The 52,556-nt window shown below is 42.4% G+C and overlaps 2 protein-coding genes across 3 annotated transcripts; one reads left to right on the top strand and one right to left on the bottom strand.

Annotated features, from left to right (window-relative positions):
* Positions 1-11,859: 11,859 nt before the first annotated feature.
* Positions 11,860-24,166, bottom strand: LOC117350217 (proteasome subunit beta type-6-like). The gene is made up of 6 exons (XM_033924335.1): positions 23,976-24,166; positions 21,999-22,066; positions 21,739-21,870; positions 21,397-21,526; positions 20,985-21,129; positions 11,860-12,091 (listed from the first exon to the last, which is right to left on the bottom strand). Exons 1-6 carry the CDS (start codon positions 24,117-24,119, stop codon positions 11,964-11,966), a joined length of 747 nt encoding a protein of 248 aa, XP_033780226.1. The 5' UTR covers positions 24,120-24,166; the 3' UTR covers positions 11,860-11,963.
* A 321-nt stretch (positions 24,167-24,487) lies between these two features.
* CD2BP2 (CD2 cytoplasmic tail binding protein 2) lies at positions 24,488-43,186 on the top strand. Of its 2 annotated transcripts, none has more exons than XM_033924333.1 (7): positions 24,488-24,622; positions 30,523-30,634; positions 31,883-32,021; positions 34,708-34,865; positions 38,782-39,292; positions 40,563-40,666; positions 41,725-43,186. In XM_033924333.1, exons 1-7 carry the CDS (start codon positions 24,504-24,506, stop codon positions 41,833-41,835), a joined length of 1,254 nt encoding a protein of 417 aa, XP_033780224.1. In that variant the 5' UTR covers positions 24,488-24,503; the 3' UTR covers positions 41,836-43,186. The 2 variants fall into 2 exon arrangements, with proteins under 2 accessions (XP_033780224.1, XP_033780225.1); XM_033924334.1 differs by lacking the exon at positions 24,488-24,622 and adding an exon at positions 24,656-24,904.
* Positions 43,187-52,556: the final 9,370 nt, after the last annotated feature.

Raw genomic sequence — 52,556 nt, forward strand, 5'->3', positions numbered from 1 at the left:
ATTTGTCTATGTAATAACCACCCCAAGTTTTTATTTATTCATTATTGATTGTATATCGCCTAGAATGTAGAATAGGCGATTAATCAAATTACATAATAAACTTGATAAACTTGATAAACTTGATTTTTGACTTGCAAAAAATCAATTTCCTTCTTTACCTATTTTAAATATGGCTTCAATTTTATTTTGAAGGCTGACAATGGGATCATTCAACAACTTTTTGTAAAATGAAGTAGCCTCTACTTGTCTCTTAATTTCAGAAATATATGTATCTTTGTCCGTTATGACAATGGCCCCAACATTGTCAGCTGGTTTTATTACAATATTTTTATCTTGTCTCAGATTAATAGCTGTCCTTTCTTTCTTAGTAATATTATAATAAATCCTTTGATTCTTCTTTCAAGCTGTGATATCTCTTTAAGTATCACTGTTTCATAAGCCAATATCAGTGGGTTAACTTTATTATCAGGGGGTAGCCATTTATTATCATTCTTCACAATGGAAACGTCAGTATTGCTCACTGTTTTAGAAGAAAAGTAATAAGTCCCCATCCTGGTAAGCCCATTATATCAGCTTGTACAGAACATTTCTTCACATATCTGAGACTCTGCAGACATTATAAACACTTTGGACATCAGAGGAAAGGCTTCCGGGTCAGCCGCAGGCCGGGTACAGTTGCCGCTGCCCACGGCTTTGCAAAGAAAAACAAGTGCGGCTGGAAGGCAGCAGGAGGGAGCCTGCCAGAACACACCTGTGGAAGGGGGGCATGAACTTGTGACACAGAATGGAGGTAGTTAAGGAGAGGAGCATGTTGAGACAAAGAAGGGAGGAAAAGGGGTCCTTTGGGACATGGAAGGGACAAGAAGAACCCCCGTTCTTAACTATGGGCTCCTTTTACTAAGCCGCGTTAGGGCTTTAACGCGCGGAATAGCGCGCGCTGGCGTTAGTTCTAGAAGCGTAGCGCGCGGTAATTTCCTGCATGCGCTAAAAACGCTAGTGCACCTTAGTAAAAGGAGCCCTATGAGTCTGACGTAAGTCAGACATTCGTAATTCGGGAACTGCCTGTAAGTATATTTTAGTGTCCTATACCTCTTTGTAGGCTTGTGTTGCAGGCCTTAAATCTTTTTTAGCTGCCATTGTCCGATTCCATTTTCTCAAGATGTTATTTTAAATATTTGTGGTAAAACACTAACAGTTTCTCTTACACCCTTCTTTTATGTATTCATCTTAGTTGAGGGATAGAGAAAGAAGAGCTGGAGAGAGATATTTGCAGCGAGCTTGGTGGGAGAGATCACATCTTATCGTACTCCATCCTGTCTCTGTTCAGTATCTAAGTAATTAGGGAAGGGTTCCTAGTGAGGCCAGGATGAGGGGAGGCATGAGAGACAGAAAATAAGGGGCTGGGACTTGGATTTAGCATTGAACTTTTGAGAGGGAGAAATACGTGGAGCAACACTTTATTTTCTGTCTGCATTAAGGTGACTTCATAATGGGTGTGAAGATGCTGCAGTGCTTCCCTTGGTATGGCCGACGCAAAGAACGTAGCAAACTTGCAAAGAGGAAGAGCTCAGAGGGTAAGTTTTCATTCTGTAATAATGATACTACTGTTCTTCATCAACCACAAGCATCAGCACTGCAAGCATGCCATCTCCATTAATAACCAACCCCCACCCCCATGAAATTTGTGCAGTCTCTTTCTGATTGTAGAGGCATGCATTTTAACATCAACAATAGCAAGAGCCTGTGTAGGTCCCGTGATGACATTTTAGCATCTTGCGGTCTGCTCTGGGGGTCAACTTACTTGGACAGCCAGACCTGGGCATGTTGGCAGTTGTTTGGAAAGTCCTCCACTTGTACACTATTTTCAGGACCTTGGAATGGCTAATGTCAAATTCTTTCGAGATCTTAAATCCCTTACCAGACTTATAAGCTGCTACAATCTTCTTTCTGAAGGTCTCAGACAGCTCTTTTAATTTCACCATGGTATTCACTTTCACTGCAGCAGTCATGAGCACACCAAACCGCCTTCAAAATGCTGAGTAACAATGCTCTAATCATGTGCATCTGATGTAATCCACCTGTGTGTGATTTGAGCCACTTTAAGTGGACCACCAGGGATTCAAAAAGGTACGGTGGCAGGAGGGAGGTAAAACAATTGTCAGAGTTGGTCGGGATGGGAATGATCCCTCCTGTCCCGGCCCACCAGGATATACGGTAGTCCGGCAGAGGCTTGCAACAAGTCCGGAAGGGGGCAGCTGGGCACTGACCCAAATATAAGACGAGACCCCTCTTTTGGGCCATTTTATAGCCCCAAAATATCATCTTATATTCGAGTATATACGGTATATTGTTTTATGTGTAGTTTGTTGATCATGTGTTGTTTGATCATGTGTAGTTTGTTGACCCTGAGGAAGACTCTGCATAGCTGAAACATGGCCCCTGTCGGGTCATATCAACAAAGGATCATTCCAATAAAGCCTTGATTTACAAGAACAAAGATTTTGATACAGAGACTCTTTTTATAGACTTTTAGCACTCTCAACTACCATGATTAAAATACTATTGAGACTCCACTTTGTGTCCCTACTAGTAGGCTAGTAAAGGCAGAAACCCACATTTTTTTTGCAACACAAAAATCCAAAGATCTCATATTTTCTTTATACTTTCCTCCCTGTAAACTCATACCATGAACCCTTGTCCTTCAGTGTCCTCTTCAGTGGCAAATTTCAGCTTGAGTTTTATTGAAAGCCAGAGTATTTAAATTTGTCATGTACCATCATGCCTTCTGTCCTAAAACAAATATATTCTGAACATCAGTGTGTTATCACTATCATCATCTTCCAACTCCTTCCTGTAACCTGATTCTTAACGATGTTTAATTTTATATAAATGTCAGAGAGGTGGAGCCTGATTGTCTGCTTTTGACATTCACCGATTTGTGCTTGCTTTCAGTTCCAGTAGCAGTTCAGCTCCCTGAAGAATCCAGTATAGAGAAGACAAAGATCCGATCTACTCCTTCTGTGAGTAGCGAGAGTGATGGACAACAAAATCGTGCCTACTTCAGTGGGAAAGCACGTGTCTCTTTCCGCCACGAGTTGGACTCCACCATTTCAGCCAACGATTCTACTTTCTGATATACCATCTGCCCCTTATGGATCCACATCAATCAGTTTTATAATTTTATCTACCTTCTGCAAACCTGAAGGCAATTGAAACTGTATACATTCAGCTATTGTAGGAAATTTTCTGTCACTGGAGGGCTCACAATCTTAAGTTTGTACCTGAGGTTTGCTGTGGCATTTGAACCAGGCTCCCTTGGTTCTCATATAGGCTTTAATGATTAGGCTACTCCTCCACTCCAGTTAGTATTTAGCCAGAGGGTGGGACTGTCATCCCTACACTACAATGGATGCACTGCAGGACTTGGATCCTTAAAAAATCTTACTTCACTGCAAGCCATTTAGCAATATAAGTCACTACAGTGAGGTTTCCCACGAATGTTAAACAAAAACAATGGGAAGTAAAAAGGAGATGTTAGAATGCTCAAGAACAAAGGGACAATTAAAGACAAAGAGAAAGAGTGTGTGAAGGGGTGGAATAAGAACATATTTAAAAAGTTTGCAAATGTAATTGATGGGGTAGCCTTTCCGTTTCTCCTCCCCAATGGCTAGATTTAAAACATCTTAAACCATTCCTATGTACGTCTTTTCATAGAGGGTTTTGGAAAAAAAATCCCTTTAATTGAAAAATATTTCTAATTCCAATGCAACTAATATGGCCTTAGCAGGTTTTGGAAATAAACCCTTCAATTCCAAGTTTTATCAGAGGCAACAAAGGTAAAATAGAAGGCTGATTTTAATCCAAAAAACTAGAGCAAGAGGTTTAAAAATTAGTACACTGTTATCGGTGGGATGAAAATTATTTTCAAGTGCAGCCATGGATGATGGGGACTATTTCACTAAGTATTCCTATGATATCTCCCCTCCCTCCCCAAGTTGATGTTTCTGCCATGTTTATCACAATTAGGAGTTACTTAGCTGACAGAGTTTTACATCACAAAATACATTGTCTCTATATTCCTCGTTTTAAATACATGTGTGTGTTTTGGCTTAATACTGGCAAGAAAATGTTGCTATACTGAATACGAGGGGCTTGCAATAATTTATCTACCTAAGTATGAAAGAAAGTAGCAAGCGTGTTGAAATAAGTCTGTGTGTTGTAGCATATGTCAAGATTATTCAAGCACATTTGCAACTCAGTGTGAGTCTATCATAACAAGAGACAGGATGCCAGGAGAAGTCCTTGTGTGAATCAAGTAAGAAACTGCTAGATTTGGAGCGCCATTCAGTGATAAAATTTCTCACAAAAGGGAAAAAGCCAAAGGAGATCCATGACTGCAGTTTTATGGTGAGTCTGCCCTGTCATCCTACAAAGTAAAATTTTGGAGCAAGCAGTTTAAGTAGGATAGAGTCCATTGAAGATGACACTCACACTGGATGCCCTATAGAAGCAACTTCCACAGAAATGCACAAGAAATTGAGGATTTAATTTTGTCAGACAGATGAATTAAGGTTTCCCTGAAAAGCTGAAGAAATGGGCATCTCGACAAGTACAATTTGGAAAATAATTAATGAAAAGTTGAGCATGTCCAAGGTTAGTGCAAGATTGGTTCCATGAATGTTGACGCCATGTCAGAAGGCCATGAGGCTCCAGTGCTGTCAGGATAACTTAAGAGATGCTCTGTAAAGACCAAATGAATTCTTTTTTTCATCGTTTGGTGACTGGAGCTGAGACTTGGGTCTATCACAGAGATCCTGAGTCCAAAATGGAGTCAATGCAGTAGATGCACAAGTCATCCCCCACCTCCATGTCATGGCATCTGTCTTCTGGGATGACAAAGGACCTTTGCTTCTGGAGTTCATGCCACACAAGACAACCATAACTGGGGAGAGTTACACCAACACAATTATTGCTTTGCAGAAGTCAATCAAGGAGAAAAGATGAGGAAAACTCACAGCAAGTGTGCTGCTTCTTCATGACAGTGCACTGGTGCACATGTCGCAACAATCACAGGCTGCTATGCGAGAATGGGTTTTCAGCAGCTGAACCATCTACCCTACAGTCCTGACTTGGCTCCCTCAGATTATTTCCTGTTCTTAGTTTTAAAGAAATCTCTCTGGACAGCAGTTTTCAAGTGATGAAGACATCAAGGAAGATGTGACGTCCTAGTTTGAAAGTCAAACAGAAGAATTCTTTTCAAAGGGGTTAAAGTCATTGTAGGACAAGTGGATGAAGTGTCTGGAGCTAGCAGGGGACAATATTGAAAAATAAAAGTTTTTTAAAAAACTCTTTTCTTTCCTACTGAGGTAGATAAATTATTTCCTATTTCAAGAACTCTCTAAAGCCCTTCGTTCCTCTTAGATCACAAAAATATAATCTGCTCTAACAAAAAGGGGTCACGTTTGCCAAAACTCTGATGCACTGATGAAGAGCAGGATAGCAGTATTATTGGGTGTTTAAGCTGTGTACTGAGTAGATGAGAATCAAAAGAACATGAAATGCCATGCTTGGTCCCACATTTATTCTGATAGTCACTTGTTTTCCATCAACAAGCAGGACTGAGTTAGGCACACAAGTAAAAAACATCATGACACACTGCTGGGATGGAACAACTCTCCTAAAGTATAAAAGATTCTGAGCCTACGTGCAGCCCTTGCAATGTACAGCAGTTTCTTTAGCAATTCGTTTTTTTCTGAAGCTTGCTAATTTGTACATAAGATTTACTTCTGTTTGTTATTCAGTGTTGCTCTTTAAATTCCTTAATAATAAAAACAAAAATGATTAGCTGTGTTTAGTTTTCTTCCCTTCCCCGATGATGTTCAACCCACATTGGTCAGCAGTTCTATAAATGCCATTTACAGTGTATATTTTGTACCCAGATATTCAGCCCTAGTTTCGAGATACCGGCTGGTACTGAATATGTGGCCACCAGCATCCACCATCACCAGTGCTCCTCTGATCCGATTCCCATTAACCTACTCAGTGCTATCTTGCCCTCTGTCATCCCTCTTGTCACATCCTCAACCTATCACTGTCCACTGCAGCTGTCCCCGATGCCTTCAAACATGCCCTTATCACACCCCTCCTCAAGAAACTCTCACTGGACCCCACGTGTCCCTCCAACTATCACCCCTCTCATCTAAGTTTGTTGCCCGGACTTCCTCTCATCCCATGCTATTCTGGATCCGCTTTAGTCAGGCTTTCACTCGCTGCATTCATAAGAACATAAGAATAGCCTTACTGGGTCAGATCAATGGTGCATCAAGCCCAGTACTCCTCCTGGTGGCCAATCCAGGTCACTAGTACCTGGCTAAAACCCAAAGAGTAGCAATATTCCATGCTACCGATCCAGGGCCTGTACTAAAGTTTCCAATTACCTGTTCTTGGCTAGATCCAAAAGCATCTACTCTGTTCTCATCCTTCTCGCATCTACTCTGTCCTCATCCTTTTCGATCTGTCTGCTGCCTTTGATACTGTTAATCATCACCTACTTCTTGATACGCTGTCCTTGTTGGGATTCCAGGGTTCTGCCCCCTGCTGGTTTTCTTTATATCTCTCCCAAAACATCTTTAATGCAATACAATGCAATGGTGGTTCCTCCTTCATAGCCTTTTCTCAATACAATGCATTGCAACACATCTTCAATGCAATGCAATGCAATGGTGGTTCCTCCTTCATAGCCTTCCCACTATTGATTGGTGTACCTCAAGACTCTATCCTGGGACCACTCCTTTTCTCAATCTACACTTGCTCACTTGGAGCACTGATCTCCCATGGCTTCAAGTCACCTCTATGCTGATGACTCCCAGATCTACCACTCCGCGCCAAATATCTACTGAAACCAAACCGGAGTCTCAGTCTGCCTGTCCAACATTGCCACCTGGATGTCTCACCATCATCAAAAATTGAATATGGCTAAAACAGAGCTGCTCATCTTCCTGCTTAAACCCACCACTCCACTTCTCTCGTTCTCTGTCCCTGTGGACAACACTCTCATCCTTCCTGTTTTGTTTGCTCATAATCTCAGGGTCATCTTTGACTCCTCTCTCCTTCATCGCCCAGATACAACATACGACTAAAACCTGCCACTTTGTCCTCTATATTATGAAAATCCAACCTGTCTCTGAGCACACTACTAAAACACTTATCCATGTCCTCATCACCTCGCCCTTAAGTACTGGAACTTGCTGCTCTCAGGCCTTCCGCTTAGCCATCTCGCTTCCCTCCAATCCATCCAGAATTCGGCTGCACAACTCGTATTCTAGGAGAGCAACTATATTCATGTTACCCCTCTCCTAAAGTCAGTTAATTGGCTTCCCACCTGTTTCCGAATAAAATTCAAACTCCTTACTGACCTACAAATACACTCACGCAGCTGCCCCTCACTTTTCTCCCCCTTTGACCCCCCCTCCCCCGTGAGCTCTGCTCAGCTAGTAAGTCCCTCCTATCTGTGTCCTTCTCTTCAACTGTCAATTTCAGACTCCGTCCCTTCTACCTTGCTGCACCGTATGCTTGGAACAAGCTGCCCGAATCCCTACGGCGGGCTTCGTCTCTGGCAGTGTTCAAGGCCCAGTTAAAAGCCCACCTCTTCGAGAGTGCTTACAACTCCTAACTCCTCTCACCTTGGGTTCTGTATCCCCAACACTATGTCATGTCCGTTTGTCCAAGTTAGACTGTAAGCTCTTCCTAGCAGGGACAGTCTATAAATGTCAAAATGTACAGCGCTGCGTACGCCTTTCAGCACTATATAAGTGATTAGTAGTACTTATCTAGATACCAGTCTAAATATTACTAGTATCAGGATAAGTAACTGAATAAAGGCAGAACAGTCGTCTCATAGAGCAATAATCTGGTTAGTTCACCAAGTATACTGTTTGGTAAATAGAAATGTTGTACCTAGCACTATCCAGATTGTACCAAGGTAGTCTGTCCTGATTTTCAGCAGCATTATCTGGATATGAATCTGGTGACTTGGACTTACTGGATCAAAGCTGCTATGACCTACATAAGGTTAGCTGAACATCAGCTCCCATGTTGATAAACTGACTGCTAATTACTGGTTCTGGTTCTGCCTTTGCTCACAGCATAGGATAAAGATCCAAAATTTCAGTATCCATTGGGATCTGACCATTCAAGACAAATGTAAGCATTGTTGTCCTATGTTACTACTAGCCCTGTAGGAGCACCTAAATTAAGTTTAGACTTGTTACAAAGAAGAAAAGAGGCTTCTGCTTGTCTAAAAAGAAGAAAAATTGGTTGTGATTGTGCAAAGATCATTTGATGCTACACACCCACATGTAAACTTTAGAATGCTCAAGCAGGCCTAAATGAAGGTATCCTCTAAGCCTAGGAGAAGTATAAGCCCATTAGAGCCAACATCTACCCAGGGGTATTCCACAATCATAAGCCAACATACTCATTTTTAGTGTAGTCGACTATCAAAAAGACAGTGCTAGGACCCAATTGCCAATATGTTTCAACTACTTTAAGTGCAGACCTACAAATTGATTTAGTGCAGAATGTTTTTCATACTGATAGTACGGGTACAGTACAAGATTTCTCTTGTTCCTCAGTTGAGCTGCAGTCCATCCCTACAATTGGACGAGAATGTGCAAGTCGGTAACAAAAATCTCATGCACAAATATAGGATGTCCGGGGCGGTACTTGGAGAGACCTCCCAGGAAAGGGACTTGGGAGTTCTGATCGACAAGTCGATGAAGCTGTCCACACAATGTGCAGCGGCAGCAAAAAGGGCAAACAGAATGCTAGGAATGATGAAGGGGATCACGAACAGATCAGAGAAGGTTATCATGCCGCTGTACCGGGCCATGGTACGCCCTCACCTTGAGTACTGCGTCCTGCACTGGTCGCCGTACATCAGTGGTTCCCAAACCTGTCCTGGAGGACCCCCAGGCCAGTCGGGTTTTCAGGATAGCCCTAATGAATATGCATGGAGCAGATTTGCATGCCTGGCACCTCCATTATATGTAGATCGCTCTCATGCATATTCATTAGGGTTATCCTGAAAACCCGACTGGCCTGGAGGTCCTCCAGGACAGGTTTGGGAACCACTGCCGTTCATGAAGAAGGACACGGTACTACTCGAAAGGGTCCAGAGTAGAGCGACTAAAATGGTTAAGGGGCTGGAGGAGCTGCCGTACAGTGAAAGATTAGAGAAACTGGGCCTCTTCTCCCTCGAACAGAGGAGATTGAGAGAGGACATGATCGAAACATTCAAGGTACTGAAGGGGATAGACTTAGTAGATAAGGACAGGTTGTTCACCCTCTCCAAGGTAGGGAGAACAAGAGGGCACTCTCTAAAGTTGAAAGGGGATAGATTCCGTACAAACGTAAGGAAGTTCTTCTTCACCCAGAGAGTGGTAGAAAGCTGGAAAGCTCTTCCAGAGGCTGTTATAGGGGAAAACACCCTCCAAGGATTCAAGACAAAGTTAGACAAGTTTCTGCTGAACAAGAACATGTGCTGGTAGGGCTAGTCTCAGGGTGCTGCTCTTAGACCAGAGGGTCACCGCGTGAGCGGAGTGCTGGGCATGATAGCCCACTGGTCTGACTCAGCAGTGGCAATTCTTATGACTCCCATCTCTGGTCTATAATTTCTTAGGCTCCAGTCAAATTATCTTTTTCTGTTTTGCTGCCCCTTCCAGAACAACCTTATTCCGGCAAAAGATATTCAACTTTGTTAAGGGATACTGCAATGATATGGTAGGTATTGTCAACAACCCAGTGCAATGGTTTAATTGTTGTGTAGAGGAAAATGCTCTGTTCTCAAGAGTTGATAGTTTCTCTGCTTCAAATTCAGAGCCTCCACGCTATTCCTTGCCTCACTAGTTCCTGTGCTCCGACATCTCACAGATTACCTACATCAGGATTACATTCTTCCTGAATCCTCTTTAGAAGCAGAGAAATACTCAACATCAATGATTCTTAATTCAGTCATTGGGACACATCCAGTTGGGTTTTCACTGGCTTCCGGTGATTTCTAGGATTCACTTTAAATGTACCTGCATAATTTTCAAGATCCTATATAGCATTCTTCCTCCCCTAATCCCACTATCCTAGAATTCTTCGAGACCTGACACTACCAGATCCGCCCACATACTCAAACTATCTTTCCCCTTGTTAAAGTGTCATGTATGCAGGTAAATTAGGGAAATCCCTTTTCTTCAAATTCACTGAGCTTTGGAATAACCTCCCTGCCCCGCTGCGGAACCTAGGCTCATTCCAATTATTCCAAAAGCATCTGAAAACCTGGCTTTTCTCCAAAACGTAAAGCTATCTATTTAAAATGTAAAGCTAGCTATCCTCTTCATAACCTCTAACTTCTTATTATTTCCTTCCCTCATTTATTAAATTACCTGTAAACCGTGCCGAGCTCTATCTTTATGGAGATGATGCGGTATACAAACTTAAGGTTTAATTTAGTTTTCAAGATAGCAGCCACAAAAAAATATGCAGTCATGTCCCAGTAATGCCAAATAAAAACAATCTTGAATTAATTAGGGCTATCTAAAAAAAAAATGACTGGCTTGTAGACCCCATTTGAGTAGCCTTGGCCCGCCCAGTCTGGGCTCAGACCCGACCACCCATCAGCCATAGGGCGCTCAAAGTAGTTTCTACATGTTGCCGGCTGCTGACCTGGAAGCCTTCCCTCTGATGTTTGTGTTTTGCATCAGAGGGAAGACTTCTGGGTCAGCTCCTGGCAGCATATAGGAACTGCTGCTGACACCTAAAAAAAAATGGTGCATGGGCTTGGGGGTGAGAAGAGAGGGAAAGGGAGAGGCTGCTGCACAGACTGGGGAGGTGGGAAGGGAGGGAAAGATAGATAGGCAGCCTGAAGGTTTTTGCAGCTTCGTGAAACCATTAGTTAGTTTCCACTTGAATTAATTATAAATAGAACTGATGTATTTTGCACCATAAAAATTTCATTGTATCTTTAAGTTAATATCAGGATATGTTATCCCGTTATGTGAACTAGAGGAGATAATGGGTATTATTGTAAGGAATATTCCTCAATGTTTGTAAAACTTTGATATTTCTCTCTCTCTTTTCTTACTATTATTGGTATAAATGATAATGTTTAAAACTGATAAATAAAAAATAAAGATAGGCTGCCTGAGCAGGAAGGGAAAGAGAGAGGCTGCAGTACAGGCTGGGGAGGGGAGGGAAAGAGATGCTTGCCCACTTTGGGCTCAGGCTCGCCCAAAATTGGCTGTCTGGGTACGCCACCGCCCTGCGCAACAGCAATGAGCAAATTGATCTAATGCCAATAAAACAAAATTCGCTGCCAGCCCAAACCCTAATGAAGTGCAAATCCCACTGGCCACAAAAATAGCAGCTTTCAGTAACAGTAGTCACAATACAGCAGCTAATGTCCTTGTTCTCAAAGGAACCTCCAAACATTTGCCAACCTAAGCTCAAGAAGCACAAAACTGTCCCTGCTGGCAGGCCAAGACAGGTGTCTTTATTTATAACTATTACTAAAAAGGAAAGAAAAACCTTAAACAGTTTTGGGCCATGTGCTAGCATTAACATTTTACTAGAAAAAATAGACTATAAAAAAAGTTTAAGTGTTAAGCATAGCTCTCAGCCCTGGAACAGCAAAGGTGTTACAAGGCAGGATTTAGAATGCATAGAGAGAATTGGCTGAGAAATTACTGGTGGCCATTTTTCCTTGCTCCATAATTTAGTATTTGCTTTCTTTACACTGTGACCCTTAGGCCATAACTCCATATAGCACAGTTGAGCTTCTCCCTGCTTACAGTAAGACAACACAGAGGCAAATCTTTTTATATTTCTTTATTTGTTTACATATTCAAAAGTAATTCCTGCCCTCCAAAAACAAAACAGTAGAACAAAATAGTTTAGAGGCACTAAGAGTGATTGCTTCATGCCACAGTGAAGCATGGTAGTTCACTGCCCAGGATCACCTTGCGTTCCACTCCAGTCTCTGTGATTGCTGCCAGACGGATCACACCACCACTGGAGCCATCCCTCTCCATGGCCAATGCCAAGGCTGCAGAAAACAAGAGACGGTAAGAACAAGGACTTATATCAGACCAGATTCCAAGAAAACATCAGAAATAAGATCCTAGGATAGACTGAACAATACTGGGGGGAGGAGTTTAAAAAACCCCTAATTGGCTATATGAGAATGTAAGGCATTTGTGAGGGTGGAGGCAGGGAAGGACATAAAAGACAACACATGGTAGAGCTGATTGAACAACTCAGAGGGTTGAGGTAGTGATCGTCAACACTAGAATTTAAAAATGCGACCATTTTAGCTGAGCTGGACTTTGGGTTGATGAACTCTAATAATAATAATAACTTTATTCTTTTATACCGCCAACAATCTTGCGACTTCTAGGCGGTTTACAATAAAGAGAAATTGTACAGACAGCGAATTACAGAGTATAGCAGTGTACATCTGATTATAACAACATTAATCGTGTTAACAACAGTTCATATGCTGTAGGGCCATGCGGCTTACAAAGAATTAGAAAAATTCCATAAATTGAATGGAGTATTCATAGTTAGTGATTAGGGGTTGACAGTTTACAAGTTCGGTTTTGGGATGGTGTTACGAAGGGGGGCTATAGTCCTGATTCGTTCCCTAGGTATTTCGAGAACAGGTAAGTTTTTAGGTGTTTCCTAAATTCTCCGTATTTGTTTGTGTGTGTAATTAATTTTTCTAGGTCTTTGCCCCATAAGGCTGCTTGGTACGATAGAAGTTGTTGATGGTATCTCTTATATTTGCATCCTCTAGCCCACAGTTCTTCAACCGCCGGTCCGCGGACCGGTAACGGTCCGCAGGAAATTTTTGCCGGTCCGCGCAGGACCGGCAAGATTGACTCATTTGAACTTCCTGCCGGTCCGCGCAGGACCGGCAAGATCAGCATCGGAAGCGTGCGCTGGGCCGGAGAGATCTTGGGGAGCCTCCGACAGTGGCTTTCTCCCCTCTCTGCAGCTCTCCTTTACTTCCCAGCGCAGCGATTCACGAAGGCAGCCTCGGGGCTTTTGCTGAGTCGCGGCTGCCTCTGATGATGCAACTTCCTCTTTCCTCAGAGGCGGCGCGACCCAACAAAGGACCCGAGGCTGCCTTCGTGAATCGCTGCGCTGGGAAGTAAGAAGAGCTGCTGGGAGGGGAGAAAGCCACTATTGGAGTCTGGGAAGCTGCTGGGTAAGGGGAAAAGGGGACAGCTGCTACTATAGAGGGAGAAGGAGAGATGCTGCTGGGAGGGGAGGAGGGAAAGGAATCTGGGAAGCTGCTGGGCCAGGAAAAAAAGGGACAGCTGCTACTGGAGAGGGAGAAGGAGAAGGAGAGATGCATCTGGGAGGGGAGGAGGGAAAGGAATCTGGGAAGCTGCTGGGCCAGGAAAAAAAAGGGACAGCTGCTACTGGAAAGGGAGAAGGAGAAGGAGAGATGCATCTGGGAGGGGAGGAGGGAAAGGAATCTGGGAAGCTGCTGGGCCAGGAAAAAAAAGGGACAGCTGCTACTGGAGAGGGAGAAGGAGACGGAGAGATGCTTCTGGGAGGGGAGGAGGGAAAGGAATCTGGGAAGCTGCTGGGCAAGATAAAAAAAGGGACAGCTGCTACTGGAGAGGGAGAAGAAGGAGAGATGCTTCTGGGAGGGGAGGAGGGAAAGGAATCTGGGATGCTGCTGGGCAAGGAAAAAAAGGTACAGCTGCTACTGGAGAGGGAGAAGAAGGAGAGATGCTTCTGGGAGGGGAGGAGGGAAAGGAATCTGGGAAGCTGCTGGGCAAGGAAAAAAAGGTACAGCTGCTACTGGAGAGGGAGAAGGAGAGATGCTTCTGGGAGGGGAGGAGGGAAAGGAATCTGGGAAGCTGCTGGGCAAGGAAAAAAAAGGGACAGCTGCTACTGGAGAGGGAGACGGAGAGATGCTGCTGGGAGGGGAGGAAGGGAAGAGAGTTACTGCTGGACAGGAGGAGGAGGGAAGGGAGAATGAAAAAAGGAAGGAAACAGCTGGCAGAGAGATTAGAGGAGGGGAAGGGGAGACAGGCATGAGAAAGTAGAGAGATTGATGATAGGAAGGGGTCAGCAGAAAAATAAGCAGAGGGACAACGATGATAGATCTGGTGTAGGAGAGATAAAAATGAAGAGAGCAGTGAAGCTGGAATGAATCATGTAAATAGGAGAGAGGGGCACAAGCTGGATGGAAAGGGGAGAGGGACATAGAAAGAAGACAGATACCATATGGAAGGGGGAGAGGACAGATAGTGGATGGAAGGGGCAGATGCTGGATTGAAGAGACAGAGAGGGCATACGCTGGAAGGAAGAGAGTGAAAAAAAGATTGAAAGCAGAAACCAGAGACGACAAAAGGTAGAAAAAAATAATTTTATTTCTATTTTATGATTAGAATATATCAGATTTGAAATATATATCCTGCTAGAGCTGGTGTTAGACATAACTGGGGACTGCAAAACCCAGGCAGTGCTTCTTTAGCTTTCAGCTGGCTTAGGGCGCTCTCTGACCAGGGGGCAGTTGCCCTAGTTGCACTCCCCTAAAACTATTCCTGTCATGTGTTACTTCAGTATTCTGTCAGCATGATATTTCTGTGTAGCATTCTGTAATAATTTGGCTTGTTCAGTTTTCTTGATAGTAGAGGGGATATATGTGAAGGGGAGGGGAGACAGGGGTTTTGTTGATCCTTGCTCTGAATTATTTGTATTTATAAAATGACAATTGTACAGAATATTGTTTCTTTTTATACTTTAATAAAATACATTCAATATAAAATCATAACTGAGGCTTGTGTGGATGGGATCAGATGATTTGTGGGGACCGAGCTCGCGGAGATGGGGCGGAAATGGGATTTTTAAATTTTAGTCCTAGTAGTTTGCCGGTCCACAAAATAATTATTTTTTTTCTGCCGGTCCACGGGTGTAAAAAGGTTGAAGAACACTGCTCTAGCCGGTGGGGAGACGAATTTCAGGTGTGTTCTTCTCTCATGTCTGTTGGTTGGGAATGAGAAGAGGTCTGTTATGTATTTAGGGGCTAGACCGTGTAATACCTTGAAACAGAGACTCAACCCAACCAAGGGATAAGCAGCTTCTCTCCCACAACTAGGACTGGTTACTGGAAAACCATGCATCAGATTAAACCACAGAAATGGAACATATAGAATCCAGTACAATATTTTGTGAGCATGGTTTAGCCATTTCTCCAAGGACAAGTACAAGTCCTCACAATTGGACATCATCTTCTGACGAAGCCTGTTGTGGAAACAAACTTCATCATTTAACACATTTTCTAGTGACTTCTGCACTGGCATCAAGACAGAGCGACTATTCCAAATTTTAGTATTAAGATTTTTAATAACAGTGGCTTTGATGAATGCAATCATAAATGGTTCAATTAGAAATAATATGCTTCTATATTTGATTTGGTTTTGAAGCATAAATTGTATGCATTGTATGTTACTAAAACTTGGACAATACAGATACTGTGCTAATGAATCCGTTCTGTTTGTCTCATTATTTATACGACTATCATAGCAGAATGGATGAGTGGGGTGGGGGCGTTTTAACCCTTTCAGGACCAAGGGACATATTTGTCCCATAACTTTAAAATCCTATCAATTTTGATTGGGATAGTCTACAGTTCTAAATTTGATATGTACGGATTCCATATGATACTGCCTTTATGTAAACAAACTGGTTCCGACATTCATTCATTAGCGTCGTTGCTAGATTGACGAGAAGATTCACTTGCCACACTGTCCATAAGCCAGAAGTGTGATTTTTAAAAAAAAAAAAAATAATGATATTTCACAAAAAAAATCAATTTTTTGGCATCTGCAAGCCCTTTTTACCATAGAAATGTCGTCAAAACCACAAAAATTGGCCTACGATCCTTATGGTCCTGAAAGGGTTAAGTTTCGTTTCAAAGTTTAAGAGCTTTTGAGGCTGCGATTTTAGATTCTGCAAGTTTTAGGGCTCCTTTTACGAAGGAGCGGTTTAACGCACGTAATAGCGTGCGCTAATTTGTCGGCCGCGCTAGCCGCTACCGCCTCCTCTTGAGGCGATAGTTTTTCGGCTAGCGCAGGGGTTAGCGTGCGCTAAAAATGTGTGTGCCATAAAGCCGCTAACGCAGCTTCGGAATAGGAGCCCTTAATCTTTGCATAGTACAGTGGTACCTCGGTTTACGAGTGCATCGGTTTGTGAGTGTTTTGCAAGACGAGCAAAACATTTGCAAAATCGGTGCCTTGGAAAGCGAGCATGGCTCGATTTATGAGCGCCCCCCCCCCCCCCCCGCGATCCGGCACCCCCCCCCCCAACGCGATTGGGCACCTCCCCGCCACGATCCGGCACCCCCCCCCTCCCCCCGACGCGATTGGCACCCCCCTGCCGCGATTGGGATCCCCCCGGCCGCTTCTTACCCTCATCTGGGCACCGGCACCGGCATGTCCTGTGCTTGATGCCGGTGCCCGAAAATTGGCTTCCTCTTCTGCTGGGCCTTGAGCATCTGAGCATGCTCAAGGCCTGCGAGTTCACGTTCATATATGAGGGTGGAGAACAAGTCAGCATTAGGAATTTAATTGCCGATGCGGTTCCTTGGTTTGATCATGCATGTATTAGGTTTTCAAATCAGAATCTCTATTTATATCAAGAAAAAGTGAGTCGGATGCACTCAGTATTAGAAATAAGCCTGTGAATCCATTGACAAGCTAGAGTTATGTCCAGTTTGGTTGGTTCACTAGTAGAACTTGCTGAGGCTTGGTTAAAATTGTACAGATGGCATTCTAAAGGACTTTGCACCCATACAGCTGCTTAATATGGTTAGCAGGCACACTGCCCCAGTATATGGTTGATTTGATTAAATGTAACTTGCAAAGAGCTGAGCATGTATGGAGAAAGTCTGATCTGCCCATTCTAAAAGAAGTATGTTTAGTACAGTTATTATATCAGCTGGATATTACAAAGATATTTATGAGTAGAACTGAGGCTGCCTCATCTTTCCCTCAAGATCTTTATGAAAGTAAGTACCGTATTTGCCGGCGTATAAGACGACCCCCCAACTTTTACAGTTAAAATATAGAGTTTGTTATATACTCGCCATATAAGACTACCCCTTCTTCCGCACACCTTCTGCACAACAAATAAAACTTAAAAGAACATCAGAATTTATTTCAACAATTTTAATTAATTCACTAAAGCTGAATAGAACAATAAACCCATGGGAGCTGCCATGCTATTTGTTTTCTAAACTGTTAACCAAACTGAAACTGTCAATGATAGAAGGAAGATAACACATAGAGGGAGAGAGCAAGTGCCGGGCAAGTCCCTAGCAAGTTTGCTGGCATGAGTTTCCCTTTAAAAGCCTTCAAAAGCCTCCTGTTCGCCCCCGCAACTTCCTTAAGGGCTAGACTCCACACACGGCCGCATGTGCGAGAGACGTAGTAAAGAGAAAAGGGGTGGGGCCAGAGCGCCGCTGCTTCCCGCTGCGCAGGATGAAGGAGATGGCACCCTTGTCACACTGATGTCCAGCCATGGCCCCGCTGATGTCCCGGCAGGTTTACTAGTACCGTAAGCACCGTAAGGAGGTAAGGAAGGAGATGTTAGGGCATGTAAAGTAAGGGCATGTAAACAGTACCCGGCGTATAAGACGACCCCCGACTTTGAGGAGGATTTTAAGGTACTGAAAAGTCGTCTTATACGCCGGCAAATACGGTACTTAATTTGATCCAGATACCTCAGCATCTAATTGATCCCTGAACCTCAGGTGTTTGCAGATTTTTAATTTTTTTTTTTTTTTTTTAGAAAAGATGGAAAATATTATTCAAACGGTTGGACAGAGTTATTCAATCTATAGCCAATTTAAAGGCTCCTCTTATTCTTGCTGGGATACATGTCATCCAGTTAATCCATAGGATATAAAGTTCTGTCGTTCAGATAGCCATATTTTTGGGATCAGTTGGTACCCCAATCTTTGACAAAGGGATTAGTGCTAATTTTCAACCTGTACTTAAAAAAGAAGTAAAATTAGATGTTTCTGAGCCAAGTAGTTATAGATTTATTTTCAATTTTCCCATTCTGGCTAAACTGAACAGGCTGTATTATAGAGAATGACACGGGGACAAATTTTTCCCTGTCCCCTCTCAGCGGGTTTTGTGTCACTGTCCCTGTCCCATTCCTGCTCTGCCTTAACCACACAAGCCTCGAACACTTATGATTTTAATGTGTTTGAGGCTTGTGCAGATGAGGACAGAGCTTGCAGGAATGGGGCAGGGACAGGAAAAGAACTCTCTGGGATGGGAAAATGAGTTCCCACGGGGACGGGAAAAAATTTGTCCCCATATCATTCTCTACTGTATTATTTTTGGGATTAGGATACTTGATATAAATCTATAGAATTTTTGTTAGCATCTTTAAAAGGGGTAGCCATATAATCTAATATAATAAAACGCTAGGCCACGCATGCGCATTCCCACCTGCGTGCGCCCGTTTTCTGTGAGCTGTAGGGCACCGCAGGTAGGAGTGTGCATGCGCGTGAAGCTCTCTCTCTCTCTCCCTCCCCCCTGAGGTGGATGTCGGTCACAGCGGCTAGAGGCGGATGTCGGCCGCGGCGGCTGCTGGCCGCCCGAAGCTCTCTCTCTCCATTCCCCCCCGAGGCGGATGTCGACCGCGGCGTCCCGAGTCGGATGTTGACCACGGCGGCCAAACCCGGACGGCATTTTAAAATAAGTTTTTAAATGATGGCTTTTTAAAATAAGTTTTTAAATGATGGCTTTTCAAACCCCCCGCCGAAGCCGCAATACCTTTTAAAACCCTCCCCCCCCAGCTTTGTGCTCAAGGCCTGGCTTCTTCGGGCAGCAGCAGCGTTTAAAATTCGATGCTGTTGCCGGCTTCATGCCTTCCTCTCTGGCGGGCCCTGCTTACTTTATGTTTTCATGAAGTAGACAGGACCCGCCAGAGAGGAAGACCTGAAGCCGGCAACAGCAATTAATTATAAATGCTGCTGCTGCTGCTGCCCGATGAAGTTGAAGGAGGAAAGGGAGCAGAAGGGGAGAGAATGGTAGGGCATGGAGTTAAGGAGGAAGGTATGGGGGGAGGAAAATACTGCACAGGGAAGTGGGGTGGGAGGGAAATGCTGCAGCACACGGAAATGGAGGGGCAGAAAAGGGGTTGATGGACAGGGGAAGAGGTGCTGATGGACAGGGAGGGCAGAAAAATGAAGACAGGCCTACTGCTGGACAGGGGGAACAGGAAGGAGGTGATGATGGACAGGGGGAGGTAAAACAAAGGGAGAAGGGCTTCTGCTGGATAAGGTGAGCAGTGATGGGGTGGTGGAGGACACAGGGGAGGTAAAAGGAAGGAAGAATGGACAGGGGGAGCAGGCAAGGAAAAAAAAAAAAAAGACAGACAGACAGAAATACAGAAAGCGGCTAAGGAGAGAGAAAAAAAAATAAAGACACACACACACACATATATTCTAGCACCCGTTAATGTAACGGGCTATAAGACTAGTTGTAGTATAAAAAAATGGCAGGTGGCACCACAGACTAAACAATTTATTGAGGCATGAACTTTCAAGGACCCAAGTCCACTGTCCGATGCATTTGATGAAGAGGATGCTCATCTTTGAAAGTTCAAGCCTCAGTAAATTGGGGAGGGGGGGGGACAGGTTCTGTCCCAGGCCCAACCATGCTCAGTTGTTCCTCGAAGAATAAATTCCCAACAAGCTGACCCAGGAAAAAGTCATACATATACATGTAAAGAGGGCAGGTTTTCCCCTGTTGGGAGCAATTTTGGTAGCAATACAAGCTTTACACTTTGTAACCATAGTGCATATAATCCAACGTGAACAAAGCTACTAATACTGTGAGATGAAATGATAATAATAATAATAACAGCTTATATACCGCAATACCGTGAAGTTCTATGTGGTGTACAAAGATTAAGCAAAGGTACAAATTGATTGACTTTAAGAGGGGAGAAAGAAAGAGGGTTAATAGGACAGGAAATCCATTTTTGAGGAGAGAGTGATCAATAGAACAAGTTAATCGCTATAGAGGGGAGAGAGAAGAGAGGATCAGTTTTCTAGATACTTAGGAACAGGTGTGTTTTCAGACGTTTCCTAAATTCCTCATAAGTAGTGGGCGAAAGCAATTGTTCTAGGTCTTTACCCCATGATGCTGCTTGGTGCGAGAGAAGATGTTCATGGTGTTTTTTCAGTTTACAACCTCTCACTGGGGGGGGAAACGAAGTTGGAATGTGAACTTCTCTTGTGTCTGTTGGCTGAGAAGACGATCACTGCGAGATGAAACCGTGTGAGTGAGGCTGCTTTGTTTGCAGTCAAAGAGAGTGGTAGTCTAAAAGGCAGCACGAACTGCACATTTCTTTAGCAAACTCTTAACTTTTGATATAATTTAACTTACAGTACCTTATGACCGCAAAATATTTGCATTTTATGTATTGATGGAACACTCGAAAATAACCAAAGTCGCAAATGCCAAACCTGTGAATATGGAGACCTATACTTTGTTTCATAATAGCATAGGAACACCCTGTCCAGTAGATGCCATGGTGGATGCAAGTTGTGGACTGTGTAGTGGGTATATGGGTTGGGGAGGTGATGTCCTTTGATCTCTTCTGCATGCAGAAAGAGGGATGTGAAGATTTCGTAATCGCCAAACTGTTGGCAGTGTAAGGATTCAGATCCAATTATATTTTTTCATTTTAAGCGGTATAAACTTGAAGGAATTAATGAATAAAAAAGGACTAAATTTTAGATCTTATCCATCATGGAATGTATGTTTCACTCACTTAACCTCCTTTGTATCCATATCAGCTCCCTTCAACAGACAAATAAAAACACAGATGTACAGTCAAAGATAAATAGTATCACAAATAGGTGAAGCTTTCGGAAGTATTTAGACTTGAGTTACCATTGGCTGTGAACTGTAAGCACTCATCCTTGCTCATCCCAGTTCTATACAAAGAGTCCACAAAACCATAAATGTAAGAACTACCAGAGCCACCCACAGAAAAAGGCTGATGCACCATCATACCACCAACAGGGACAGTATATACCTAGAAAGAAAGAAGTGCATTAGCCATAGTCTAGCCTTGAATTCCTGTAGGTCCTCATCTTTCTCTCCTCTCCTATTGAATCGTGTAGTTCTTTTCTACCTTAAATTGTAAACTGATTTGTTTTCTCTGGCACAATAGTATGGAAAACCCTATCACACACAATATTAACCTAAGAAAAGAGGAGCTCAGGCCTCAGCTACCCTGATCCTCTTAGGCAAAACATTAGATATAGTGACTCAGGGCACAGGGTACCAATTCTTGCCTTACCTGTCCTCCTTTGCTCTTATCCCAGCCAGCCACAATGATGCCTGCCATAAGTTCTTCCCGGTAGCGGTAGCACATATCCTTGAAAAGACTTGCTGCTGTGTGCACCAGTGGGGGTTCGTCCAACTCGATGCTGCAACAGAAGTGTACAGTAGAGTTCAAGTCTAAACCAAAGTGGAAGGGATGGTTACCTCAGATGCACCTCACCTCTTCAACCCCTCTCTCCCTTTGCTGTCAATGTACGCACTGGACCCTGACAAGCTCCTCAAATTAGGAGAGGGGGAAAAAAAATAAAAAGACACACCACCTCCTAGAGATGGGCCAAGTCTGCATCTCAACACTTACCTGTGGAAACCTAACTGGTATGCAACAGCATCAGCAATAGCCTGAGTGTCTGCAGCCGAGCCAGAGCGGCAGCAGAAAATTCTATCATGAATTGGGGTCAGTTTGTCTGTCACCCGGTTGGCGATATATGCACTGGAAGAGATGAACAAAATCAGTAATCCCCCCCTCTTCAAGGAAAGCTCAGCACATGGCCCCTCCTTTCCCAAACCAGATATTGCTCATCTGATCTCAAAGACCACCACAGAAGTCTGGCTTCTTACCCCGTTGTCGTACGTGAATCTGCCCCCATGACGACTCCTCCATCAAATTCCACCGCCATGATTGTGGTCTGACGCAAAAGAAAGCAGAGACACAATCAATTCATTGCATCTACAGGGCTCGTCCCTATGTATCACACCAGTCAAGGATATGAGCAATTAGGTTCCTCCGAAAAACCAGAGCTAGACCCATACACGCTGTATTTATTTATTTTAAAATTTTCTATACCCTTTAAAACCTAAACGGTTTACATAATTTTACATACATAAGTTTATAAAATAAAAGACACACAAACATGGGTAAACAATTCTCAGAAAATCAATGCCAGAAAAGGCCTATTCATGCAATTACATACTGAATCTCAGAATATCAGGAGTCAGGAGGAATCAATGTCTACAGAAAGGCATTTACAAATAGTTGTGTTTTAAAGTAATTTCCTAAATTTGCCTTTTTCACCACATTTCCGTATTTGGCCCACGAGAGAGTTCCCCAGTTTCACTCTCGCACAACAAAATGTCATTGCGCTGGTTTCAATGTATTTTGGATTAGCGTTTGCCTTTAATAGGGCTGAATTCTCAGAGCGTAATGTTCTTTTCGGTAAATAGTTGGCCATCTTACTCTTAAATAGTTCAGGCATATTTCCGTAAAGAAAATTAATGATAAATCATCACTGCTTTGTACTGAACTCTGAATCCTACTGGCGAGCAATGTAATTGTTGGAGATTGGGTGTAATGTGAACATATTTTGATGTTCCTGTTATCCATCTGGCCATCTTATTTCTACTTTCAGGACCAGCCCCTCCATTCCCGCCCGTCCCCTTAAAAAGCAGCAATTACTTCTGACAGGATCATCAATTTCACAGTTTCTTTTGTGTTTGCGCTGCTGTTTTCCTTATGGAATCTCTTTGGTGGAGCCCTTTTTTTGTTTTCTGTTCAGGTAATTAACTTATAAACCCCCTCTTTTACTAAGGCTGATGTGTCCATTATATTACATGGACGAACCCTGCTTCCAAAGTCTTCCATCCCCGTTGGAGTCCCATTGGCTAGAGGGAGGTCCCCATGAGAGTCTCGTGGGCCAGAGGGGGGGCCCCATGGGAGTCCCGTGGGTTAGGGGGGATTCCCGCAGGACCTACATGATTCCTGCGATCCCCGTTCCCGTGCAGACCTCTACTCTCCACTCCACTGACCAAAGAGCATCCCCTTCCCTGGATCCAGTAACTGACTGCAGCCAATCAAAGAGCGGCGCGACCAGGCAGGAAGCCCAAAGGTCACGCTCCTGCATTGTGCATCGCGCTTCTACGACAAAGGCAGCCGTCCAGGAGACCGTGCTGGACCACCGCCACTAAAAGAGGTACCAAGGGGAGGATGCAGTGTATTCGGTCCATAAGACGCACCCTGAAAAATACGGTATATACAGTAGATTGCACAGACAAATACTATAGAATCTAATCTAATCTTCATTTTATATACCGAATCTACTCCCTGAGGAGCTCGACTCGGTTTACATTTCGTTAAAAAATGAAACATAGAACCTAAAAAGACGGTACTATATGGCAAATTGCAACCTGTAAACTGTCAGACTTTAAGAGAAAATGGGATATTCACGTGGGATCTCTAGGGGAGTAAAAGTCAGGGAGTGGGTCATTGGTATGGGCAGACTTGATGGGCTGTGGCCCTTTTCTGCCGTCAATTTCTATGTTTCTATATTGAATTAGATCCCTAATAATGTGTTGCCTTAGGATAAAAACTTGTACTGTAACTATGGCAAATCGTAACCTGTTAACTGAATATTAGGTTGTGCTCCGTCCCTGGCAGTGTTCAAATCCAAGCTAAAGGCCCACTGCTTTCAGCTCTTAACTCCCACTCACTTGCTGTCAGGTACCTAGACCCACTGTAATCTCCCCAACCCTGAAATTAGATTGTAAGCTCTTCTGAGCAGGGACTGTCTACTGTGTGTTAGGATGCGCACTTTTCCTTACCCCAGTGCTCACACCCCTGTCGTTCCTCCTTTGAAGACGTCGCGCCATCGTAGGTTGAGAGATACCACCGCAGCAGTCTCCCTCCCAGCCCGGCACCCATTGCTGCTGCTCTTGGCGCCGCTGTTTCATCGCCACAACCGCCATTACCCTAACGTCGCTCGCCTGACCAGCGCGTCGCTTTACGGCGACCCTGAAAGCCTAGTGACAAAGCTACTTTACGACATGCGTTTCGACCCTCGTTCTCACCTCGGAGCTACTCCTACGATATGCGTTTCAACCCTCGTTCTCACCTCGGAGCTACTCCTACGACATGCGTTTCAACCCTCGTTCTCACCTCGGAGCTACTACTAAACCAGTACGACTGGAACCAGCTGACAAGCTCTTTCCAGCACACTGGTTTCTTCTGGAAAATGTAACCTTTTGCCAGCCACTGTTCTAGCGTTAAATCGCACCTCTTCGCGTCCCGCTGGTCTCACGCTTGAACCTCGAAGGAAAGCGAGGCTTGAAACGCACCGCGAACGACAGGAGATGGGGAGGGGGAGACTTTTTTGTGCACCTATGTCGTCATTTCTTAGCGCCGGAAATGATAGGGGCGGGGGTGTTTTTGATGTGCGGACGGTAAAGTGCATTTGGGGCTGTCTCGGGAGGTGAGTGCATTGGGGACATTAGGAACGCCTGAGAAATGTCGTATGCTAGTTACAGTACTAGGAGGAATCGGGAGGGGAAACAATTTATGGTGTAAATGGCGTGTTCACCGGGTCGTTGTTGTACTTTATAGTTTATAATTGTGTAAAGTATTTTTATGAGACAGAGGCGCCAGAGGGCTCTATATTGATTTATAACATTTTTACTGATCGCTTGCTACATCATCCAGACGGTGACTATTTAACATTATACAGCATACTCATGATTTATGAACATTTGCACAGGTGAGAGTGGAAGCTTCCCTTTATTTTTTTATTTATTCAATTTTGTCTATACTGTTCTCCCAAGGGAGCTCAGAACGGTTTACATGAATTTATTCAGGTACTCGAGCATTTTTCCCTGCCTGTCCCGGTGGGCTCACAATCTATCCAACGTACCTGGGGCAATGGGGGGATTAAGTGACTTGCCCAGGGACACAAGGATCAGCGTGGGTTTGAACCCACAACCCCAGGGTGCTGAGGCTGCAGCTTTAACCACTGCGCCACACACTCCCCTTTAGTGGTCTTAAAATCAAAATCTTGAGGGTCACCAACTGGTTGGGAGGGTTTCAGGATATCGAATGACTTGTACAACGGAGGCACAAGGACGTTATCTGTGAAAGGCAACACCATAAATATTGTAGTACCGGTAAGCCCTGGCACATCAGTACAGCCTACGGTCACCCCTGCACGCGTATTGGATCCGCATGCTTTGATTGTGGCACAGAAAGGCAGTGTATCGCATTTCATTATCCTTGCATGATGCTAGTGCTTAAAACAATAAAGAAATGCCGGTCTGTCTTCAGGGAGGGAAAGTTGTTTGTTTATTTGGATTTATATCCCGCCCTCCCAGAAGAGCTCAGAACACGTTACAAGTTTACATACATAAGAAAGCATAACAGGGTTTACATAATAAAGTAGAACAGGGTATAGTAATGTAGAACATGACAGTTCATTTTAGGTCATGACTATGAAAGGACAATCCGTAGTGGAGCACGAAAGAAGTCAAAAAGCATGGCAATACTTAATAGGATATGACAGGTATGACCACATAACTCCTCTTTTACAGGCTGAACACTGGTTACCAGTTACCTTTAGGATTTTATTTAAGACATTTATATTAGTATATCTATATAAGATATCTCATACTGGTCATCCAGGTTTTCTATCCCAATATTTGATTCTGTACGTCTCTTCTTGACCTCTCTGTTTTGCCCAGCAACACTTGCTTAACATTATCATCTCTCCTCCAAATCTCCTTGACAATTTACAGAAGGCCCTTGTTTACAAGGACAGTTCCTCAACTGATCCCCTGAGATGGCAGCAAGAAGTACATAGCAACATGAAATCCATGTGGGAAAGACATTGTCCATCTGGATAGAATGTAGATAGAAGATGAAATCTTAACAGATATTAGGGAAGCTAGCAAGGCTGACAACACTAAAATAATGGTTATTTCAATTAACCCAGTGTTGATTGGTATTTGATACACCGCCTTTTAAAATAGAAATCAAAGTGGTGTATAATAAAATAAAGGGAAAGGAAATGAACTACATAATTCCATAGGACAGAGGAAGTAGAGGGGAGGTGAGAGAAGAGGGAAAGAAAAGTAAAAGTGTGGTTCATAGACAGTGGAGCGCAAGACGTCAGCGCGCTGACAATCCAGCGCCGACAATTCGGCGCAAGACAGAAGCGCACGGGGGAAAAGTAATTTTTAAAGAGCTCCAACGGGGGGTTTGGGGTGTCAACCCCCCCCCCACTTTATTGGTTAGTGTTCGCACTGCTGTTGGAGGGGGGTTCGGGGGGTTGGAAACCTCCATTATAGCGAAAACGGAACTTTTCTGATTTTTTTTTTCGGGAAAAGTTCCGTTTTCTCTATAATGTTGGGGGGGTTTTACCCCCCACAACGGCAGCACGAACACTAACCAACAAAGTGGGGGGGTTGACACCCCAAACCCCCAGTTGGAGCTCTTTAAAAATTATTTTTTCCCCTGCGCGCTTCTGTCTTCCGCCGAATTGTCGGCGCTGGATTAACCCCCAGTCGGAGCTCTTTAAAAATTATTTTTCCCCCCGCGCGCTTCTGTCTTCCGCCGAATTGTCAGCGCGCTGGCGTCTGGCGCGCGATTATCCCGTCACCAAAAGTGTAGTATTGCATTTCAAATTGGGTCCTTGCCACCATGCAGTCCTAGCTCCACTGTGATGAGAAGGCATATGTAAACTGGCGCAAAGGGTACAAGAGTCCTGACAAGTGGGTTAATGTATCCCCCACCAGCAAGTTTGTGTAGAAGGAGTTGACTTTTCTTTGGCTTCACCTCCTGCTCTGGGCTTTTTCTAATCTGCTCCAAGATCATTTTTGTTATTTTTAGGTATTTTATGCGGATTGTGAGACTTTTGGTGCAGCAGAGGTTTCCAGTGCTCCTGGAACAGCTCTGACTGCGAGAAGATGCAGACTCTCTGGATTGAGTCTGTAGCTAGTAGGGTAACCCTTAGGTGAACCTGCCTAACCAGCCTGCACTAACGGTTTGGAGTCTTGGAGACTGTTCCCCTTGTAGCAGAGCTTGCTCATGGTCATCCTGAGTTTGAGCACAAGCTGTGAGGCCCCATGCCGGTCCTGACGGCTTTATCAGGTGCCAGCTGCATTTCCCTCCCCTCATTGATGTGCGTGGAGCTAGGGGGTTTGACCTCTCGGTCACATTTATTGATTTAACTGGCAGCTCAAAGATACAAGCTTTTGAAGCCACTTACATGCTTGTCTGATGCAGAAGACCTCTGTACGAGGAGTATGTGGAGTAGTAGTTAAAGCTACAGCCTTAGCACCTGGGGTTGTGGGTTCAAACCCACGCTACTCCTTTTGACCCTGGGCAAATCACTTAGTCCCATTGCCCCACACACATTAGATAGATTGTGAGCCCACCAGGACAGATCAGAAGTTCTTGTTAATTCCTTCCATAAAAGATTTCTTTTACACCAGGAAAATAAATTTCGCAGTAGTCGTTCCAACATTGTGGAATGCTCTGCCACATCAACTCCGATTCGAATAACAACTTGATAAATTCAAGATAAGCCTGAAGACTTTTTTATTTCGTGACGCTTTTACCTGTGCTTAGAGCATCTCTATTTTACACAACCAATCGCTCTTATAAAGCGACCCCACCCCATATGTTCTATCCTATTCCCTCTTTTCCTTCTTCTTCTAATTATGTAATTTTCCCCTCCTTTCCCTCTTACCCTCACTTTCAAGTCCGTCCAGTTAATGTCCTTAATGTACACTTTCATTATCTTTTTTAAATATTTATTATCTTTACCTCTTTTAAATATTTTATTGTAAACCGGCCAGATACTTGTTGATGGTCGGTATATTAAAAGTCAAGAAACTTGTTTGAGTACCTGAATAAATTCATGTAAACAGTTCTGAGCTCCCTTGGGAGAATGGTATAGAAAAATTGAATGAATAAATAAATAAAATACATCAGCTGGAGTCCCAGCTAAAGCAGTCCCAGCACCAGCAGTAACTGCTGTAATTTTGCTCTCCCAGGCCGTTTTTGGCACTACATCATTGCTGCAGTGGCCATCTTGGATTTTTTCAATCCAACGCAGTCTGCCTCCATATGGCTTATAAACACCTTGATTTGGTTCAAAATCGATACAGATGGAGTCCTCAATCTGTTCTATATCATGCTAGATTTGCACTGGATGGCGGAAAGAGGAGTGTCCTTGTGCCACCTGCCATGAAGCACGTGAAGGGAGGGGGGGTGTCAGGAGCCATGGACTTAGCCCCCCTTTGATTCCTCCAGGGCCATGGATTTGCAGGTGACTTGGTCTCTGTGTCAAAAATCCTTCCTGGAACCTGGAAATAGTGACTCGACATCTGCGGCAAAGTGCTATTGCGCAAACACCTCTGGTCCTTCAAGGAAGCGAAGACAATCCCTGCAGGGGTCCTAGGAGCACCCTGGGCAGGGATTTACCCCTGATTGTGTGAGTTTGATGTTCGAAGCCTATCTAAATTCTAGGGGTCTGTCAGCATTGTCTGAGAGCACGCCAGAACTTGCACAGGAGTTTGTACTTATATACCGCCTATCAAGGTTATTTAAGCGGTTTACGATCAGGTACTCAAGCATTTTCCCTATCTGTCCCGGTGGGCTCATAATCTATCTAACATACTTGGGGCAATGCAGGATTGAGTGACTTGCCCAGGGTCACAAGTTTGTACCCTTAAACAGCATAGTTTCTCCTTCGCAGTGTCATGCGCATAATCCAGAGGTCCAGTCAGAAAAAGACTGGAAAGATTGGGGCTCAGATTTGTAAATGCATGGAGCTTAAACAGTATAAACAGTAGATTCAGTTCCTTTGATTCCCCCCCCCCCCAAATGAATCTTTAGTGTTGGAGGATTCAGGGTCTCAGGTGGAAGGTACCAGTCAGGAGACTGTGGCAGCCCTGGATCGGGGGGAACTTGCAAAACACTCGTAAACCACGTTACTCTCTATCCAGGGTTTGATTGTATATATAAAAAGTATACAAGTATGCTGATATATATAAAGTATATATATGTATACATATATATGTATACATACGTACTTAAAATGCCCTAGGCCAGGGGTGGGCAATGAGGGCCGCAATCCAGTCAGGTTTTTAGGATTTCCCCAATGAATATGCATGAGATCCATTTGCATGCAATGGGGAGGCAGTGCATGCAAATAGATCTCATGCATATTCATTGGGGAAATCCTGAAAAGTCAATTTGATTGCGGCCCTCATTGTCCCCCCCCAACCTAAACTCATAAAATTGCCTAAAATCATGTTTATGCTTTGAGCGGGGAGAAAGTGAAGTTGCTTACCTGTAACAGGTGTACTCTGTAGACAGCAGGGGAATGCAGCCACACTTGCCTGCCCTCCATCCCCGCATGTCAATATTATTAAGGAGCTAGACCAATGGTCTCAAACTTAACCCCTTTGCAGGGCCACATTTTGGATTTGTAGGCACTTGGAGGGCCTCAGAAAAAATAGTTAATGTCTTATTAAAGAAATGACAATTTTGCATGAGGTAAAACTTTATAATTTATAAATCTTTCCTTTTGGCTATGTCTCTTTAGCTATAAATTACAGTATGATCAAGAAACTGTTTTATTTTTCTTTTGTGATTATGATAAACATACCGAGGGCCTCAAAATAGTACCTGGCGGGCCGCATGTGGCTCCCGGGCCACGAGTTTGACACTGAGCTAGAACCATACTGTCAAACGCGGGGGTGGAGCTCCACAGGCAAGGTGGCTGCACATGCCCAGTAGTAGGTTTTAAAAAAAAAAAATCTTACTGTACTAGGGGAGAGTTCCATGGTACATGCTCAGTCCAGGGACTTCACCATTAAGTGTGGGGCTGCATTTCCTTGCTTGTCTATCGGAGAAGCAGGGAAGAAAATTAAGACTGTGGGGACAGGGATGAATTTTTGTCCCCGCGTCACTGTCGACCTGCTACTATGTCACTTCCTCAGACTGCCTATGTTGCATTCACATCTAGGTGCTAATTTATAAAATTATCTCCCGTACTTTTAAAGTTGAACAGTTAAAAAGCAAAGGTTGATGGTTCTCTGGTTTTGTCCGGCTATCAAGATCTATTTTGCAGCGATTCCAACTTTTTTTTTTGTCCCCCTTTTCCCCAAAGATGTCAACCTGGGTGACCATCTAGTTTGCCTAATGGTTAAGCTGGCCCTATCTGTAGGTGCCTGATACTGCAATCAGGGCTTGGTAAGAGGGTGGAGAGGCATTTGTGGAAGTGGGAGAAAGTCTACAGCTGTCATAAACCTTGAATGTTTGCGCAGACTTAGCAATCTCATTATCTGTTTCCTATCTCCATGCTTTTCCATCCAGCAAATCTGCCCCTCTATCAACTGAGGCCATGTCCAAACGTAAAGTGGCTTTTGAAGAGGTCGAGGATACTGGCACAGAGGAGGAGGAGGAACCATTCCTGCCGAGAAAAAGGGTGAGCGTTCCTCATGTTAAATCTTATATCCAGTTAAAACCTCATGAATTAGAGTTCTAGATGGGTTTCAAGCAACGTATTGCTACATATGCAATCCAGAAGAGGTGCTGTGGGAGGACTTATAAAGACAGAGAGATCTTCGCTGGTAAGACTTTCCTGGGGAATTGCTTACAAACTGGGGAAAAGGGAATCCTAATGCTAAATAGATAAGCTCAGAGACTTATTTTATTTCAAGTACTTTGCTCATGTAGCAAGGGTGTTTTAGGGATAGCTTTTTTCTTAACAAAGGAGGTGTCTGTTAGTGTATATAGGCTAGCATTTGAAAGAGCTATTTTAAAATTGTTACACTATCAGTATAAAGCACAGCTAATAGGCACAGTTTAGACTTTAATTCCCTCCCTCCCACCTACCACTGGCCCGATTTCTATAGTCCCTTGAAACAATTAGAAGGCTAAAAAAGTAATTAGCTTTTAAAGACTAGTCTTAAGAAATTCTGTTGCTTTCTGTAGGAGATTAATAAATGGATCAATTTTTCACTCCGTCAGAAATTACAAAGACTAGGGGACACTCGATGAAGTTACTGGGAAATACTGTTAAAACCAATAGAAGGGAATTTTTTTCACTCAGAGAATAAACTCTGGAACGCATTGTCAGAGGTTGTGGTAAGAGTGGATAGCGTAGTTGGGTTTAAGAAAGATTTGGACAAGTTCCTGGAGGAAAAGTCCATAATCTGTTATTGAGAAAGACATGGGGGAAGCCACTACTTGCCCTGGATTGGTAGCATGGAATGGTGCTACTCCTTGGGTTTTTGCCAGGTACTAGCGACCTGGATTGGCCATCGTGAGAACGGGCTTCTGGGCTAGATGGACCATTGGTCTGATCCAGTAAGGCTATTCTTATGTTTTTATATTCTTTTTTGAATCATGTGCTCATCTAGCAGTTTTTTTTCCCCAGTAGGATTTGTCCTTTTCGTCTTTGGATTTGCACCAGTTTTTTCTCGACTTTTCTTAGTTCTCTCTTCTTTTTCCCGAGGTTGTCTGTGAACCAGGGGGAAGAGAAGCTGCGAGCAATAGGTTTAATTTCCTTGGTTTCCGCTAGGCTTTCTTACAGGGTCTTGACTTGCATGTACCAGTTTGGTGCAGCTTCTTCTATGGGTGTTAGTTTGGGTCCTGTTGTTTCGACCTTTTTATTTCTGTTTATATTGGTGCTACTACTTTCTTTTTGTCCTCACTTGCCTTTTTCCTGTAGTTACAAGAAGATACCACAAAGGCTGGAGGGCCTGGGAGTCGCTTCAAGGGCAAACACTCCCTTGATAGTGATGAAGAGGACGATGATGAAGCAGGAGATTCCCAAAAATATGACATCTTAACATCGGAGGATGTAGAAGGTAAGCCTGAAAAGATGGCTAATGGGGTGTGCAGATATCTGTTCCTTGGTTTATGTTCCCAGCACCTCCTGTCCTGTTAGTTTTAGCGATGGTATCAGATCTGAATGTCTATGTTGTGTCACTGTTATGGAGTCTCCTACTTTTTAGTGGTGCATTTAGTCACACTTGCTGAATTTTATTTTAATTAGCTTTTACAATTCAATATAGTTGTGTCGATGACATTTTAAAACTCTCCTTCCCATCATTTAAGGCAGTGGTCTCAAATTCAAACCCTTTGCAGGGCCACATTTTGGATTTGTAGGTACTTGGAGGGCCTCAGAAAAAAATACCGTATTTTCACGCATATAACGCGCGTGTTATACACGATTTTTACAAACCGTGCATAACCATGTGCGTTATACGCGTGAGCGCATTTTACAACTTTTTTTTTAACATAGTTCCTCCCCCCGACGTCCGATTCACCCCGTAGGACCGCCCGCACCCCCACCCCGAAGAACCGCTCGCACGCACTCGCACCCGCATCCCCACCCCGAAGGACCGCTCGCACCCCAACAGCCTCCCAAACCCCCCCCCCCCCCATCATGTAGAAGCTTCTACCGTTGTCCTGCTGCTTCCTCTGCCGGCGGTCCCGGCCCTTCTGTGAGCCCTGCGTCTGCGCTGCTTCCTCTTCCGGCGGTCCCGCCCTTTCTCTCAGAGAAAGGGCGGGACCGCCGAAAGAGGAAGCAGCGCAGACGCAGGGCTCACAGAAGGGCCGGGACCGCCGGCAGAGGAAGCAGCAGGACAATGGTAGGAGCTTCTACATGATGGGGGGGGGGTTGGGAGGCTGTGGGGGTGCGAGTGCGTGCGAGCGGTCCTTTGGGGTGGGGGTGCGAGCGGTCCTGCGGGGGGGGTTGAATCAGACGTCGTGGGGGGGCATCAGGCTTTCAGGGTGGGGACAGGACTTCAAGGGGGAGAGGAGAGTCAGGGCGGGCTAAAGGAGAGTTAGGGTAGCCAGAGGAGAGTCGGGGCGGGTGAAAGGAGAGTCGGGCGGCGACGGGAGAATCGGGGCGGCATGCGCGGTATACGGGTGTGAGCGGTATATAAAAATTTATTTACATAAATTACAGTTTCCTGCGCGCTATACCCGTGTGCGCGTTTTACACGGGTGCGCGGTATATGAGTGAAAATATGGTAATTAATGTCTTATTAAAGAAATTACAACTTTGCATGAGGTAAAACTCTTTATAGTTTATAAATCTTTCCTTTTGGTTAAGTCTTAATAAAAATATTGTCATTTATAACTAAAGAGACATAGGATCAAGAAACTGTTTTATTTTACCTTTGTGATTATGATAAACGTACCGAGGGCCTCAAAATAGTACCTGGCAGGCTGCATGTGGCCCCTGGCCTGCGAGTTTGAGACAACTGATTTAAGGGAATAAAAGCTGTCAGGAAACTTAGGGCCTCTTCTATCAAACTGCGCTAGCAGTTTTTAGCGCAGAGAGCTGCGCTGCTCCCGATGCTCATAGGAACTCTTTACCGACATGCATCACCTTGCACTTATCTACATTAAAACCTCATTTGCATGTCTCAGTAGTCTGAATAACTTTGTATCATCTGCAAATTTATTCACCTCGCTCGTCGTACCAATTTCCAGGTCGTTTATAAATATATTGAAGAGCACGGGCCCGAGCTCCGAATCCTGCGGCACTCCACTCGTGACGCTTTTCCAGTCCAAGTATTGTCCATGTACCCCCATTCTCTGTTTCCTATCCGTTAACCAGTTTTTAATCCACGTGAGTATTTCACCCTCGATTCCATGGCTTGCAATTTTTTTGAAATAGTCGTTCATGCAGAACCTTGTTGAACGCCTTTTGAAAATCCAGATATACAATGTCGACCGGGTCACCCTTGTCTATCTGCCTGTTTACTCCCTCGAAGAAGTGCAGTAAGTTCGTCAAGCAAGATCTTTCTTTGCTAAAGCCTTGCTGGTTGGTCCTCATCAGATTGTGTCCATCAAGGTGATCAATGATGCGGTCCTTTATCAGCGCCTCTACCATCTTATGTTCTTATAAAAACATTTTTATGAAAACTTTCCTGCGGTAGATAAATTATTGAACGCCTGTCATATAAGGCTTATAAAGCTTATAAGGCTGTTTGTTTATAGCTATTCTGCTTGTGGTTTTTGATTCTTTAATATGTAATTTTTCAAATTGTATTTTGTATTTCTTATGATTTCATTGCTTTTATTTCCTATAATTTCTTAAAGTTTGTAATTGTGATTAATTGCGCAATTAGGTATGTATCCTTGTAACTCTGGACAGTGGAAGGTTAAGTAACTTGTTTAGTTATAAGGAGCTAAAGTGGGGGAAAAAAACCTCCTTTAATTGCACAAGGGCCCCTTTTACAAAGCTGTAGTAGCGATTCTCCCACAGCAAATGCACCAAAGCGTATTGGAATTGAATGAGCTTTGGTGCTTTTGCCATGGGGAATCGCTACCATGGCTTTGTAAAAGGAGCCCACAATTAGCTGTGATTACAATTTTAATTGAAATGCAGCCCTGTACTGAGTTAGTTTTAAGGCAAAAGTGGATAACTTCGGGAGACAGATGGTTACAGAGTGCTAAATAGGATTAGATGGAACAATGAGTCAAAGGAAGGATAGAGTTGATGGTTGAAACTGATATTTTTTTTCTCTTTCTCTTCAGGGCAGGAATCTGCCACAATTGACTTTGAAGGGGGTATGAAGATTACACCCTTCAACCTGCAAGAGGAGATGGAAGAGGGGTACTTTGATTCCGAGGGAAACTATTTTCTGAAAAAGGAAGCTGAGATCAGAGACAACTGGCTGGATAACATAGATTGGGTAAGTCTGAGATTCTGCCCCACCTCTTGCTTGGTTCTCTCACTAACATTGTCGTGCAGCAGGATTCTGAGATCTAGAACATGACAAATCGCCATTTGATGTATCAGTGACTTTGTGTATGTATGTATGTGGTATTCCAGGTAGAGAGGCCAGACTCTCTGGACTTTTTTTGGAGAAAAAAGTTTACCAGGCCTTAATGCTAGTCTTCCGCATCCAGGACTATCAGCTCTACATAAATATCTACTCGCAGTCCTTGGTATGCAGTGTACTAGACTTTGCAGACATTCTCCCAAAGGAACAGGCTGCTCAGCTTTACCAGCTGGTCCTTAAGCAGAGGGCATGCTAGAAGTATTTGACCAGGGCTGATTATGACACCTTTGACATTGCATCCATACCCTCCGCATTGACTGTGGGGATGCACAGAGTTTCATGGGTGCACATATTGGAGAGGTTAGTGGATATACCTTGCCATGGAGATAATTTTTGAGAGGACAAGGTGGAGAAGGTCTCTGACTTCATCAAGAAACATTCTGATTCCATTCAATACCTCTCCTGGCGGCCTCCTTCTGCATCCTTCACAACTTGGAGGTTTACTTCTCTGAGGTGTAGGTTTCCTCCTCTTTCCTTTCCTTGGCAACAGTCCTAACCCATGGGCCTGATAGTAATGTTCACTGAAGTCACAGTCTGCATCTCAATCAATACCAGGGACAAGTTTTTGACTGGTTCCAGGAGAGCATGGCTGTCATCTATTTTTTTCCAAGAAAGGTGGCTCCTTGTAACCTCCAATTAGTGTGTTGTCCAAATAATCTGCAAAGAATATGCTTCCAATTGGCAGCTAAGAACTCCAAATTGTCCACAGCGGGTGTCAATTTTCACTGCCCAACATGAGCAAAGGAACTTTCTGCTGCCTGCAGATCCATGCAGTCGATCCCATCCCACCAGGACAGGGTTCTATTCCAGGTACTCTCTCATGACCCCAGAGAATGGGGAGATTTCATCCAATCCTAGATCTAAGGGCCCTGAACAAGTATCTGGTCAAGGAAAAATTCAGGATGGATTTCCTGGGCACTTTTCTTCCCATGATCCAAGCAAATGATTGGCTATGCTTTCTGGATTTATACACTCATATACAGATAACTTCCTGGTCATAGTAACATAGTAGATGACGGAAGATAAAGACCCGAATGGTTCATCCAGTCTGCCCAACCTGATTCAATTTAAATTTTTTTTTTTTCTTCTTCTTAGCAAGAATCCAAAGCTTTACCTGGTACTATGCTTGGGTTCCAACTGCCAAAATCTCTGTTAAGACTTACTCTAGCCCATCTACACCCTCCCAGCCATTGAAGCCCTCCCCTGCCCATCCTCCACCAAACGGCCATACACAGACACAGACCGTGCAAAAGTCACCAGAAGTATCTCAGATTCTTAGTTGGGAAGCACCACTACCCATACCATATTCTGTCATTTGGCCTCGTGTCAACACCCTTGATTTTCACAAAATGTCTAGCAGTAGTCACTGTGTCTCTATGCAAGCTTGGGGATGCATGTGTTTCCCTACCTGGACAATTGATTGGTGATGAGCACATCAAGGAACGGTACCCAAACTATCTGGGTATTGGAGCTGCTAAGGTTCATAATCAGCTACCCAAAATACCATCTCCAATCTGTTCAGCTATTATCTGAGAGGAATATATATAATATAAATAGATGTTAATTTGGGGAATGCACTGCCTACTTATAACTTGGCTCTGTGCAATGTTTAAGAATAGATACTTAAAGCATTTAAGGAAGAGCTAGAATTTTATTTTTACAGAGCAAATTTATTTATAAGATTAGGCAGACAATGCAGTAATTTTAGTTACAATTTAGGGAGTTTTGAACAAGGGAAATTTGCCATATGCAGAATGATTAATTTAAGATGGATTAAAAGTAACTAACAATGATGAAGGCCCTTACTGGAAAAAGAGTTCTTTAGTTGTAGATTAGCTGGGAGCACATGGCTTCTTAGATGTAGAGGAGAGAGATCCCAGCAAGACACTGCAGAATGTCCAGCAGTGATCCAAAGAGGAGGAGCTTAGGGGAATCTACCCTTTCTATGGATTATAGGGACTCAAAGTCCAGTCCAATCACAACTCAGGAGTAGTGGCCAATCACAATGCAGGAGCTCAGTTCAAAATTGTTTCTCTTCTGGCTGGATGATATCTGGTTTGCTTTCTAGCTGGGCAGAGCCTTGATTGAATTTTAATAGGGTCTTTGTCTGGGAATGTCCAGGTGAATGGTTGTACTTTCAGTCTCATCTCAATTTTGAATGGCTTAAGCTTTGTTTTTTTATTCTACTCCAGCCTTTGCTGTCCATTGCTTGGAGAATAGGGGTCTGTTTAACACTGCTTCATCTTCTATTATGGTGCATATCTTGCAGAGGAGATACTGCTGTTACACCCTGCCTACTGCGGCTGCTTTGAAATCTACTTCACTGGAAGCATCAGTTTCAGTTTATGATGTTATAGATCGCAAATCGGTTCAGAAACAAAGTTTAGAGGAAGAAATATTGTTTTCCCCCTGATTTCTTAAATCATTTGAGAAACAAAATTGTCAAAGTTTAGAGGAAAAAATATTGGTTCCCCCAATACTCCAGGTACAGATGTTTTTTTAATTGACTTTTCTCTGCTCACCACCAGTATGACCTCCCTGTTCCTCTCCCTATTCCCCCATCGCAAATTACATTACATTACATTAGTGATTTCTATTCTGCCAATGCCTTGCGGTTCAAGGCGGATTGAAGTGGAGGAAGAATTATTTTTTCTTACGGGACTCACGGCAACAAGAGGGCATCCACTAAAACTTAAGGGGGAAGATTTTCATGGTGACACCAGGAAATACTTCTTCACCGAACTGGTGATTGATCGATGGAATAAACTTCCATGCCAGGTGGTCGAAGCTAGTAGCGTACTCGACTTCAAAAGTCGATGAGACAAAGAGGTGGGGGTGCTACAGAGTTATGCATAAAAGATGGGTACACCAGGGAGGGAGGGTTCTTGAGTGGGCAGACTTGTTGGGCCACCGGCCCTCTTCTGCTGTCATATTCTATGTTTCTACATAAAAGTTATCAGGAATTACATAAAAGTTTACAGGAATAGCATAAGAGATGTCATAATAGTTACTTAAGAAGTTGTCGAGATCTTAAGGTGATAAATGTTGGGTAATTAGAAGCATTTTAGAATTCGTTGGGTAGTTAGAAGCATATTAGAGTATATTAAGGGTGTAGAGAGGGTAGGTGGGGTTTGGGTAGGGACTGGCCGTGTTAGATGGGTTTTATGTTTTATGGATGATGTTTACTTTTGTTTATACAGAAAAAATAAATGGGTTTTATGTATTTTTTGAAGAGTAAGGTTTTAGTATCTTTCTTGAAAGTTTGACTTTGACTTCAAATTAAGGAAAACTGGGGGATTGGGAGGGTGATTTTCTTCTGTTTCAGGACTGGCTGTAGATTCTCAGTGGGGGGGGGGGGGGCTGTTCTCCTTTCTATGGACTATAAGCAGCAACAGTCCCTTCCATGATTTTCATGTCTGTTGGTCTGAAGTTGACTGATTTGGCTCTTTCGCAACTCAAGCACAAAAGCACATGTTGCTGAACAGGATGAATGGCACTGGCCTGTTGGTTTGGTCCCGTGACATACTGTTACTGATGCTCAGCTTTTCCACCAGCTGTTGACATAATAGATTTTTTTTTTTTTTAAAGTTATTAGATAATTAGGAAGTCAAATCTGATGAATCTCTGGCCTCATTTTGAGTTAACCAATTATTTAAGTAAGAAATTTAATTAGATTCATAAGAGTGAGAACAGTTATGCAAGAGCAGCTTTGAAAACATTTTAGTATCATTTAATAGCTGTTATGTCCCTTGCTTTCTGATTCCAGGTGAAGATCAAAGAGCAGGTGCCAGGAAAACAGGAACCACAATCCGAGGAAGAAGATGATGAGGACAGTGAGAGGGAAGAGCACAAAACTTTGAAGAGGAAAGCTGTGCTTGAGGGACTTTTGGAGATACTGAGGCCAGGGGAAACAGTCGCTCGTGCCATCCAACGACTGGGAGGGAAGGGAACCAAAAGACCAGGAGCTGGTTGGGTACGTGGGTCCCGGAAGAAGCAGATAGAACATGATAGACCAAACGAAGTAGAGCAAGAAGAAGCAGAGATCCAACGGAAGGAGCAACTGGAGAGGCTGACGGGTCTGGCAGACCAAATGGTGGTACAAGGCGTCTATGAGATTTATCAAGATACTTATGAGAAAGTGGCATACCATTTGAAGATGATACCTGATGCACTGCCTGCTGATGCCATGGGAGATTCCAGAGACCAACTGGACATGTTTGCAGATGATATTGAGGAAGAAAAGCTGAGCAAGGTGCAGACAGAAAAAACCATAAGAGGTAAAGAGAGTGACTTGAAGGGTATCCTCCCTCCCTTTATCCCTCTTTCTTGGAATTCCTCAAACCCTAATACCACCAGATCCTCCCACAAATTAAAACTATCCTTCCCCTCGCTAAAAGGCATTTCCCACACAGGAAAGCTAGGGACCTCCCTCCACTTCAAAATCACTGAACTCTGGAACAACCTTACCTCCCCTCTTCGGAACTTGAGCTCTCTCCAAGTTTTCTGCAAACATCTGAAAACCTGGCTTTTCTCAAAAAATGTAAGTCTCCCTCCAACTTAGGAATCAAGGAAACTCTTATATCTTGGCATCCCAAGTCCTGTAAATTTTTTTCACACTTCTACCTCTAACCCTCTGTTGTAGTTCCTTCCTATTTCTCCTACTGTAAACCGCGTCGAGCTCTACGAACGTGGAGATGATGCGGTATACAAACCTAAGGATTAGATTAGATTAGATTAGGAAGAGAGAAAATAAACTAGAAATGTTAGAAAATGAGAAATGTAAAGAGGAGAGAAGAAATCTAGTGGCAAAATGATGAAGTGAAAGTGGGACAATTGATAGAAGAAAATGAAAATGTATGGACAGAAAAAAAATTTTCATTTTCTTCTAGCAATTGTTGTATCGTTTTTAATTACACGAATAAAGAATTAAAAAAAAAAAAATGGAAAGAGAAGTGAGTGTTGAGAGAAACAAGGAAAAGAAGGAAAGTTAAGAGAATTAACAATTGTAAGAGAGAAAAGAACTGAAAGGAATCAAATGAGAGATTAGAGAAGTTAAATGAGAAAAAGAGGTGCAAGAGAAAGAATGGGTAGGTAAGAGAGAGTGTGAAAGAAAAGAACAAATAAAGAGAATTGAAACAAACATAAATTCAAGAGAAGTCAGTGAGAGGAAAAACCCTTGCATGCAAACTTGCTTGCATGTCTGTGTTAAGGATGAGGAGATGTGTGAACAGATGGCCCTGGGTTCTCTGCGCCCACATTGTGCAAGCCTTTCTCCTGCATTAAGGAGCCTTGGTGTTCCTTTTTCCTAATCCTTCTGCAAGCAGAAGCTCCACCGTGCAGTTAGCAATGGCAGCAACATAATCCATTCACCCTCTATTAGATTTTCATAGTATTGCAAACTGCAAAAAGGTAGTGCCCGTCTGCCGCATCTCTGAGGTGACTCTAACATTCAAGAGCGTAGAATGCTCGGTGCTGTTCATTTGGATGAAAAGCATGCAGAGGAAATCCGTGACTTGGTTTTTGTGTGTCATTCTTTCCATTTTGCAGGTAGCAGTGTTGGGGATGAGCCTCCTGAGACCATGTGGGAGTATAAGTGGGAGAACACAGATGGAGCAGAACTTTATGGCCCCTTCTCCAGCACCCAGATGCAGGTAAGTGACTGCTGCAAGGAAGATTCTCAAATCTTGCTGGTAAAATCCAGCAAGTCAATGGAGTGCCTGTAATGGGAGCAACTTTTATTTTACGGGCGATTCTCAGCATTATAGTATGCAAATTATATGTACGATAGTTGTGCAGAGAATCCCTGGTAAAGAGCGGGAGGAACTGTGCCTAGCGACTGCTCAGAAGAGCAAATGCTAAGCACAGCTCCTTCCTCCTGTCAAATTTGCGCTCCCTGCCCAATCAAGTCCTGCAGGCTCAGCTGATTAACCAGCAGGGAAAACAGCAGAAAGAATCCCTCTCGCCAACACCCCCTTTGCCCACTGCTGCCCAAACCCCCCAACACACTGACTCAAGACCGATATGAGGGATGCCCATTCCCTCCTGCCGCCACCACCAGGCCCTGACAGCCCCCTCCCCAGACACTCCTGACAGAAAGGATGCCCACTCCCTGCTGCTGCCGCCACCAGGCCCCAACAGCCTCCCCAACACTCCTGGTAGGAGGGATGCCCTCTCCCTTTTGCCACCGCCGACACAGGCCCTGACAGCCCCACTTCCTCCTGCCGTTACCCCCACCACAGGGCCCCAACAGCCACCCCCCCCCCCGACACTCCCAGACGGAAGTATACCCACTCCCTCTCACCACCAGGGGTCCCCCACACCCCCAACACTTCCCTTACCTTTCTGATGATGGCCAGCCAGAGGGATGGCTGCTCCCTCTGGCCAGCAGGCCCGCCTCTTCAAAATAGGCCTTCCCCTTCCTGGGACTCACAGAGTAGGGGCCTAAGATGCTGATTGGCCCTGGCACTTAACTCCCCTTTTATCCCTCGGTCATCTAACAGTCCAACCAATTCTCTTCCCGGCTTCTTGCAGTTTAGTGATGTTTGTTCTTTCTCCTGAATCCCTTTTGAAAGCTCCTATAGCTATGTCTGTCTGTGGAACATTTAAAATGTGAAGTATTTTATAAATTCAGTTTGCATGGAAGAAGCTGTAGAAATCCATGTTTCTTCTCATTTTAACTAATGATAATTTCTGTGTTCTTTTCTTTCAGGACTGGGTTGATCAGGGTTACTTCCCAGATGGTGTGTACTGCCGAAAAGTGGAGAACTCAGAAGGCCAGTTTTATAACTCCAGGAGGATAGATTTTGATTTGTATACGTGACCCAATTTGCGAGAAGGAACCTCCTTGGTTTGTAGAAGCCGATCTACTCCCCCCTCTTTTTCCTTCCACATGAATAAATTCACACATGTTCTTGGGTGTTCTGCACCTGTTGCAGCAGATCTGGAACATTTTCATTGTTCTACAAGGTTTATTTTTTTATCTGGCTTACTAAATAGGTTGAAAGAAACCCACAAGTCCACAGAGTTTCACTTTCTTCTGATTAATGAAGAGTTCACATGCTACATCGTAACTCCTGTTTGCATACTCTCTTATCTATTTCCCTCTCTTCATCCGTAACATTTTGAGGACCAGTATTTTACATGTAGCTGTATAAAGGAGCAGCTGGCTTCTAGGAATCTTACTTGCTATCTTCAGTCTAGAAACGCCTGCAGAGGAAGGGGGAGGCTGCAACAGGGAGCAGATTCAGGAATCACTTTAGGATCCCTCGTGTAGTGACAGTAAAATGTTGTTTATTTATTCTTTTGTGCTTCTATTTTTAAGTCTAGAGCATTGTAACTGAATTGTTTGGTTTTGGTTGTTGTTTTTTTTTTTTTTTGTATTTGAAGTACTGCTTTCCTTTGTTTTGCTATATAGAATATCAAAATAGATTTATACACAAATGCTAGCAATAAAGGACTTATTTCTTTTTTTTTATTTTTTAATGTTTTATTTTATTTTTTTAATGTTTTATTTTATAATTGTCATCCATAAACAAATAGCACATCACAACCAATGAAAAAAAAAAGCCCCGGTCTATTTTTAAGTCTACAGCATTGTAACTGAATTGATTGTTTGGTTTTTGGTTTATTTGTATTTGAAGTATTTTTTTTCCTTTGTTTTGCTGTATAAAATATCAAAATAGATTTAATACACAAATGCTAGTAATAAAGGACTTATTTCTTTTTTTTTTAATGTTTTATTTTATAATTTTCATCCATAAACAAATAGCACATCACAACCAATGAAAAAAAAAAGCCCCAGTCTATTTTTAAGTCTAGAGCATTGTAACTGAATTGATTGTTTGGTTTTTGGTTTATTTGTATTTGCAGTATTTTTTTTCTTTGTTTTGCTGTATAAAATATCAAAATAGATTTAATACACAAATGCTAAAAATAAAGGACTTTTTCTTTTTTGTTTTATTTTATAATTTTCATCCATAAACAAATAGCACATCACAACCAATGAAAAAAAAAAGCCCCGGTCTGTTTTTAAGTCTAGAGCATTGTAACTGAATTGATTGTTTGGTTTTTGGTTTATTTGTATTTGAAGTATTTTTTTCCTTTGTTTTGCTGTATAAAATATCAAAATAGATTTAATACACAAATGCTAGTAATAAAGGACTTATTTCTTTTTTTTTTTTAATGTTTTATTTTATAATTTTCATCCATAAACAAATAGCACATCACAACCAATGAAAAAAAAAAGCCCCGTTCTATTTTTAAGTCTAGAGCATTGTAACTGAATTGATTGTTTGGGTTTTTTTTTTGTAATTGAAGTACTGCTTTCCTTTGTTTTCTTGTATAGAATATCAAAATAGATTTAATACACAAATGCAAGCAATAAAGGACTTATTTCTTTTAACAGACAGAAAAAGATCTTTAATATCTTTTTCTTTTTTTTTCTGTTTGTAGTCCTTAAGAAATACTAAGGGTAGATTCATTAAAGTCAATAAACGTGTTGGTGTGTGCAACAGCAATAACACCCATTAACCATTAAAGACGGCCATAGAATATAATGGGAGTCTATCGCAGTTGTGCGTGCTAACGTGCTTATCGCCCTTTAATTCAAGTTTCAAGTTTTTTATTTTTTTTATTTAAGCTTTTGAATACATCTACAATATCCAATAATTCAAGGAAAAAAAGAAATTCATAATCATTCATTTTTACAAAATTCTTTTTAAGCCCACATTATGGAAAAACATGTTACAATTTCTAAACAAACAAGTTTAAAGGAAAAGATTAAGGACACAAATTCTCAGTTCATCCTATCAAACCTTGAATCATTCCTTACTAATAGGGATTCTAATTTCTCCTCTTATTCTCTATAGATGAAACAAAATCATTTCTGTTCTCTTGTTACTAAAAATTGCAGTAATTGTATGGGGTCCCAAAAAACATACTCAATATCTTGCAACTTAACTAAACATTTACAAGGAAATTTCAGGTAGAAAGATGCCTCTAGAGTCAAAACTCTAGCTTTTAACTTCAAAAATTATTTTCTTCTCAATTGAGTTGTTCTAGAGACATCCGGAAAAATCTTAACCAAATCTCCACAAAATTTCGTTAACCTATTTTTAAAGTAAAGTTGACTAACAGGGTAGAACATATATTTTTTGACTCAACAAGACTAACATGAAACATAAGGAGAGCGGGGAGAAGTTACAATTTATTAAATTGAAAGAGAAAAACAAAAAAGGAAGAAAACAAAGGGACAGGAAGAGAACAAGAAAAAAGAAAGAAAGAAAAATTAGAAGATTCCTGGGTTAAATCTCAGTGTTAGATGCCAAACGCATCTTTAAAAAGATATGTTTTTAACAGTTTTTTAAAGAAATGTTTTTTTCATCTCTAATGTAATGTGGTAGTGCGTTCCACAATTGTGGGGCTACCACCGAAAACATTTCGTGCCTTCTGATGCCTATGATTTTCAAGGAGGGAACAGATAGGAGGTTTTGTGTCATTGAACGGAGAGGTCAGCAGCTACTATGGGGAATGAGCATTCTGGAAATAAATTGTGGTTCGTTAGAAGATAAGGTTTTGTGTACTAGCATAAGAATTTTGAAATTGATCCGATGGCTGACCGGAAGCCAATGAGCATCCTTTAGTAATGGAGTGACATGATCATATTTTTTTGGCATTATAAATTAATTTAACTGCTGTGTTTTGTATAATTTGCAATCTTCGTTTTTCTTTTTGTGTAATGTTAAGTAGGAGTGAATTACAGTAATCTATTTTGGAAAGAACAAGAGAGTGAATTAAGATATTGATAGATTTGGGTTCCAAAAATTTTGAAATAGATCGGATCAGACGTAGCTTATAAAAGCATGTTTTAACTATGTTGCTGATGTGATCTTGAAACAAGAGTTTGTCATCGATGATGACACCTAATATTTTTACAGGGGAGACTAATTCAATAGGGATGGTGTTGAGAAAAAAAAGGGTTTTTTAAAATAGTGTCTTTTTTCCAAGAGAATAGCGTCGCTTTGGTTTTTTGAATATTTAAGGCTAGTTTGTTGGTGACCAGCCAATCATTGATGATTTCTAGTTTATTGTTGATGATAGAAATGTCATCAGAATTATCTGGGTCAAGAGGGTGGAGAAGTTGAATGTCATCTGCATAGGTGAAAGATGTAAAGCCTATAGATTGACAAATGCTTAAAAGAGGAGAAAGGAAAATGTTAAATAGAAGAGGTGACAGAACGGACCCTTGTGGAATACCGTAAGATAAGGAAAAACTTTCGGAATTTTCATTATTATAACGGACGAATGAAGAGCGGTTCGATAGAAAAGAGTTAAACCATTGTAGAACTTGGTTATCTATACCGATGGATGCTAATCGTTTTAGTAGTAGATCATGGTCAATGGTGTCAAAGGCCGCCGATAGATCTAAGGAAAAAAGAATTACAGATTTATGGTGATCTAAGTGGTAATGAATGTTATTTATAAGTCCTATTAGAGAGTATTCAGTGCTGTGAAATTTGCGGAATCTGGTTTGATTAGGATGAAGGACGTTAGTGGATTCAATGAAATCTGTAAGCTGCTCGAACACCAGTCTTTCAGTTAGTTTTGCAAGAAAAGGTATATTTGCTATGGGACGAAAGTTTGAAACTACGTTAGGACAGATTTTATGATCTTTTAAAATTGGAGTTATGATAGCTGTTTTCCAGGGAGGGGGAACTGAGGCGGTAGTAAAACTTTTTTGAACAAGTGAAAGAATGTGAGGACCAAAGCAAGATAAAAAATTTTTAAGGTAGAATGGGAGAATAATTTCAGATCGTGAACCTTTTATGTTTATTTTTTGGAAAAGGGACTCAATATTATTCAAAGAGGGGATTCTGAAATTAGAACATTTGGCCATAGGAATAGTTTCTGTTTTCTCATAATTGGAGTGATTTCCTGAGGAGTTAAGAGGAAAAGTACTTTGGATGGTACTTATTTTACTGCAAAAGTAGTCGGCAATGTCTTGGGCGGAGGAAGAACTTTTTAATTTAGTATTATCTCTTTGAATCAGAGGGGTAATGGATTTTAAAATGGAATATAGGATCGAAGGGTTTTTGGCTTTCAAGATTTTGTTGGAATAGAACTTACGTTTTGCAAGATTGATTTTTTTTTTTTTTTTTTGTAAAAGGAGGCTTGTTCTGTGTAAAGATGTAAATTTCTATCAGTTTTATTATGACGCCATTTTCTTTCCAGGGTATGTAATTGTCTTTTTAGGAAGGATAATTCTTCTGTGTACCATGGATTGGTAAGTTTACGGGTAGATAACGTTTTAGATATTATTGGAACTTTACTGTCTAAAAGAGAAAGTAAAGAGGAATTCCATGATTGAAGTTGTTCTTCAAGAGTAATACAGCTGGTGGTTAGACTGGTTAGGTTGAATTCCCCCCCCCCCCCATGATCTTTGCTAAGCTCTTCTTACTCTTTTATAAGGACATCAGAACATCATGCAGGAATTGCATATGGAATGCATGAATACAGCACAAATAGCTGAAGAACAAATATTAATCAGAGTTCCATGCTACTGATGAAAAGTTTGATAAATAGATTAAACAAACAGCAATAGTAGCATGGTTATATAATTTACTTCTAAGATGTGGCATTGGGCTTTTAAAAATGTTTAAAAACTTGCATCAGATAGTTGAGAGTGAAGTTTTGGGTTTATTTTTTAGGATGACCCTTATTTGTGGCATAAATGCACAGGAAGCAAGTCTCTTAAAACTGAAAAGAAAGCTCCGTATTGAGGGGGCTCAGGATGAAGATGAAAGGGGATAGAACCAGGTGTGACTGGAAAAAAACAAAAGGAATTGACCCCAAAATATCCACAAAGAAGAAAATCCAGAGAAAACCAAAAAAAACTCTGTGGAGTGACGATGTTCCCAAATGGACTTTATTTGAAAGTATCAAAGTTCCAAAGGTACACTGAAATCATCCACATAAAATAATTCCATCCACATAAAAGTAAAACATCCACATGAGTTTTAAAGGACCTAGTCCGCTAGGGATACAGGACCCAACACGGTCTGCGTTTCGACAAAAAGTCTTCTTCAGGGGTCTAGCAGTGTCTCACTTCCGGTTCACCACACAATTGTTTCCCACGTACTCACCTTTATGGGACCCCCAGGGACCCCTGAAGAAGACTTTTTGTCAAAACACGGACCGTGTTGGGTCCTGTATCCCTAGCGGACTCGGTCCTTTAAGACTCTTATGTGGATGTTTTACTTTTATATGGATGATTTTAGTGTGACTTAAGGAAATACTTATTTATGGAAAGGGTAGTAGATGTATGAAATGGCCTCCTGGTGGAGAAATGGAGGGGCATTTTCAAAAGGGCGTCCAAGTCAGAACAGTGATAGTCCAAAGCAGGATATCTCAAATAGACATCCATCTCACAATGATTTTTGACCAAGAAATGTGGAAGATTTCCTGCTCAAAAATAAGAAAAATGGATGTCCGTATGCTGGAAACATCCAACATGAATATCTATTTTATGAACTATATCGTCCAAATTATAAACGGGGAAAACAAGGGACATGGAAGTCCATATGGCAGCATTCTTTGAAAATGGCCCACATAGATATCTAAACAAAAAAAATATAGAGGAACAGGAGTACTTAAAATACAAGACTAATCAAAAACTCCAGTTTTAAATAGCTGGGTATTAACTGCCAGAAATATACCTTAGATCAGGGGTGTCAAAGTCCCTCCTCGAGGGCTGCAATCGTTGGATTTTCCCGATGAATATACATGAGATCTATTTGCATGCACTGCTTTCATTGTACGCTAATAGATCTCATGCATATTCAATGGGGAAATCCTGAAAACCTGACTGGATTGCAGCCCTCAAGGAGGGACTTTGACACCCCTGCCTTAGATCCAACATACCAGTAATAAAACTTCAAGATTAAGACAGGAACTTCTATGAAGAGGGAAAAGGCCTCAGAAGCCATGGGGCAGACACCTGCACCGGAACTATGAGAGAACACAACGCTTCAACTGCTCTCCCCTATGCTTTTATCATTGGCCAAAAAAAACCCCTCTGCAATTGCACATGAAAATTTTTCATAGTTCAAGTGTACTGGTCAGTCATAAAGCAGTGTTTGAGCACAATGCATGCAAAAAAGAATATGACTTAGCTTTGATATGCTGAATGTGCACTTGTTTGCTGCTCACTCTCCCGTCGCTATGCAAAAGTTTACAGCCTCACGAAGAGGGGAGAAGCATCTGCATATATAATCTTGTAGTATTCGGGGGTAAGCCCATCTTTTCCTGGTGTCTTTCCCACGGGGAGATGTTTTGGATTTTTTTTTTTAAAGCAAATTTTATTGAAATTTTTAAACATAATTAAAACATACATTGTAGAAAATTTCACTTTTACAATAAATTAATATCCATTATAATAATTATAACAATAAATACATCCAATTATAACATTCCAAGTCGATCCCTCCCCCTGCCCCGAATCAAATGTATATTGGGATCTAAATCTCTTTATATAGCTATACATTCAATAAATTCAATTTCTTAGTGATAACAGTCCAAGATTGTAACGATTGTTGGTAATATCCTCGACGTTTAGCTACATAAATCTCCATCTTCCCTATCATTAAAAATTTCACTCTCCATTCATATTCTTCTGGTACCAAGGGTTGTTTCCAGTAGGCAGCTATAAAACATCTAATCGCTGCTAATCCCATGCGTAATAAACATTTTTGCCATCTAGTCACACACATAGAGGACAGTCCCAATAAACAAACAACACTGGAGAGTATTGGGAATCAAAACCCCTAAAAGTTGGGACAAAGAGTTCACGACTGTAGTCCAACAGGGTGTTAATATAGAGCATTCCCACCATATATGTAAAAAATTGCCTATAGCATTGTGGCAGCGCCAACAGGAGGTTGAAGACTGTGGAAACATCTTATGGAGTCGATCTGGAGTGTAATACCAGCGACTCAACACTTTATAAGCATTTTCTTGAATTAACGCACAAACAGATACTTTATATACTTCATTACAAATGGTATCCCATTCTTTAACAGTAAATACGCAATGTAGATCTCTTTCCCAACATTGTCGATAATTCAATTTAGGAATTTCTCTCCCCTGTAAATATTTATATATGACCGATATAGTCATTGGCACTTTCTGTATTATTATCCCTAATTTTTCTAAATGTTCGATTTCAGAGAATAATATCTTATCCCAACCCTGAGCCATCACATAATGTTTTACTTGTAAATATGCCAGATAGTCCCCCAGTTTTACCCCTGGAAACTGTAATAGGGCTTCAAGCGAGATCAAAGTTCCTGTATGGAAAAAAATCTCCTAAGAGTGGTCAACCCATTCTGTCCCCATCTTTCAAATACTGGATTAGTTTTACCTACCCTAAATTGGGGTTCATCCCTCAATGATGCCAAAGTAGAGGACGTTACTCCATAATTACATTCTTTTCTCAAGTTACTCCATAGAGTAAGTAAATGTAATATATAGGGATTATCAGTTTCCAATTTCTGCTGTTGAATCGTCTGTGAAGACCAAAGCCCAGTAGCCAGACTGTGCTGAGGGATAAAAGACTGTTCTATCAAAACTCCCCATTTATGTGTATTCAGTTTCCAATCCAATATCATCTGTATTTGTTTGGTTATACCATTTAAGGTTAGGAACACCTTTTCCCCCCTCGAGCTCTATCTATCCACATCACCCTCTGTGAAATCTTAGGTGTTTTATTAGCCCAAATAAATTTTCTGAATTCTGCCTGTAAGATCTTAAACAGTCGAGTAGGCAGGGGAATCGGAAGAGTCTGAAAGAGAAATAATAATCGGGGTAAAAAAAAATTTGGAGGACAGGAATACGTCCCCCCCAAGAAAGCCATAACCCATTCCAGCGTTGTAAATCCATCCGAATTTTCCGAAGAGTCGGTCCATAATTAGCCTCGTATAAAGTGTCCAAGTCCATTGATAAATGAATACTTAGATACTTTATACCCTTAGATGTCCATTTAAAGGGGAATAAGCGTTGAAGATCCATTATCTTTGATGGCTCTAAAGTGAGATTCATAATTTCAGTTTTATCTAGATTAATCTTAAATCCTGATACTTCTCCAAATTCCTCAAATACTTGTAATAGAAGTCCCACTGTATATATATATATATATATATATTTATATATATAAGAGGATATCATCAGCAAATAGAGCTATACGATGTTCAATACCTCCAAGCTGGAGCCCTTTCAATCGGGGATGATTACGAATCATTATCGCTAATGGTTCTATGGATAAGGCAAAAAGCAATGGGGAGAGTGGGCATCCCTGACGGAATGGAAAAAAATTCTGTATAAGTTTAATTGATCCGAAGACATGCTCTGGGCTCCTGATACAACGCTTGAACCCACGCTTTAAAGGATCCCCACAATCCCAACTTCTCCGTGACAGCCCACAGAAAATCCCAAGATACCTGATCGAAAGCTTTCTCAGCATTGATCGCCATCAATACCGCTAATTCATTCAACTATCAAACTACAAGATCATGGAACTCACTACCCACATAGATTCATACCTCCACAATGTAAATACCTGTAAAAATGGCTCTTCCAAAAAAATCCTGGCTATGAACCTAGCTCAGGGGTCTCAAAGTCCCTCCTCAAGGGCTGGAATCCAGTTGGGTTTTCAGGATTTCCCCAAGGAATATGCATGAGATCTATTAGCATACAATGATAGCAGTTCCTCGCGCTATCCACTCCTGCATCGGAAGCCTCTCTGATGTCACAACATCAGAGAGGCTTCAGACGCAGGCGCAGATCTCGCAAGGAGCCGTCACCCACGGCTTTGAACAGAACATTCGACTGAGCCGGCCAGACACGCTGCTGCTCCACAAGGAAGAGAACGGAAGGGGAGGGGAAAGAAATGCTTCTGCTACATAGGAAAGGGGGACCCTTGGAAAATGCTGCTGCTGTACAGGGAAAGGGAGAGGGAGGGAAAGGGAAAGAGAAATGCCTCTCCTGCACAGGAAAGGGGGAAGGGAAATGCTGCTGCACCCAATTGGGGAAAGAGAGGGAAGGAAGGAGAAGGGAGAGGAGAGGAACAAGAGAAGCCAAGTTCATGGGAGGGAAGGAAGGAAAGGAGATATCAGACCATGGAGGGGGAGGGAGAGATGCCAGGGCATGGGGGAAAGGAAGGAGACAGATGCCAGACCAGGGGAAAGGAAGGAAGGAGGGAGGGAGAGAAAGAAAGGAAGGAAAGAGATGCCAGACCATGGAAATAGGACGGAAGAAGAGAGAGATAGAAAGGGAAGGTAAGACATGGAAATGTAGATTTTAAAAAGAAAGCAGAAAAATTGAACATTAAGTTAATGCCAAAGATGGATGCAAGGCAGAAAGTGAAGACGGAGAAAAAAAACAGTCAAAGGACAAGAAGGCCCTGGAAACATAGTTGAAAGCACAGAAAAATAAAGTCACCAGACAACAAAGGTAGGGAAAATGATTTTATTTTCAATATAGTGATTGAAATGTGCCAGTTTTGAGAAAGAAAAGATATTAAACTTTAAATGTGAGGGCCGCAGAAAAAATAGTTAATGTCTTATTAAAGAAATGACAATTTTGCATAAGGTAAAACTCTTTATAGTTTATATATCTTTCCTTTTAACTGTTAAAGGAAACTTTTATAAACTATAAAGAGTTTTACCTCATGCAAAATTGTCATTTCTTTAATAAGACATTAACTATTTTTTCTGCGGCCCTCCAAGTACCTACAAATCCAAAATGTGGCCCCACGAAGGGTTTGAGTTTGAGACCACTGATCTACAGAGTCTCTGGTACAAGAGAAATAATCAAAGTCACAAGAGGGAGGTTCCCTTATTATAATTAGCACTGCAACTAAATGTATTTACTCTAGAAGTGGCAATATGATGTGAACAATAGTCAAAGTTCTCTGTGGAGTGACAGATTGTTTGCGTTGAGGAGCTGGAGCTTCTGTAAAAAATACTTGTTTACTGATATACAGTATTTCAATTTAATTCAAACAAGAAGTGTTTCAGAACACAACTAGTGTGTGGTTTCAGTTACTCATGAAGGAGAACGAGTGAACTGCAACAGCCTTTTTTGGCTTCTGGCGAAGTTCCCAGTCCTAGCTCACATGCCAGTAAACAAATATTATGTACTTAGCCCCCTCTTGTGCTCTAAAGAGAGCACTCGGTGGCCACAGTGACCCTAAAAGGCCAGGGCTTACCGTATTTTCACGCATATAACGCGCGCGTTGTACACGATTTCACAAACCGTGCATAACCATGTGCGTTATACACGTGAGCGCGTTGTACAAAATTTTTTTTACATAGTTCCTCCCCCCCACGACGTCCGATTCATCACCCCGAAGGACCGCTCGCACCCCCACAGCCTCCCCCCCTCCCCCTCCCGCATGGAGAAGCTGCCTACCGTTGTTTCCGGATGCCAGTGAGCCCAGCTGCTTCCTCTGCCGGCGGTCCTGCCCCTTCTCTGAGCCCTGCGCTACGC

The sequence above is a fragment of the Geotrypetes seraphini genome, chromosome 16 (genome assembly GCF_902459505.1).
Source record: "Geotrypetes seraphini chromosome 16, aGeoSer1.1, whole genome shotgun sequence".
Taxonomy (NCBI): domain Eukaryota; kingdom Metazoa; phylum Chordata; class Amphibia; order Gymnophiona; family Dermophiidae; genus Geotrypetes; species Geotrypetes seraphini.

Excerpts from the sequence above, each read along its gene's own strand:
- LOC117350217 (XM_033924335.1), bottom strand. The coding sequence starts at position 24,119 with ATGGCGGTTGTGGCGATGAAACAGCGGCGCCAAGAGCAGCAGCAATGG. Across the intron at positions 21,871-21,998 it reads GATTCACGTACGACAACGGG|TGCATATATCGCCAACCGGG; the intron begins GTAAGAAGCCAG and ends CATCTCTTCCAG. Across the intron at positions 21,130-21,396 it reads ATAAGAGCAAAGGAGGACAG|GTATATACTGTCCCTGTTGG; the intron begins GTAAGGCAAGAA and ends CTTTCTTTCTAG.
- CD2BP2 (XM_033924333.1), top strand. The coding sequence starts at position 24,504 with ATGGGGAGGGGGAGACTTTTTTGTGCACCTATGTCGTCATTTCTTAGC. Across the intron at positions 24,623-30,522 it reads ATTTGGGGCTGTCTCGGGAG|CAAATCTGCCCCTCTATCAA; the intron begins GTGAGTGCATTG and ends TTTTCCATCCAG. Across the intron at positions 39,293-40,562 it reads GACAGAAAAAACCATAAGAG|GTAGCAGTGTTGGGGATGAG; the intron begins GTAAAGAGAGTG and ends TCCATTTTGCAG.